The sequence below is a fragment of the Triplophysa dalaica genome, chromosome 24 (assembly GCF_015846415.1).
Source record: "Triplophysa dalaica isolate WHDGS20190420 chromosome 24, ASM1584641v1, whole genome shotgun sequence".
Classification (NCBI taxonomy): domain Eukaryota; kingdom Metazoa; phylum Chordata; class Actinopteri; order Cypriniformes; family Nemacheilidae; genus Triplophysa; species Triplophysa dalaica.
In genome coordinates, this window is record NC_079565.1 from 10,948,837 (window position 1) to 11,020,925 (window position 72,089).

Consider the following 72,089-nt stretch of genomic DNA (forward strand, 5'->3'; position numbering starts at 1 on the left):
TGGAAAACGTATCGCGTTGTGGCGAAACGTTGTCCTGGAACATAAAAAAACACATTAGACCATAACAGAACGCTGGTGCTGTATAAGAGGCGATATTACAAAAGCATCCCCCATTTACAGAACATTTAGATACTTGTATGTAATCCTTGTTGCCAAATAACCAAACACAACTTATAACACTCATGTGATGTACTCACCTTCTGCTCTTTGATTAGATTCCTGCAAAGTAAACTCCTCTCGGATGGAGGGTGTGGGACAGGGACACCTGCAGAACATCCGATTTATTCCACCTCATGTATTTTACTTCACACTCAAGTATTTTCTGAATTGAACATTGGGTTTAAAAGCTCACCGTTTTGTTTTTTAATAGGGAGGGCAGTGGATTGATGGGAGACTATGTTAACAGCACCCTTCCGATTTGAGATAGGGGGTAGGAATTTTTGGGGCGCAGGAATTATCTCGGAGGTCCCACTAGGTGGTGGCTGCGGGACACAGTCCTTTAGCCTCGGTTGCCTAACACCTGCAAAACATCAGAATTATTACACCTCATGTGTTTTACTCACAATCATGTTTTTCTTTATTTTAAAACGTCTTGGTTACGTATGTAACCTCAGTTCCCTGATGGAGGGAACGAGACGTTGTGTCGAGAACGACAGATGGGGTTCGCCCTTGAGAACCAATCAACTCTGACTACTATAGAAAAGGCCAATGAAATTTGGCGAATGCAATTTGCATGCCGGGCTCCGCCCCCGGAAATCCGGTATAAAAGGAGGCCGGCGTGCAGCATTTGTTCTGAAGAGCCTGAGACCTCTCAAACTGCAGCAGAATACGATACGTGTTCGTGGCATAAGGGACACAACGTCTCGTTCCCTCCATCAGGGAACTGAGGTTACATACGTAACCAAGACGTTCCCTTTCTGTCGGTCTCTCGACGTTGTGTCGAGAACGACAGATGGGGTTGCCTATGGAAAACGCCACAACGCTGTATCGCGTCACAATCTCTAGCGAAGCGACGGTAACAAGCCTGGGCGTGTCATCTCGAAGCTTTCGTGAGACTGTAACCTTCCAGTGTGGTGGTCGGGGGGTTCCAGAGCTTTCTTGGAGAAAGATGGGTACAGCCCTGACCGGTAACTTTCACGGACGGGGCCTTAGCTCTCTATAGGCGAGAGGCCGTCCAGATCAGTTTACACGGGTAAGCGCGACTCTTAATCAGGGAAGCGCTACAGAGGCCACCTCCTACCCGTGGGGAGGAATATGGTGGATATAGGTATGGTCTCGTCCTTGGAGGAGAACGCATGGAACGTGCGGACTGAGTAGTTAACCGCGAGGTGGAGGCCCACCTGGGGAAGCTCATGGGTTACCAGGAGTGGGAACCATTCTCATGAGGATACATCAGACGGAACAGCCCACGGAGGGGGTGTTACAGACGTCCGGTAGCACTAGGTCCGGTTAGAGCTATCTGTGATAGCTCACATGGTATCCCGGCCTAAGGGGGAAGGCTGCTCTGCCCAGCCAGCCCCCAGGGGGTGCTTGTTTGGTGATGGATGGAATGCCTATTCTTAACCAGTGTCTGGGTAAGAAGGGAGGCTGGTGAGGTACCAGTTTCTTAGCGATGTGTTCGGGTAAGAAGAAAAGGTAAATAGCACACTGACCCAACCTGTTAGAGGGTGGAAAGGTGCTTGCGCAGGCATACGCCCCCCCGGATGCCAGTCCTACATGTCGCCACGCAGGACGTGGGCTGACACCCGGTTTACGCGAAGGTTGTTAACCCTTGCGAAGGTGTTTGGGCATAGCCCAACCCGCAGCTCTACAGATGTCTGCTAGAGAGGCGCTTCTACCAGTGTCCAGGAGGTGGCTAAACTCCGTGTGGAGTGAGCCCTCACTGCCAATGGGCATGGGAGATTCTGAGATCGGAATGCCGTCGTAACGGCGTCCACGACCCAGTGCGCCAGCCTCTGTTTGGAGACAGCCTTCCCCTTCTGCTGTCCTCCAACAGACACGGAGCTGGTCAGAGCTTCAGAGCTCTGCGTGCGGTCCAGTACGTACTGGACACAACACTAGTCGGGTTGGGTCTTCCTCCCCTATGGGGAGCGCCTGCAAGTTCACCACTTGGCCCCGGAGGGAGTAGTGGGAACTTCTTGGGCACGCATCCGGGCCTGGGTCTCAAGATAACGTGAGAGTTTCCAGGGCCGAGTTTAAGGCAATCCAGGGACACGGAGGATGCTCGGTGGTCCCCTACCCTCTTGAAGGAAGTGAACGCCGTCAGGAGGGCCGTCTTACTCTATGAGGAAGATCGGAACCTCCGAGGGGCTCTTTGGGGGGCCCTGAGGCTCCCCAGGACCACTTAGGGTCCCAAGAGGGTATGGAGCGGAGATGAGGCGGATTCCGCCCTCTCGCTGCTTAGGAACCTGGTGACCAGGTCGTGTTGCCCTAGAAACTTTCCACCGACTGAGTCGTGATGAGTGGCAATAGCGACTACATACACTTTCAGTGTGGAAGGGAGATGTTAGTCTCCAGTCTCGTGAGAAGGGGAACACAATCCTGATCAAGCACCTCAGTGGGTCTTTCTCGTTGAGAAAGACACCAGGACGAGAAGAGGCACCGTCTAGAGGCGTGTAACCGCCTAGTAGATGGGGCCCTAGCCTGGGTGATGGTCTCAGCCGTATAGGGGGAGTAGCCATCTTAGGATCTTCTCGTCCCGTCTAGAGACCAGACATGGGTGTTCCAGAGGTCTGATCTGGGATGCCAGAACGTGTTCTTCCCCTGAGAGAGCAGGTCCTCTGTCAGGGGAATGGTTCAGGGGGAGTCGCTGTCCAGAGCATCGGCTCTGAGGCCAAGTGCGGTTAGACCGGTGTGGTGTAACCAATAACACTTGGTGCTCCTGCTCCCTGACCTTGCACAGAGTCTGTACAAGAAGGCTCCTGGGGGGGGAAGGTGTGCTTCCGCCCATCCCGCGGCCAGCTGTGCGCAAGGATATCCGTGCCGAGGGCAGGGACTATCAAGCGGGCAAATGGTGGTGTTACGGGAGGTGAACAGGTTTTACCTGGGCCTACCCGAACAGCCTCCAAATGAGCTGGACTGCACGGGGGTGGAGTCGCCACTATCCACGAGGCATAAACTGGCGAGAAAGCACGTCGGCTGTCTAGTTCAGTTTGCCCGGGGTGTGTGGCCTGCAGGGAACGAGTCACCTGTTGACTCCACCGGAGGAGGCGTCGAGCAAGTTGTGTTTAGCTGCTGTGTGCGAACGCCACCCTGACGATCTGTATTCGCTACAGCTATAGTGCTGTCCTCGGAACAGCACGTGCATGTCTCGCACGAGAGGCCGTAGCCTGCTCAGTGCAATTAGCATAGCCCACAACTCTTGGCAATTGATATGCCAGCGCAGGCGGGGGTTCGTCCAACACCCCACCTGCGTGCCCGTTGCACACTACACCGCACCCCTGCAGGGAGACTTCAGTCGTCACCACGACCTGCCTCATAACCTGCTCAGAGGGACCTGAGTCCGTCGAAAAAGTCATAAAGACTAGGGGTTATGGTGCGTCGGCAGCAGGGCGGCATCACCATGCGCCTGCTGCCGGTGTGCCACGCTCTCCTCGGAACTCGACTCTGAAACCAGTGTTGGAGCGGTGTCATGTGCATCAACTCGAGGGGTATTAACCCGCGAGGACGCCATGTGTCCCAGGAGCCTCTGAATTGTTTCAGGGGGACCGCTGTCTGCCTAAAATGTTCATTTCAGACAGTTCAACACTGGTTGGGCACAACTGCGGACAGGTGTGCCGACATGGTGACAGAGTTGAGTTCCATACCGAGAAAGAGGATGCTCTGCACTGGGGAGAGCTTGCCCCTCTCTTGGTTGACCTGGAGTCCCAATCGACCTAGGTGCCGGAGCACCAGGTCCCTTTGTGTACATAACAGATCTCGCGAGTGTGCCAAGATAGGCCAGTCGCTGAGATAGTTTAGTACCCGCTCGCCTTCCTCCTCTCAGGGAGAAAGGGCGGTCAGGGACAGACCGAAAGGGAGGACTCTGTACTGATATGCCCGCCTCTCGCACGCGAACCGTGGGAACGGCCGGTGTCGAGGAGGATCGAGACATGAAAGTAAGCGTCCTTCAGGTCGATTGCCACGAACCAATCCTGACACCTAATATATGTCAGGACGCGCCTCTGTGTGAGCACCCTGAATGGCAGCTTGTGAAGGTGCTCTGTTCAGGGTACGCAGCCTTTGGGGGCAACCCGCCGTCTTTCTTGGGAACGATGAAGTGCGGGTGGTGACCCACTGAACATCTTGGTTTTGAGGGACGAACTCGATGCCTGTTTTGCCAGAAGGGGGGTGACCTCTACCTGAAGTACGGATGCGTCCCTGCCTCTGACAGAGGGAGAGATGATGCCCCGAAACTTGGGTGAGTCTCTGGCGAACTGGATCGAGTAACCAAGACGGACCGCCCTCATTAGCCAGCGAGACAGTGTGGGCAGCTCTCGAGCTCCCAGGGACTGTGACAGGGTGACCAAGGGGACGGTCTGCTTCATCATTCCCACGGGGGGTGGTTCGTCGGCTGGCGGAGCTAACCATGTCGTGGGGAGTCCCCGGAGGGAAGGTTTGCTCCGCCTACTTACCTGCCTGGCGGGACAACGGCACGCACTGTCGGTTTGAGAGTGGTGACGGCTGTCGTATGTGTACGACCTCACGCCTCGCCAGGGTGTGAGGTCGGTTCGCCGAGCACAGTCCAGTGGAGTGTGCGATCGGCTGCAGGTAAACCCGGGGAGAACAGAAAACTCAGTGAGTAAGTGGGCGCCAAGCCCTAACAAGGGCCCGGCTTTGGTGACGAGGCAGGAGTCGTCCCGTACCGACCGATCAGAGCCGTGGCTGTGAAGGTTCGGGCCCGATGTTGTTCTCCCTTGGGTCTTCCCGTCAGTGTCCCTTCTCGCGAGGAGGTTGCTGACGGGATGGAGGTTTCCCCCTCGACCTCTGCTTCCGGGGTGCCGCCTGTGGGGGCACAGGAACCGGAGCCGATGTCGAAAGGGTCCTGGGTTGCAGGGAAGCAGACGTCACGTGAGATCTCGGAGGCCTGTAGGCGGCCGAGTCGCGGCGTGAAAAAAATGTGGTTAATTGCCACTGTCTGCTTCGCCGTCAAAAAACTGCTGAGCGCAGTCCTCGACGGTGTTACCAACAACCCACCCTGCGAGATGAGTGCATCAAGAAAGCGGACTTCCTTGCTGTCACTCTTCTGCACAAGGTATAGCCGGGGGTGTCTCTCCTGGACCACTACCGTGGACATCGTCCGACCCAGGGCCCGTGCCGCCGCCTTAGTCGCCCGTAGAGCGCTGTCAGCGGTGGCACGGAGATCCTGCATTATACCCGGGTCGGCCTTACCCTCGTGGAGCCCTCTCAACGCCCTGGCCTGGCGGACCTGCAGGATGGCCAAGGCATAGAGAGAGGAGGCAGCCTGGCCTGCAATATCGCAAGCTTTCGACACCAGTGATGCCGAAGTCTTACGTGCTTTGGACGGTAGGAGTGGTCGATCCCCCCGAGGCGGTAGCCGTCCGCGGCACAGGTGCACCGCGGGCGGACGTTCCACCCGGGGGATCTCGACGCAGTCCTTGGCTGCCTCACCATCGAGGGAAGTAAGGGAGCCAGAGCTGGTTTCACTGGAACGGTCCGTGAGTGGAGCGTTCCAAGTTTTACACAGCTCCTCATGCACCTCCGGGAAAAACATGGCACCCGGGGTGGGCGCGGTTTGCACCGCGCACCGACCTCGGGAACCACGTATCCCCGGGTTAGCACGGATGAAATCACTTCTGCTTCCTCCTGAACTCGACCGCTGGGGGTGGAGTTTGGATTCGGCAGAGTCGGATGCCAGTCTCCCTCCGATGCTGCGAGCGACATCTCATCTACGTCACACATCGTTTCCGAGTGTGTGCGTGAGGATCCGGACGGTATGCCACCGCCGGTTGGGGAACGTTCAGAAGAGCGAATCGGGGTGCGATCGGCCCGTGAGCACTTGGCTGGCGGGTTTACGTTCGCAGAGTTCCCCATATCACTAACGCTGCTAACGTGGGTGGTCATCGGGGCCGTAGCCACAGATGTCACAGCCCGGGTAGCAGACGAAATGGTGGCTGGTTCCCGTAGGAAGACAGCCACCCGTGACCGCAACTTCTGAATGACAATCTGCCCGCAGTGCAGGCAGATGTGTCAACGAACGCTGCTTCAGTGTGCTGGACGCCCAGACACCTAATGCAGCGATCATGTCCATCCCCCTCCTCGATGAGGGTGCCGCACCCAAGAGAACAGCGGGACATGCCGCGCTGGAGAATGCTCAGTCAGTCCTGAAAAGGACTTTTAGAAAAAATCTCTAACACCTCCGGAACCGCCGAGACGCCCAGGGGAAGGTCGCTGCAGGAAGGGACGATCCGCTGTAACACGTCGTAGCACCAGCGTGTAGTTGTAGAGGATTGAATCCTGAGTTGTACTCATGAGCGATGGCTCTGAAGAACAAAAGGTAAGTGAATGCTGCACGCCGGCCTCCTTTTATACCGGATTTCCGGGGGTGGAGCCCGGCATGCAAATTGCATTCGCCAAATTTCATTGGCCTTTTCTATAGTAGTCAGAGTTGATTGGTTCTCAAGGGCGAACCCCATCTGTCGTTCTCGACACAACGTCGAGAGACCGACAGAAAGGGAACCATAGTTTTGATTCAGACTTTAATATCGATTTTAGAAGCTCACCGTTAATTATCTTCCTCGGGTCAATCTTCTTCGAGATGGGGGGAAGAATTTTATAGCCCGCAGGCTTCAACTTGCTCGATTCTTGTTGCTGGACCCCATCACACAAGCTAAGGTGATGTGGCAACTTTCTAGACCAGGTATTAATTGTATCGCGGTACGGAGAATGGTTATCCTGTGACATAAAAAAACAAATATGGAACACAAGGCAGCTGTTTAACGTTCTGTATAAGAGATACGTTTCTCACTACAAATTCAAAAAAGCCTCCTACTTCTATACAAACAAACAAACTTCTAGCCAAATAAACAAATGACATTCGGATATGATAATGATGTACTCACCTTATGCTCTTCGAGAAATTTTTTGCAGAAATCTCTTCTGCCGCGTGGTGGGTGTGGGACAGCGACACCTGCGTATCATTAGAGTTATTACACTTAATGTATTGGACTTCACACCAAAGTGTTTTTTAATATTTAGATAATTGTTTTTATTCTGAGTTTTGGTTTTATAGGCTCACCGCTAAGGATCTCCCCACACTCCGACTCATTTAAGATGGGGGGACGACGATCACTCTCAAGAATTTCATTACTAGAGGTCACGTTGGGTGGTGGGTGCGGGACCAGTTCACCTTCACCTGCAAATACAATGATTTCATTTTCAGCATTTCTATAGGATTTGGCAAATAAAAGAAACCTTTAAAAGCAGAACACAGATATGAAATGGTGAATCCTAGCATGAACAAATACTTTAATGTTTCCTAAATGATCAGAATGGTTCTTGTCCTGTTTACTCTTCACATTTGTTCAAATCTGCTCATATTTGGTGTTGGCTTTATTTACTTTATAGTTCCTTGTTCTTATTGAAATAAACAGGATTAAAATAAATTTTTTGGGGGCAATTTATGTGGCACAGACTGTTGAAAACACCTCCAATAACAGCACACAAAATGCTCATTTACTGTATTTTCTAATAATTAAACATATTAAGAAAATATAACAAAAGTTGTGACAGGAGCAACATCTCAAAGGGCCTCATTACATATATATTTTATATACATCTACATTTATATCGTATAAACGCGTCTACAGGTTTTTCTTTAACCAACAAAATGTAACATTCTGCCCCTAAACAACACATAATGGATTAAGGGCTTCATTAAAGTGTTTTGTACATTAAATAGATACATTTACATTAAAAATATTTCAACAGTAACCGATTGGCACCACATATTTCCACAAAAACACAGCATACACTTTAAGCTGTAAATTCAATATCAAATATGACAGAAATTTGATTAAAAAGACTAAAATAATGACAAATGTACCTGAATAAACTTGATCTGCCGTGGCAGTGGTCCGTTTGAAACGCCTAAATCCCTTATTGATCATTTCTGCAAAATGAAAATAAACATTTATTGACAGATTCGCAATGATTTCACTTGATTTTAACTTTTCCACGGTTACAGATTACAGAAATATATGTCAGAAGATTCATATGTGAATTATTCAAGTAAATACGAAAATGAAGTTTCTTTACTCACCGACTAATGCTTTACTCACTCACTAATGCTTTGAAAATCTGTTATTTGCTATATCAACACTAAACAACCGTCGTTAAATCGCACTGAACCAAGTTAATTTGCTGTTGCTGTTACGGAAGATAAACTAAACTGAATTCACTCGTCGACGCTGCTGATAAGGTTTCTGAAAACATAACAAAACGTTGAAAGCTCTATGACGCAACATAATTTGCATACAACTGACGCCTCTTATGAGCCCGTTACTATGGTGACGGAGTTCGTGCGCGGGGCGGGTGGAGACTAGAGCGCGCTTCAGAAAGAGCAATGCAGATGTTACCGGAGGGAAACAGACACACATCAGATGCTGATAAATTCATCTATTAGCTACACACTCACAAACAAACTACTGCTTTAATCTGTTATATATAAACATCCCGTGTTTACCTTTTATTCCCTTCGCATGCTTTGGCTTTAAATGTGTTTATAGACTTTAGTATGTGTATGGTTATAATATACCAATTGATATATATATATATATCCATTCCATTTCTATTAATATAAGTTCATATTAATGTTTTATTACAATTTATTATAAATTATAAATACTCAACAGCGATATAAGCTATATAATGTCTACCGGAAGTTTGCTCCACATAACGTATATATTTTAATTGCCTCCATAGTCGTGTTTTATTATACTTTTTTCTGTCCGGCACCATCATTTATTTCCACTTTAATGTTTGTAATTATTGTATGTGATTTGTTTCATGTTTAATGTTTTGGCAATATTCTAAGTAACTTAATTTACATGTGAAAACATGGCGAAACGGCGCCATCTCCTGGACAGAGTGGCCGCATTACAATAATCCAGGGTTGGCAACTCTTGCTTACTACCTGGGGTGACATAATTATTATTAAAATAAGTCATTAAAGGGTTTTTATTTGTCTTTAAAATGGAAAACTTGCATATTTTCTAATAAAAGAGTAAGGTAAGGCCAGAAAGTAAGGTTAAGTTGTTTCTTATGAAGTGGGCACACAGCCTTATAATTGAGTGTCAACAAGATGAATCTGTTTAAACTCACTGTGAACATACTATGTCCGTGGTCTACAGTTCCAGCGCCCAAGTTACACATCATGTAGTTTATCCAAAGCCACTTGATAAAAAACTGCAACCTTTAGTAAAACAAAACAGCTAACGTTCTTTTACATTTTCATCCAGTTATATTTTATATTTGGCATGTTTGTATGGTGCTGGGCTTTAGGCTACTCTGCGTAATAAGTAGAGGGCGTTGTGGACCCGCACAGATGCACATTTTCTGCTAACGAATTCTTTAAACAACATGAAATAAAATTGAGCCGTTGACTTTAGACCAGGTTTGAGTTGGTCTATGGCGCAGTCTATTTTCAGTTCCTAATAACAGAAAAGCGCCAACAATGCGCCTGAACACACCTCTTTTTAGACCAGCGCACCTTGGGCGCACCAATGAGCACAAATTCATTTGCTATTTAAACAACGCGGCGCAAGACGAGAAAATGAGAACTAGTTTCAGCAAGTCGGGCTGAAACTAGCAAAAACACTTGCGCAGCGGCGCACTGCGGGGGGTCAGCGATAGACCCCATGGTTTCATTACAAGTACTTGATTTTTGCAATCTGATTACATAATCCAGATAAAATATAATCACTACCCAGTGGTTGTAGTCTAACAAACAACACTACACTACAAGATTTACACTACAAGTTTAGATCTTTCTTCATCAGCAAATGACTCAAGTCCATACAAAAAATATCAATACTGTTGAGACTTAACACTTTTCAGATCAAGTATGATGCAGATACAGAGATGAACAGATGAATTTTTGGCTTCCTTTCCCTTTTTGGGATCAAGATTATTCCTTGTGGCTCATTTTTCAATTATGTATATTTTTGGGCTACTGTCTACTCAAGACTCACTTTTGCCTCTGTTTAATTTGGTCCTGTGTTTTTGTACCCCTTATGGGGAAACCATGACAACGTCAGCTTCTGTAAATGCCAGATTCAAAAATATTGGTTTTGAGTCCTGTTAAGTCCTGTTCATTCTAATCGTCATATATTTGTGCTTCATCAGAGGGACCAACTGAGAAGATGATTCTCCAGGACCACAGTTACTCAATGTTTAAGTGGCAGATAAATCATCCATATGCTCGTTCAAGTGCAGAATAACAGAAGGACTTGAGCCCTTTTCAAGATGAACTGGTAAGTATTCTCTATTTAGCAACCTTTACAAATTTAAATGATAACCATCAACTAATCATGTCAAGTATTCTTTATTTTCCGTTGAAATATGTGTTGGATGAAAATCGTCCATCAGGACAACTGTCTGTGAAGCAGGTCAAAATTTGCCTCACCCGGGAAGACTTCTGGAGACCGGGTCTGAGCCAGTTTATGAAATCTAATGTGTTTATGTTTATGCCTTTAATTTCAGATCGGATATGCTTGCCTCAAGATTGTAGAAGCTGCACGAAAACATGTACTGTGTACTATTATGGCCCGGCTTCACAACGCTTAGCTTACGCCAGGACTAGGCCTTAGTTAAATTAGCATATTTAAGTCACATTGAGACAAAACAATGGCACTTTTAGTTGTTAGGGCATGTTATTTTCAGTTAAGACCGCTCAAACATACAGTTTAGTCTAGATCTAGCCTTAAGCCTTGTCTGTAAAACCGCCATACATCTTTTAAAATATTTATTTTGATGCCTGAATGTTTAATGACTTAAAAAAAAATCCATAAGGGAAATATAACTTCAGTTCTTTCCTCAGCAGTGTAGCGGGAATTCTTGTGGTATCTAAATCCTGATGGTAAGATTGTTTCATTTCTGTTTCACAGTATGCAGCTGCACATTGTGTCCATTATTATTCACAGTGGTTGGCTGGATTTTCACACAAATAGCAAATTCCATCAAACTACTGGAGTGTGTGTCTGTGCGTGTGTGCATGAGTGTGTTTTAGGAGGAGGTTCCATTGATTCGCCAGTGGTGGTGCATTCAACTGATGGAGAGGTTTTGCCCAGAATGGTATGAAAGACTATATATCACCAAGATAATAAAATTGCATCTGTAAAGTCTCTTTTGGTAATGTGAGAACTTAAAATACAGTTCATATACATTTACATATTTTTACATATTATTCATACTGGACAGAAGAAGCGTCCCAACTCCTTCAGGGAACCCTTGAGCCTGTCATTAGGGTGCCAAAATCAACCACCACCAAACAGACACCCAGCAGAAAAGTAGAGGTTGAACAGGACATTGATAAGGTAAATGATTAAAGTCTGATTGCTCTCCGCCACCATGTTGAAATCGAAAGAGAGGCAGAAGCAGCCAGCCATTGTCAGAGACCTACGTTCAGCATGGTACTGAATAAAGACACACAAACTTTTTCTGTGGGGATGTGACAGAGCCTATATTTTTGCAGATGCTCAGGGACGTTCAACAAAATGTCCCAAGGGGTCAATTCTCCAAGGCAATGGATGGCTTTTTGTTTGTATTTCAGTATCAAGACGACATGGAAACCTGTTAGGCATACTGTATTGATAAACAAGGCCTAAAGGTAAATGACACGTTCCTCAATCAGCAATTTAAGTATGTGAGTGAGTGACTAGAAAGAAAGAATAGAAGGAACAAATAAATAAATTGAATGAATTCTGAAAATTCTCTGTGTTTCTTAAATACAGACATATGTTAAAGTATGCTCAAATATGTAGAGCATAACAAAACATACACACTTTAGTTTAAATTTGTTATACACCATTTAGTAAAGGGATATTGATGAACACAGAGAAAGCTATTTGGTTATTGTGTGTGATTTTCACGCGTAAAATATTGTCTTTGCTTAAAAAAAAAATCAATTGAGCCACTATGACCAGATGGACCAACCATGTCGTTACTTTTCTGGACCTTGACAACAACTATATCTAACCATGATGTCAATGAGGAGGCCTGTAAATCTTTTGGGATGTCACCTAAAGTTTCCCCTTTAAAAAATTTCTCAATGTTGAAATTTGGTTTATGTGCACTTTGTGAAAAAGTGGGTTTCTGCCATCAGTTTTATTCAACTTTGTTGATTGGATGAATAAGTGCTTAGACCCGCCTATGTGTAGGTTTGCGTATCGTTATTGGTCAATTAACTTGTCGGTTGGAAAGACGAGCGGCGCATCTTTTAAGTTGGTTTGTCAACCGCCATTAAACACAGAAAAAGAAGAAGAACGACGAGCAGCGACCTTGACATCGGGGTTACTGAGGAGATCGGTCCGAAAAAAAACATCTACTTTATATGACCGAAAATCGCGAGTTATACATTATATTTTCTTTGTAAGGGTCTGTTGTACGGTTAAGTGTCTTTAATGACGTAAACTTTGTGTAAACTACTTGTTTATTGAGACTGTTCACGGGTTTAAAACCTTCAGGCCCGTGTGAGAGACAGACACTTTCGGCTTGCATTACGTTTACCGTTAGTTGCCGCATTATACAGCGATATCGATCTTGCTATTGAGCTCTAGTTAGACTATTAGTGCTCATTATTCGCCTTGAGACACGAACTAGGAATCGGAAAGACAGCGAGGGACGGACGGTTAGCGTACCTCCAACCACCGGGAGTGTTTTGGGCAAGTTACCTTTATCCTCATGGGACGGCCGGCTGTTCGTGAAAGATCGTGTTTACCGTGCACAGAAGAAGATCGTGTGAGTGCGTAAAGAACACAGGTAACGTACATTTTATGGGTTTTATTTTGCTCGCTGAATAGGAAAGAGGCTAATAAACTGTTTCCTAGGCCGCTACGCCAGGTGCAACGACTCAACTTAACTGCATTGGGACTACCAGTGCTTCTGGTTAAAGAGTAAATATGTTGTGATTTTATGGCTGGAACGATATATCGTGTATATGAAGTTTCTCAATGAATTACGGTTAAATGCCACCACACCCGAAAGCCAGAGGGCGCCCTCGCGAAGAAACTCCGAATATGGGACACAGAAGGAGAACGCAAGTTCAACTACAAACGGTATAAACGATTCAATCTCGTAGTTAATTCAGATCGAGCAGAACTTCCTTCTGATCAAAGAGCCTTAGTTGACAAAAGAGCTGTGAATAAAACACAGAGTCGATTTAAATAACGACCTAGTAAGGTATAATTAATTTGAGTCCATATATATTGTCACAGCACTAGGGCTACTTTGGTTTCTTGAGGGTCCAACAACAAGTTTACATACATATGTACGTATGTAATTTTCTAATAATAGGCAGTTATTATTAATTTACTTGACTGACTCTAAGATGATTTGCTCGGCGATTCATCTGTCTAATCCCCTCCTTTCTGTCAGCCTACTCTGATCTGATGTGTTATTTATTTATATTTATCTTCTGGTTATATCGTATTTATACAGGTCAGATGGTCTTGTCTGCTGTGATTGGTCTACCGTGTGCAGTGTTGCAAATGGAACGTAGGCGGGCACTACATGGAGTAACGTCAATCTGACCCTGAACTAAAATTAGTACAACAGAGGACTAGTTGGCCAAGTCAATATCTCGTGCGCTCCAACAACAAGCGATTGGTTTATTACCCGCAGAATAACCTTGGTTGTGCCATGCAGGCCCACGCTTGAACGCACCAACGGAAATGTATGCCAATAAGTTCTGTTTTAATGTGAAATCTTTTAAATAAAACCGTCCACAACTGAAGAACTACAAAAAGTGACACTTATCGCAACATTTTCATTACACTCATATTTGTCACAGTGATGTAAACTTCCGCCGGTGGCAGTTCACCACCATCATGGCACTATACTACCGCGTGGTGCGGTTGTCACGGCCACCGTCACACCCCTAAATCAGATGTGTTATTTATTTATATTTAACTTCTGGCTACATCATATTTATACAGTAGGAAGACAGACAACATGTATAACGATGAAGTTTGAATATATGCACAAATTATGAGAGTACAGTGGCCTGTATGACTGGTGTTCATGGGATCTTTAGGTCTTTATCGCTCTTCACTGCGACTCCCTGTCTTTAAATTTGTTAATTCTCGCACTTGTCTTTGCACTGCGAGTATCTGGTAACTCAACACACGTCTCCCAAAATTGGAGGTAGCAGCGTATCATGCCAAAGCGCTCACGTGGCGAGCCAATGAAAGTTTCACATTTGCTCGCCTAAAGTTAAACTTTATAAAAAATATCAACAGATTTACAAAGTGACCTGACTTCTGAAATACGTGAGAATGAGCTTTTTTATATGCACGCGCAGATCCTTGCACCAAAATGTACTAAAATTGATTTGAACTTGTAGAGTCTGAAAAAACAGAGTAGACTTAAAGGAGAAAATAAAAGGGATTTCATATGATCGTACAGGTTACATTTACATTTACATTTAGTCATTTGGCAGACGCTTTTATCCAAAGCGACTTACAGTGCACTTATTACAGGGACAATCCCCCTGGAGCAACATGGAGTAAAGTGTCTTGCTCAAGGACACACTGGTGGTGTCTGCTGGGATCGAACCAGCAACCTTTGATTTACCAGTTCAGTGGTTTAACCCACTAGACCACCATCTCCTACATATTACATATTTTAAGCCCAGGCACAGACAAGCCAAAGAAAACAAATGCTCATCATGTCACTTCTTGCAGACGCTAAAACGATCCAGTCAGGGTTGGCGCATCAGCAAATACAGAAATATTTATGATCATAACGTAATGAAAGTAGAACACATAACCCTGTTTTAGCCACATTTAATTTCGGAAATGAACAGTTTGTTTAATACATTCTTTAGTCTTTAAAACCGTAAGAATATTACTTTTTGTCCCCAACTGTAAGATAATTACTTTTTGTCTATAGGTAGAAGGTTAAAAAGTCTAGTCGATGGAACACACAAAGTTGCAGGATCCTGGAGACTAGGAATGACACAGACACAGAATTGCAGTTCAATCAGAGTCCAAAATATTGACTATAGTTCCAATACTTATACTCATATAAGAGGAAGTATATATGTGATTGAAAGCTATGTCATGGAAACATACCAGACCAATATTGATATTTTTCTCGTGAGATTTGGCAAATAAAATTAACCTTAAATGCAGAACACAGATATGAAAGGGTGAATCCTAGCATGCACACATACTTTAATGTTTCCTAAATGATCAGAATGGTTATTGTCCCGTTTACTCTTCACGTCTGTTCAAATCTGCTTATATTTGGTGTTGACTTTATTTACGTCATAGTTCCTTGTTCTTAGTTTATTTTGATTATTTTATACATTATTGAAATAAACTGGATTACAATCAAGTGTTTTGGGGCAACTTATGTGGCACAGACTGTTGAAAACACCTCCAATAACAGCACACAAAATACTAATTTACTGTATTTTCTTATGATTAAACATTTTTACAAAATATAACAAAAGTTGTGATAGCAGCAACATCTCAAAGGGCCTCATAACATATATATTTTATATACATTTATATTGTATAACCGCATCTACAGGTTTTTCTTTAACCAACAAAATTGAAAGATTTCAATGTGAAGTGCAAATGCGTCCGCAGGTGATGAAGTTTCCTCAGCAACTTGTTATTATCTGTGGTGTTCCAGGAAACTGTAGAGGCTGATGATCGTTCAGACCTCATCGTGACTCGCTCGATTTCCGAGAGCTCTCAGGTAAATCCCTGTATATCCGAGAGATCTCAAGCAATTCCCTCGGTTTAGGAGCGTTCACAAGTAAATCACTCGGTTTCCGAGAGCAAAGGGGGAAATTCCCTTAGTTTCCTCAGTTTTTACACACAGCATACATTTACAGCTTTAAAAGTCATTCTCAAATGTGAAAGAAATTTGATTAAAATGAGTAAAATAATGACACAATTTACCAGAATGAACTTGTTCAGTGGCAGTGACGCGAGTGAAACGTCTAAATCCCTTCTAGATCATCTCTGCCAAATGAAAATAAACATTAACTGACAGAATCGTAATGATTTCACATGATCTTAACTTTTCCAACGGTTACAGATTACAGAAATACATGTCAAAAGATTTATGTATATAATTTATAGAGGAAAAACTTAATCATTTGTGAACGAAAATGAACATTTCATTACTCCCTCTCTGATGCTTTCAAGCTCTGTTGGTTGCGAAATCTCTGCACCGAGCAACAGGTGTTAAATCACACGATAATCGCAGACACTCCTCTCTGGTAGTGTGGTTGGTTGTTGTCTCCTCATAGATATGTGAATAATTTTGTCTCTGGGTTGTTCCCAAGTGATGACGTCTTGTTGACCTTGCATAACAAGTCATTTAAATTACTGTGTCACAGTTCGGATTAGGTCACCAGTCCCCTCCAGTGGTATTTTTGGAAATTGGGTACAAACATAGCAGTTCCTGTAGATCACATATGTCAGAGTCAAGGCCCGCGGGCCACATCCGGCCCGCGAGAAGGTTTTTTACGGCCCCTGGGATGATCTTGATTTATTATTAGAACCGGCCCGCAGACCGCAGCAAGCCGGCAGCCCGCAGATCTTTTACACGCACCAATACTACATTTCCCACAATGCAACGGTGACGCACCGAGCAGTAGGCTGCTTCATTTCAATATTTATTGGCACAGCAGTCGTCAGCATCACAGTAAAATTAACTTTCAGATACCCATCAAAAATGGCAAAACGGAAGGTGGACACTGAGAACCGGGGGTTTCAAACAAGGTGGGAGTCGGAGTATATGTTCACGGAGGTAGCTGGAAAACCTGTGTGTCTTCTGTGTGGAGAAAGTGTGGCGGTACTGAAAGAGTATAATCTGAGACGACATTATGAAACGAAACACGCGGACAAAAACAAGAATATGGACATGGAACAAAGGCTACAAAAAGCAGAGGAATTAAAACGAGGCCTCAAATCTCGACAGGCTCTGTTCAAAAAAGCCAAATCACAAGGCCAGGCTGCTGTCAAGGCCAGTTTTATTTTGGCAGAAGAGATCGCTAAATCAGCCCGGCCATTTACGGAGGGGGATTTCATCAAAAACTGCATGATTAAAGTTTGTGACGAAGTTTGCCCAGAAAAAAGGCAACTCTTTTTAAATGTGAGTCTGAGCAGAAACACCATTGCCGAGAGAGTAGACCAGTTGTCCATCAATCTAAAAGAGCAGCTTGTGAAAAAGGGAAAAGATTTCATTGCATATTCCTTGGCTGTGGATGAGAGCACCGACATTTCTGACATTGCCCAGTTGTCAATTTTCATCCGCGGAGTGGACTCCAGCCTAAGCGTGACAGAGGAGTTTTTGGCTTTACGTCCTATGCATGGCACAACTACGGGGCATGATTTGTATGAAGAGGTGTCAAGATGTGTAAATGAGATGGAGCTGCCTTGGGAAAAACTCGTAGGTTTGACAACCGACGGAGCACCTGCGATGTGTGGACACAGGAGCGGACTGGTGGCGAAGATACGGGAAAAGATGCAAGAGGAAAACGCGACAGGTGAGCTGACAGCTTATCATTGTATCATACACCAGGAAGCGTTGTGCGGTAAAGCCTTGAAAATGGAGCATCTAATGAGCATCATCACGCGCACAGTTAACTTTATCAGAGCCAAAGGTTTGAATCACCGCCAGTTCAAGGCATTTCTGACGGAGTTAGAAACGGAGCATGGTGATTTGCCTTATCACACAGAGGTGCGATGGCTAAGCCAGGGAAAGGTGCTTCAAAGATGTTTCGAGCTTCGTGAGGAGATTTGTCTGTTCTTGGACAGCAAAGGGAAAGACACAACACAACTCCGAGACGAAATGTTTCTGTGTGAAATGGCTTTTCTGTGTGACATTACGAGTCATCTGAATGCAATGAACTTGCAGCTGCAGGGTCGGGATCATGTCATCTCTGATATGTACAGTACAGTGAAGGCATTTAAAACCAAACTGACTCTGTGGGAGACGCAGATGCGGAAAGAAAATTTGAGCCACTTTCCCAGCTGCCAGACCATGAAAGAGAAGCTCTCTACCAGTGCGTTCCCGAGCGCACAGTTGGCTGATAAAATAGGTATGCTTGCCGCTGACTTTCGACGCCGATTTGCTGACTTTGAAGCACAAAAAAGCAGGTTGGAACTGCTCGGTAACCCATTTGCTGTTGACGTGGAAAGCTCACCACCAAACCTCCAAATGGAGTTGATTGACCTCCAATGCAATGATGCACTGAGGGCAAAATATGCGGCAGTGGGTGCTGCGGAGTTCGCCCGTTTCCTCCCCGACACAATGCCCCAGCTGCGCATCCAGGCTGCTCAAACGTTGTCTATGTTTGGCAGCACATACCTGTGTGAACAACTGTTTTCTTTGATGAACCTGAACAAAACATCACACAGAAGTCGACTTACTGCTGAACACCTCCACTCAATTCTGAGGATTTCCTCAGCTCAGAGCCTTACCCCGAACATTGATGAACTTGTGGAAAAGATGGGACACCACCAAGTATCACCCTCAACCTCAAACAAGTGAACATTACTGTACAATCACATATTTAGAGTTTTTACTCAGTTCAAGTTTAAAAGTTAAAGTTTAATATTTGTTTTCACTGCATGTTACTTCTCCTTAAACAAAGTGTTGTTTTTGATTAATAGATTTTTGCACTTTATTTTATTGTATTTCAATCCAATTATATTTTAAAAATATTTCAGTTGAGTGGATGATAGAAAATTGCTATTATTGTTTTTTTCTTTGAAGTAAATTTAGCCCACTTTTGCTAAAATAGAAAATATAGGCTACTGATGGTGCCTTGAATACCGGTTTCTTTCATTTAATGTTCATGTTATGGGGATTTTTATATAAAGGAAATTTGTCTTTTGTGTCTGTTGAAAATTAAAGATTACTGACAGAGCCATAAGAAAATATTGCTTTATTTATCTGATCATATTGGAATATATTTGTTAGGTTTTCAGTAGGTTCAATTAGGTTCACTAGACTATATGCGTCATTGAAAAATTTTTCAATGAACATTCGAACAGTCCGGCCCTCGGCTTGTAGCTAAATTTTTTATTTGGCCCTCCGTCCATTTGACTTTGACACCCCTGCTGTAGATTCTTGCCTTTTGGTTCGTCAGTCTCCACCACATGTTCATTGAATGAGGATGTGGAGGACCAAGGTGGTCCGTCCCTTTGTCTAAGGTAGCGATGAATCCATCGTTGATGTGTCGTTTGCTGCGAAGTGTTGATCCTTTGCTCAGAACGTGTAATGTCAGTCAGTTTGTCAAACTTCTTTACGGCGTCAATCGTTGCATCAAGCTTCACAGTGTCATTTTGTGTAGTTGAATTCTGGGGTAACAATGACCAGGTGTTTGATAGTCGTGTTTGTTTGCATGATAAATGGCAAAACACTCAGATAGATGAGAAATAACAGCATACATGTTGCAATCCTTAAGTCACAAAGTCTAAAAAGTCTCAATGTCCGTTCAAGCCGTATCTGCTGCTCCATGATCACACAATGTCTTAATTTACATTGTTATAGGTCGGGGTATATTGCCAGGTATTGCAGCCAAACTTGGTGTGCTGTATGGTTAAAATGTTGTGTGCCTCGATCAAGCACTGAGTTAATTCCAAGGGCGGTTTTAGGTAATAGATATTGTTTAGCTATTGTAGTATATGCTGCTAGTATACTGTTGCTCGGAATGCTCGGGAGTGTCTGATGTCGAATTTGTCCAGTTAGCTTAATGGCTCGCAGTGATGAACATGGATCTCATGGAAATCATCTGGAGTCTTTCACTCTTGTTGGCTGTAATCATCTATTGTCAAAGGCACTATTTGCTTCCACATTTAATAAAGTTCAATTGTTGGGGTAGAAAGTATCGTAATAGGTTCAGAGGTTTGATCAATGTTCGTATGCTATTGTGTCACATAGCCAGTCACATCGAGCAGTTTGAAAGTGAAAGGTGAATCTGGTTTTCTCAAAGATAGTAGTTATTTTCTGTTGTCGGGATGGGCATTGGATGTGGTCATGTCAAGATACTTGGGTCCTTCAGGTCGACTTGTGCCGCCCAGGGACCCACACTACAGCTAGACTAGATGGAAGCCGCCTGGACGAAACAGTCTTCAGATTGGCGCCACAACTGGATGCTCCATAAATCAGGTTCAGCAGCTCACCTGGATGGCAGCTTCTCGGAATTTGAAAAGATACAATAACAAATACACACATGTGCACCAGGTGCACTCACTTAACAGTTTGATTATATGAATAAAATAATAAATGAAAAGTATATGTATATATATATATATATAATTTATAATAAACAAAAAACCAAACAAAACAAAATATCTAGCTGTGTCTGCCTTACCAATTCTATGAAGCTATCTATACAAGTTCACATGTGAAAGTACACAATTATACGCTGCCTCCCTTACTATCCAAAAACAGAGCGAACAGTAAAAGAAAATCCATCAAAACCTTCTATATCCATTCTTAGTGTTAAATGTCAGGGATAAGGTTCATTAAATGACTGAACATAAAAAAGTAAAATAAATGTTTAACTCTGTTGTATTGACATATTTAAATTAGATAAGATTTGTCAAGTATTTAAATCCCTTTTGTTTTTTAAGTGCAGCAGTAATCTCAAGCAGACACTTTGTTTTCTGCAAATGACCAGTTTTTCCAGGTTATTTTACTTCAAGGGGGTTTCTAATTGTATCAGGTGCACTCACAAGTAAAAAATATTCTGATGATTGTTATACAGTTAAATAATATTTGTATTATTATTTTGATTCATCCAAACAAATATAAATTCAAAACCAGACTTAATTTCATTTCCAGCCTTTATCTTAGTTGGCATATTTCATGGTTGATCAAATTAATCCAGAGAAACCGAATCTTCACACTCTGAAAGGAATATTTCAGTGTTTAATAAATATCACCAAAATAAACAACTATATGAACTTAATAAAATATTTTGAAACCTTTTGAAGTGATTTTCCAGTGATAAATAATAGTAGTTAAAAGTAAATTGTATTTATATAACACATCTTCACAAAGCAGAGCTATCCAAAATGCTGTTCAACATAAAATAAAACGGTAATTAACAAACTGACAAAACAGACAGCAATAAAATATGTTTAAAATGCCAATGAAAAAATGTATGTCTTCATCCTCTATTAAAGGGGTGATTCGCCGGAAATATGTGTTTTTCTTTGTCTTCGGTGTGTTATAAATCGGCAATGCATGTATTACACACGTAAAATTGCAAAAATGTAAGTGTCGGAACAAAAGATGTATTTTATCTAGAAGCGAATGCTCACCCAGACCTGCCTGAAACACCTTGTGTAACCACACCCCGGCAAATCTAAAATATCAGCGCGTTTCACAGAGGCGGAGCAAAGAGGAGATACAAAAATGCACGGTATGTGGAAAATACAGCGTTTTTCTTACCTTAAAATGTGTATACACATTGTATTACATCAAAAGCAAACAATAATATAAATTTTGACCCCTTTAAAAAAACAATAATGGAAGATGCAAGATGGATCTCCGGAAGAAATTGGTTCCAAAAACAAGGGGCAATGACATAGAATGTTCTGTCACTGTTAGATTTTAACCGAAACCAAGGGTCAAATAACAAGCCCTTGTTAGTGGATCTTAAAAGGTATAAGAAAATCTTTCAAATAAGATGGTGGTTGACCATTAAAAACTTAAAAAATGAAAAACAGAATCTTGAACTGAACTTTAAGCTGGACCAGAAACTAAATTAAGCTAAAATCTATTTCATAGCCCCTGTCCACATTCTTGCATCTGCATTTTGTACCAGCTGGAGGCGTGAAAGCCACGAGTACAGAATTACATCTGTCTAAACGTGAGGTACAAAAGCAGAAATTACCTTCTCCAGAGCTTGAAAGGATAAAAACGATTAAAGTATGGAAATCTCCCGTTTCTTCTACATAGCCTACTCAAATACTGGATAAGACCTAAAAGCATGGTTAAATTAATTCACTTCAATGCATTCAAATTAGTGGTGGGCATAGATTTTTTTTTTTAATCTAGATTAAAATGGCTCATTTGATTTCTGCCGACGGCATTCAGAATATGTGTGCTACCCAAATAATGACTAAAAGTAAGTCTTTGAGAATGGGTTTCTCAAGCCAGGTGGCACATTAGACCAGGAGCTCATCTCCTGTTTCCAAAATGCATCACAAACTGCTTGAGAAAGCTGTTCTACTATGATAATTTGTGATAAAAATTAAATTATGTTCAATAAAATGTACTTGTGTTTACTTCCGCATTAGCTAAGGGATGCTTTGCGTTTAGGTGGTACTTGAGACTGGAAGAGCTCCTACAGTACATTTACATTTAGTCATTTAGCAGACGCTTTTATCCAAAGCAACTTACAAAGAGTTAGGGAGCAACAAACGATATTTCATACAGGAGCCATAATACATTAGGTGCAAATACAAAGTTACTGGTTTCAACTAAAGCTTGACCACTACCTGTTGAGAGAAATGTTTTTTTTTATAAACCAATTCCAACCTCAACAACCTAAAGCCTGGCTCAGACTACAGGAGTTTTAAAATCCTGACAGATTTTAAATCTGGTTGCAGCTCACACATAAGGAGAATCTTATCAGATTCTCTTATGTAAAATCCTAAACCTGGCATTACATCTATATTTGAATCTCTTTTTCAAGCACTACAAAAATAGGTTTGCCCTTTGTAAACTTGCATTTATGAATGTGAAATGTCCAGAGAAGAAAACGTTGGGGGTAAAGTTGTGTTTATAAATAAGACTAAATGTAGAAAGTGCAAAAATAAAAATTAATTGATTGGATTTTTTTATATCATAATTGCACATCAAAAGACATTTTAAGACACCCATATACAGGATAATATTAAGATTATCATACCAATGGACGCCTCTTACGTCATCTCACCGGGAAACAGAAGTAAACAAAGCGACATCGCAGTTAATTTCACGTGATCTATTTGTCCTATTATGTAAAAAGTGTATTTCCACGATAGATTAAGGAAATGCAGCGGCTATGCAAAAGGTCTAGAGTGTGTAACTGTACCATTTTAACTGTAGGGCTACAACGGCGTATCCGCGGTGAAAAGCAAATGTTTCTGTAGCAAGGTGTGTAACATTCAATACTGGAATTCTGAGTCTTTGTCGCTCTGAATGATTCTCTGTCTGTCAGTCCAAAGCCGCGGTATCGTATTTTGAGCAGATGGTGCTATATGATTTTTTATTAGGGCTGAAGTTATGACTGTGCTCTGGGCGAGCAGTTTAAATTTAATGTTCATAAATAACGGAAGAAAACAATTGTCGCTGCAGAGAATAAAGATGAATGCCAACGTGATTATAAAATAAAGCAAAAAAAACGCATAAACACATGTATGTGTGCCTATAGACAAATAACAATCTGTTGAACGAAACTACAAGCTGCGCGTTAGCAGTTAATTTACCCGATACATTTAAAACCGACGCGACATCTCCCCAGCTCTTTTCCTTATCTATGCGCTTGTGGTGTGTTTTTGAGGATAAATTATAAAGACAATCCTGTTGTTGCCACACTTTGTTCCTCCATCTCCGCTGTACAACGTACCCTTGCAGGAGCTTTTACGGTTGATATTTTTAAAGGCCTGACAGTCATCTCCGTCAACTTTCAGATCTGTCTCTCATTGGCTGTAGCGAAAGTACCAACGTCATCCGCCCGATTTAAAATCCTAAATATCAGACATGTTTGATATGATCGGGGCGGCTAAGATTTCTCTCGGAGCAGATCGGGAGTTCTAAGATTCGATCTGTGAACGCCTCACATTACGTGATAATCTGGGCCGATTCTCGGGCACCATCGCGTTTCTAGGCCCGATTTTTTCAAAGATTCTCGGGAGGGGAAATCGGGGTAAAATCTGGCCGAGAATCCTATAGTCTGAGCCAGGCTTTAGTCTTGTCGAGGTTTCTATTAGGAAGCGTCTTAAAAATCAATTTTCCCTGAAGCAACCCGCCGGCTTCATAGCTGCATCCATGTTAGCGCGTCACGTTTGATGTGGTAATATCACAGTAACGTTATGTTGTGTTCAGACCAAACGCGAATGGCGCGTCAAGCGCGAGTGATTTTCATATTAAGTCAATGCAAAGAGGCGATAGACTTACTTGCTGCGCGAATCGCGCGAATGAAGCCCTGGTTATGAGATGATGAGGCGACGCGAATCACGCGAGTTGAAAAATCTCGTTCTCGCTCACTGCAATTAAGCTAGGTATACATCCGCGCTAAAATATCAAGGCGAAAGTCATCATAGCTTACGTAGTATAGACCCAGCTCCCAACCCAACTTTGAGAATAGATTAACGGCAACATTTTTTTTATTGCGCGATAAGAGTCTAACGTTAACGCAACACGTTAACGCCGATAACGGCCCACCACTAATTAAAATTCAATAAAAACATTACATTATGCATGAACCAACAATAAATCTCTTTCTACAGTATTCATGAATTTTGTTACTTAATACTAATCCAGTCCCTGCGATGGGTTGGCACTCCATCCAGGGTGTATCCTGCCTTGATGCCCGATGACTCCTGAGATAGGCGCAGGCTCCCCATGACCCGAGGTAGTTCGGATAAGCGGTAGAAAATGGAATGGAATACTAATCCAGTTGTTTATTAGTGTTTGTTCATTGATAAATGTTAACAAATACGACAGTTAATATTTTAAATGGTTTTGAACCACTGGGATGAATAAATGCTGTAGGAGTATTTCCCATTGTTGGGTAACTAATGTTTAGAATTGGAACCTGTCGTGTTAACTGCCTTTTCACACAGCGTGAGCTAGGGGTGGGCGATCTAGAAAAAAAATTCAAATCACGATTTTTTCCAGATAGATCACGATTCACGATTTTATCGCGGTTCTTCTTCAAGTTGGTTTTAAGACTATTTTGCAAATTAAAGGGGCTTCAATACAGCCAAACTAAGTCCCCATATAAAAATATACTCTTTACCATTTATATTTTGAAGAATATTTTAATCAAGTTAATATTTAATGCAAGTGCAAGACCATAAATCAGCTGTTAGAAAAAACTTTACATTTTGAATTTTGTTTTTCATCTTGTTGCGGCACTCGGAGTAAAGCTGTGGAATGGGCGTGGAGGATAAATATTTTTGGCTGGGTATTTCGTAACGTGGATCTACGACTTTGAGCAGTTTTTTAAAGCCCTCATTTTCCACAGTCTTTATGGAAATCATGTCTTTGTCCAGGTAAAATGCGACCGCGTCAGTGACATCTTTGTTCATTCTGTCATACGGATACGGAGTTCCTTTCTCAAATGGTTCTTTCGCTAAAGTCGTTGTTTAAGCCTTTTAGTTTCCGTATGCTTGGTTGTACCTGATTTACTCGCGTGGGATCCCTTTATAATTTGACTGTCGGCATACTCTTTCAGTCCCTTTTATTTTGAGGTGGTTAAAAAGGTTCGTCGTGTTGCCTTACGACGCTCGAATCTTATCATTGCCACATTTGCAAATAACTGTTGTTTGGGCCGTGTCAGTTGGGGAAAACCCAAACCATTTCATTATTACTGATGGAGAACTTTTTTTAGGGACCAAGTCCTCCGTTTTTCCCTCCATCTTCACTGACCGCGTCACTTAATCTTACTGAATTCACAAGCAACGTATACGAGCTTGTTTACATGGCGCAATCTATCGCAAGTATGTGGACGAATTCTATAGAACAGCACTATATATGACGATTTAACGATTTTCCCGAAAAAGTGGATCGTGCAGTCATTTTAATCGTTCGCGATCTAATATCGTCATATCGCACACCCCTAGCGTGAGCTACCATTACACAAACACCACACAGTATAGGTCTGAAACTTAGTTGCTTTATTTAATCGTCCCTATATGAACAATACCACAGAAACTAGTTGTGAAGTGATATCAAAGCTGGTAAACCGAGTGTTGGCCAGTCACAAAATAAATCATAATGCATAGGCGATTGTTATCATTCCCATAGGGCGTCGATTTGGGTAGGGACGGTTCTGTGCCAATATTCAGGCAACATTAAATGGTCTTTACCAATAATTTCAAACACACGGTTAATCTACAGATATATGACCACTGATGTGCGTATGTGTCTTTTTTTGCACTTATTACTTATTTTATTCAACAATTATTTATCCAGGAATTATTTAATTGAAATTAAAATCTTTTTCAATCGCATTCTGAAAAATTAGCTGAGTTAGTCATACACAAATAGTTTAGTTTTCTGCAATGTGTCGCCAATAGAATTGGTTTTGCCTTCTCACTTAAACGTTAGTTGTTTACATCTATGAGGATGGCCAAGTATAGTTGAATATCATGAGAAACCAACTGTTTCCTATGCATTTAATATATACATATTATTTTATATGCATTTAAGGCAATAGAAAATGTTTTCGTCTTTGCCTTGAATATGTAAGTAATCTACTCGCGCAAAAAAAAAAATTCCCTTTTGGTGTGAACACAATTATTGAAACAAACCGTTTGACACGTCCAGATATGTGAAGACGCTCATGAGTGAAAATAAATGTAAATAAATAATTATTAAGTTATAATTACTGATTATACGAGAACTTAAACTGAAATCTTCTGTGCATTTTCACAACCTTAACTATGACCATTTTCTTGAATTGTAATTAACAAATAAATAAATTAAATAAAAAGGATATAATGAGATGTACCGCCCATCCCTACCTAGTAATAAGCTAGAATACCATAGCAACCCTCAGTAGATAATAAATAAAAGAGAATAATGAACCTCAGCAATGACTAGAAACCAGATGAAACACCTAACACATAACTATCTGATGCAGTCTACTAACGTCTAGTCACACCCTAACTAGAAAAAACACCCTAGTAACCAGCTACAACACCTAGCAACACATAATTACCAGCCAAAATATTCTAGCAATAAGTAGGGATGTGACGATTCACCGTGAGAGGGTTGAAATGTAAAATAAATCTGAATTCCTGTCGGGTAAACCCGCCATGTCTTGATTTTATTCACTTGCAGCATGATGTGAAGATCTCAGTCATCCACAAGATCGGACATTTATATGCACTTCATCCAGTCTATCAAGTCCTGAGGGTTCTCGAAGTGAAAATAAAAGATTAAACATACCTCTGGGTCCAAATGGAACTTTTCTTGCCACTCAGGAAGCTTGAGGTTAAGGCAAAGCTCTTTGTACTTTCTTTAGAATTCTAAACACTTCTCGATCCTCTCGTATTCTCTGTAATCAGGTTGTATAACAGGAATGGTATTAATAATGGTAAAACAAGCTTTGTCTGCATCTGTTTTCAAAGGATTGTAACGTTTGTGTCTACTTAAAATTTAGTGTGTAGATCCACATGAACATCGAGTCTGTCCATCTCTTGAGCCCTAATAGAAAACATTATGTTCAGAGTCATGTCTTTTGAAATATCGGCATCAAACAAATGCATGCATGTATAGATACAGTGGTCCCATAATATCTATAAATTTAAGCCTTTACAAATGTACAACAATGAAAAATGTCTTACAAAAATGTCAATGAAAGATTTCAATGTTTCAATGTTTAGACTGCAGAACTAAGCTCAACCGCTAGATGTCCATGTATCACACAGGGGTGCCTATCCCGGACAATTGCATAACTCGCTGGTTATACAAATTAATCTTTACATAAATTAAATGAAATATAAAAAGTTATATGGAAACTAGCCAAACACAAATATGTAAAAATAAGTCAAGTCACGTCAAGTCACGGATAAAGGTAGTTCACCCCAGAACAAAGATTCTGTCATGATTTACTCACCCTCTTGACATTTCAAATCTGTGTGACTGTATAATGTATAAATGTATAGGAACGAAAGAAGATATTTTGAAGAAAGTTAGTGACAGAAAACCGTTGGTCCCCATTGACTTTTTCTTCATAAAATAGAAGTCAATGGGGACCAATGGTTTTCTGTTGCCAACTTTCTTCAAAATATCTTCTTTTGGGTTCTGCTGAAGAAAGAAAGTCATAGAGGTTTCAAATGTCAAGAGGGTGAGTAAATGATGACAGAATTTTCAGTTTGGGGGTGAACTACTACATTAAAGCTTATGTTATCAAACATAATAAGGTGTGGCAAATATTAATGAAGGGTAAAATTAGGTATTCGAGTTATGGTGAAGGCTAAGAAAAGATTGTTAGTGATTCATGGCTTACATTTTCATCTATTCTTTATATAAAGGCTTTGAATCCATAGAATATATTACACAATTGTGTTCTATTTTTATTGTGCTTTTTAAAGATTGTCAGGCCCTGGTCAAACAAAGTTTCATCAAACGTGGAACTTTTTTTGTTTTATGTGAAAAGTTACATGGGTTTGAAATGACATAAGGTTGAGTACAAATAAAAAAAATTAGGGGCGTTCTTCATCTGCAAAATGGTTATTGTCTTTTCCCCGTGTTAATTTTTTTTAGAGGGAAATGCACATCCACTCACCTTGGAAAAAATTCTAGCTTTTGCATCTGGGTGCACTGCTATTCCTAGGCTGGGGTTCCCAGTACAACCCAAGCTAGAGTTCCTGCACCCACAGGCAAATACCTGCAGCATTGTTTTAAGGCTGCCAATTCACCAGAGTTATGAACTTTTTAGAGAAAACATGGAAAGTGTTTTTTTGCAGTCACCTTATTTTGGTGTGATATAGACAATGTATTGCCAATTTGGCATTTATTGTTCTAGAATTGAAACATGTTAATGTGTTATTGTGATTTAAATATTTTTTATACTGCTCTTTTAAATCATTTAGGATTACACTCATTAAAATGTACACCTTAATTAAAATATGCAGTAGTTTATTGATGCCAGTTTGGCATTAATTGTTCTAGAATTGAAACAACATGTTTATGTATTATTGTGACTTAAATATGTTTTATACTGCTCTTTTAAATCATTTAGAAATATGCAGTAGTTTATTGATTTCTTATACAGGTCACTGTACTGGGACAGGGTCAGGGATAAAAACATTCATATTGTTGCCGTTGGTTAAAAACCTGAAGGATTTTACAGTCAAGACCCACACAAAGAACAAACCCGCAGACCCCTTCCACACACACATACACACACACACACACACACAGACTCTTTACATTCAACTGTGGCATGCACTACACATGAACTAGAAACAGAGGGGGGGAAAAACGTAGTTTCATAGGTCTCCCACAAAAGACAAAACATCTTTAAGGACATTGATTCCTAGATCCTCTCGGGGGCTTTGAAGTGGATCGATTTGTTCTGTGAGCTGCTGCATCTCATCATCAGTCAGAGTAAACTGGTTTGGAGGGACAGTAACTCGGTCAGGCCAATGCACACGAGGTGCCACTCCAGCTGAAGAATTCGCCCCACCACTAACTTGTTCTGTATCTCTCACAACTCTACTGGAGTCTAGGGGTCTTGAAACGAAAATGTCCTCCATGGCTGTACTTGGCAGTCTCTGTTGTGCCAGGCAACCCCGGACAAAGATTTGCATGGGGGACTGGTGCGTCTCAGTTCTTAAACCATGATTGTTCCACTGGTGTGTAAAATTTGTTAATTCTTTATTAATTCTTGGAATGTAAACATAATTGTGGAAAGGGGGGCGTGGTCTAGCGCGGTCTGCGGCAGAGGGGCGTGTCGGGAGTATGACGGTGAGTAAGCAGATCAACGCTAGAGTGAAATCACCTGCTTCTTGTTCTAGTAATTGGCGAGGAGACGCATTTAAGGCACGACAAAGGAGAAGAGAAGAGAGAGAGAAACCAGGCTGGGAAAGCGCACATCGACGGACCGAGAGAGACAAGGTGTCTAGGAGTGTCCGAGCAAAAGGAAAGATTCGTCACAACCAAAGAGATTGTGTTATTGAGTGAGCGGGTCTACAACCCGGAAGTATTGTAGTAAATAAAAAGATTCTTACGCTTTCCCAGCGACGCCGACTCCGCCTCCTTTCTTCCTCAAGCCTGAACCTTGTTACAATAATGTAAAGCCCATGTGTGCATTTCATTGTCTACATGCCTTCACTCTCAAGAAAATTGAAAAGGTCATAGTACACATTTGACACCCCACGCCACAGATCAACCCAAAGCCTCTCGATCCTGTGATTGTGTGTACTTCTTCCTCTAAGAGCACTACCTCGGTCCGTGCCTATGAACAAGTTCATAAACAACCACACAACATTGTTCTCTCCTCCATGGTCAGTCCTCACTCTGGAAGGGATTCCATATTTGGAAACAGCATCCAAGAAACAATCCATAACAGTGCTGCTCCGATTGTTGTTGGAAGCACGGAGAAAGGTGATGAGCCGACTGTAGCCATCAATGGCACATATTCTATATCTGAATAAACACACAAACATAATGAAACAACATAAACGTAACAATTGCTTTTCTGAAAAGTAATGACGCTATTAAAAAATATCAAACGACTGCTGTACAGCCAACCACTTTAAATACCATATTTGCATTTATAAACTGCTCAAAAATTGCATGTTTATACTCATAAAATGTATTAACTTAAAATGTTATAATTTAGTAATGGATGTTAGAGTGAGCATAAATTAAGAATTCAAAAAATACCTGATTAGTTTGTGGTTTCCATCAAGATGCCATAAAGAATTAGGTCTTGCAACACGGTAGGACCTTCTGCGTAGTCTCTGAGACATTGCTCGGAGTGCTGCAGCCCTTGGGTTGACCCGATGCATACTGCTCCTCACTCTGCACCTCTGCACACGAATTCCCTCTGCCTTCAGTTGTGAACGAACAGCCTCTGGTCCAAGTTGGTCATTTCCAGCAACTAAGTCTCTAATCTTTTCATCCAAGTCTACATCAGATATGTCCGAGTATGAAGCAAACTGGAACAGATGGAAGTGCCTGGAACAGCAAATACATTTAAAAAAGGAATAAAATAATTAAATCCTTCTATTTTTCCCACAATTTATTATTCTCATATCAGTAACATTAACAAATGACATTGTATTCTCCATAGAGCAGGTTACATCATGGGATGAGGGCTAACATCTTTATTACTGTAGCATTCTGTTAGTTTTCACTAGTTTGAGTTTTGCTGGGGTTTTTTATAAAATCGTACATAATATGAAAATATCTTTCTGTGAAGATACAAACTGGATATCTTAATATTGACTAAGACCATGGAAAAGATTATTAGGTGAAATTAAAATTTGATGCTTGTTATCTCAGAATTAGATTTTTAGACTTTTGCCTGGATTTCACGGTCATAAATATGTCCCCATCCAGAGATTCTGTATTGAATCTCTGCCTTTCCACTGTGAAATGTCCACTTAACATATTTGCGGTGGTACATTAATTAAGCCATCATACATGACAAATCAAACAGTGGATTTGGTATTTCTACCTCTTTCTTGCATCAATAATCAAATTGATCAAAATGTGTGTGGTTATTGGACATATTGATTATATGATACAACTACAACTTACCTTAAACGCCGGTTGACTGTGGATAGGGAGACGTGTAAAATATCAGCAATCTGTGGTGCAGTGAAGCCACATGACAACATAAATGCCATCTGTTCCCGAGTAATGAGATAAGATGGTGCACCCCTGGATCCACTACTTATCAGCGGTGGTTGATATCCTCTAGTGCAGGGGTTCCCAAATTTTTCAGACCACGACCCCCAATATTAGACTGCTGACGACCCGCGACACCCCCCCTCCTCCCCCTCCTTTCTCATCTTTGTGTTTTCCTCCGACAGCTTTTTTTTTTTTTTTAAGGATTTGCGATTTGGTTACATACTGACAGAGCTAAAACAGAAAGGAACACAATCTCTAAGCCAGGCGATTTTATTAACAAATTACGGACAAAAACAAATACATCCCATCCCATACATCCCAGCCCCCCACTACGAGACCCCCCGGGGGGTCGCGATCCCCACTTTGGGAACCACTGCTCTAGTGTCTTCACAAAAATATAATATAATTAGGGGTGTCACGATTTCGATTTTAAATCGGGGGGTCGCGACCCCCACTTTGGGAACCACTGCTCTAGTGTCTTCACAAAAATATAATATAATTAGGGGTGTCACGATTTCGATTTTAAATCGAAATCGATCGAAATTAAGTCACAGTCTCAAACTTCGAATTAAAAAATGGACTTGTCGATGCTGCCACGCCCCCATGTTGCGTCTGGTTACTTGCCAAGCGAAAAAAACACATGTGTTGAAGTGCTGCGAGTCAACCTCCTCTAACAGCCACTCAAAAGACAGCATGGCAACTGCAGATGCAGGAGACCCATCGACAGAACTCGAATCCCCTCCTCTTTCACTGAAGTCGCTGGTGTGGAAGTATTTTGGATTTCCAGTGAGTTATGTTGACAACGTTCGCGTTGTCGACAAAAAAACAACAGTTTGCAAGCTGTGCTATGTGCGTGTACCATAATAACAGCACGACTAACATGGCAGGGCATCTCCGCAGGCACCACAGAAACATAGATTTATCTGTTAAACCAACAACTACACAAACTACTCTTCCGTCTTCATTTGGAATTAAACTTCCAAGCAACTCAATTCGTGCAAATGCAATTACGCGTGCGGTAGGAGTATTCATAGCCGCGGACATGCGACCTCATTCGGTGGTGGAAAACTCCGGTTTTAGGCATTTAATTAGCGTGCTAGAGCCACGCTACGAAATCCCAAATAGAACGCATCTCACAGCTACGGTGATTCCCTCCATGTACAATAATGTAAAAGAGAAAGTTACTGAAGGTCTGAGCAGCGCACATTTAGTTGCCTTGACTACAGATTGCTGGACATCCAGAGCAACACAGAGCTTCATGACTGTCACAGCACATTACATTAATGATGACTGGGAAATTCAAAATCCAGTCCTTCAAACTCGCCCCATATATGAAGCACACACAAGTGAACATTTAGCAGAAGTGCTGAGGGAAGTGGTAGTGGAATGGAAGTTGGACAGACAAAATTCAACCATCCCTGTGACAACAATGCTAAGAACATTGTCAATGCCTCAAATGCAGCAGGATTGTCACCACACATTGGATGTTTAGCCCACACTGTGAATCTGGCCTCCCAGAAGGGGTTGGGAGTAAACCAGATTTCCTGTCTTTTGGGCAGAGTCAGGAGGGTGGTCACTTTTTTCCACAGAAGTACCACTGCAGCAGCCATCTTAAAGTCAAAACAAGACATGCTTCCTCCTCACAAGCTGGTTCAAGATGTCATTACAAGGTGGAACTCCAGCTATGACATGATCACACGCTATTTAGAGCAACAAGCTGCTGTATAATCTGCACTTGCAGAAAAAGACATAAAAAAATGCCAAAGACCTTATCACCCTCTCTGATCAAGATGTGACTGTTCTGGAAGATGTATGTCAGGTACTGAAGCCCCTGAAAACAGTCACAACCTTGATGAGTTCCGAACAGCAGCCTACTGTGTCTATGATCATGCCCCTACAACACACCATCCTGACATCTATGAAACACAGTGACACAGATTCAACAATTGTAAAGGATGTTAAATCTGCTATAGAGGCAAACTTTGAAGAGAGGTATTCAGACCCAAGACTTCAACAGTTCCTGAATGAGAGCACTGCCTTGGATCCTAGGTTTAAGACTTTACCCCACCTGGATGACAAATCTCGGAATGAGATCTTTAATTGTCTGGAGGAGAAAATTTTGCAAGAGCACCCCACACAGGTATGTGATGCATTTAGTCTAATGTGATGAAATAACCATCTTATTCTGTAAGGTAGTTTTTTTTTCCTTCACATTCATAATATTTCAGGAATAGGACTAATCACAATATGCTTTCTGCTTCTTGTTGTCACACTTAAATATAATTTCTGCCTGTTCATTACCTTAAAAAACTGTGTTTTATGTGACAATTTCAGTCTCATGCCTCAGGAGAAGGGTCCAGCCAAAACCCTGCAGAGGATCAAGAAACTGTAGCAACCAGCAGAGGCAGCCCCCCAGCAAAGAGAACAGCACTCAGTGAACTGTTTGGTGATTTTTTCAGCACAGCCTCCACTGCATCATCATCAGCAACCAAACCATGGCCTGATGTTGTGAAAGACGAGATTCAGCTATACAAAATGGCTAAAGTAATTTCTGTGGATTCAAATCCACTTAAATGGTGGAAAGATAATGAGCACCAGTACCTACATTTGTCCAAGCTTGCCAAACGTTATCTTGCTGTACAAGCAACAAGTGTGGCAAGTAAGAGAGTGTTCTCAACAGCAGGGGACATTGTGACAGCTCAAAGAGCAGCCCTCTCTCCAGAGAATGTGGACATTCTCATTTTCTTAAAGAAGAACATGAAAATATAAAAAAAATCACAGTTGTCGTCTGCCCATAGAAATGTAAATAGTTCATATTTTAGCAATATTTTAGTAATATTTTAGCAGTTCTCTTTCCATATTCCTCTTTAAGAAGAACTTAAAACTGCAAAATTGTTACAGTTGTCTTGTGTTGTTATATTATAAAAAATGTTAATGTTTTTGACAACTCAAAGAGCAGCTCTAAACAACATATCCATCTTTAGGAAGAACATGAAAGAATGAAAAAATACAGTCATCATTCTCAGGGGATAAAAAGTAGTTATCAGTGTGGTATATGTTCATCTGTTCGGAAATAGTTTAAGACACTTAATTGTTCAGAGACTATGGACATGTCTGTTTTATTGTTTTTGTTTGTTTTGTTGTGAACTTGAATGTCATCTTTTGTGAAGAAGACTGCACTTACAAAAAGGAAACTGGATGGCAGTTTATTTTAAGTTTTCAATTGACTAAAGATATAAGTTATTGTTACATTATGTTGTTAATAAAAGTTTTAAATTTGACAATGTAGTGTGGTACATTGCAAACAAAGGTCAGATATTATACTGCATAAAAGTCTAGTTTGAAAAATGACAATCTGTGCTTTAAAAAGAATAAATGTAAAAATCGAGAATCGAATCGAACCCTGACCTTAGAATCGAACATGCAATCGAATCGAGGATTTGGAGAATCGTGACGCCCCTAAATATAATGCATTGTTTAAACTCTTGATTACGTTGAATTTAAATGTATTCTCCCTATTATTTGCATGTCAGTGTGAGATTCAAGACTTAGCATCATTACATACTAATCTATTATAGGAAGTGTCCAATTAATGGACATCAAAGTTAGAAATATTTCTAATTAGTTTAAAGGAATTCAAACAGATTGATGGCACTTACCTTCCTGTGCACTATATTCAGAAGATTGAATCTCCTGAATGAAATCTGATACTTCATGAATTATTTCTTCTGCTGCCTGAACATTTAAAAGCCTCCCTTTTGCCCATTCAAAGCTCCTCACCATGCTTTCAAGTCTGCAAATTAAAAAGTAGAGAGTAAGCTTTGTGGTTTTATAGCTACCCACTGCCTTGCCCCACACTCAGGGCTGGAAATGTGAGGACAATATAGTGTATTATTTTCATCCATGAAAAAGCTATGCCTTACACAAACTGTACACATTTTTTACACAGGGATATACAAATATATATATGTTTATATCCTGCCCGTGCAGTGTTACTGGACATTTCCACAATTGTGTATATATCTCAATATCAATTTATTTATAAACAATCACATTGTATAGTGCTGTACAGTGTTATAAATACATATAAAATAAGAACAACAACAACAAAAATCACATTTCATTAGATGTAAAAATATATACGTTTTTAACTTTACTTTAAAAGTGTTTAAAGTTTGTGCATACTTATAAATGGACAGTTTTTGTCAGCTGAAAACTATTGATATTATGTGTGTGATTAATAATCATTTGTATTATGATTTAAAAATGATCGAAACAATGTAGACAACGTTTAGGAAAGTAGATTAAGAACCTGGTTCAGGTAACGTTAGGCTGCAAAGAGAAAAAGGGAACTGACTGACTGGTCACAAGTTTTGCTAACTTATCCTAACCACTGCTGACACAAATTGTTCTGGCAAATCCTCAGATCGTGTCTTGGCATGCAACCTAGATAATATACAGTAACAAAATATAATCGAGATCTCGTTATATTTGTTGATTTCTATCTCAGCCTACATAAATAAAAATAACATTTAGTTCTATAACAATATCTGTTAAGATTTGTGTCCAAAACATGAATATTACAGCCTGCAAACTTTGGTAATGTCAATCCAGTCAGCTAACGTTAAGTTAGTAGCCAACGTTAGCTCAACCCGACAGATAAAACTCAATTTCTAAATAAATAATTTGGGAGAACATTGAAATGATCCTTACCTATTTAACGTTGATTGAAAAACATCGGGACCTGGATTGTCGGTCAATAAAAGGCGAGTGCAATCGTTTACAGTATATTTACAGTATATTTGATGAACTCTCTCCGTGCCATATTCCGCGTTCATAAAACCTGGATGCTCCGAGCTTCTGACTTGCCGTCGAGCGCGCAAAGCCAGAAGAGGAGGGGCTATGTATATTAGCTAATACGTTTGCATTTTGAGTGACGTGTGACGTTAACTTACGTCGATCGGCGCCCAGCGTTACTTAAACGCGTGGCGGCGTATGACGTTAATTTAGCACCAGACGGCGTTTATTTAACGCCTGGCGGCGTTAAGAAATCGGCGTTTTGATATTAATACGGCGATCCAAAGCACGCGAATTGTGATACTGTTGGCTTTCCATACATTGCAAACGCTAGCTCGCTCCTAAACGCCGGCTCATTGCAAACGCTAGCTCGCTGTTAACGTTTGCTCACTGCTAAACGGGGAACGAGCGTTAAGACACCGGCACCAGTAAACATATGCTAGTACGCCTCACAAGATCGCCGTGATTCGACCCAATCCAATAAAGATACGCTCAATGACAACAAGTCAACGTTTCAATGGCTGTGCAATAATTTTGGGGGAAACGATTCACTCTGTCGTTCCATGCAGCAACGTTGACTCTAATCAACCCCAAATTCTATGACTCAATTCCGATACTTCACAATATATGAGAATGTACATAATTATAAACTGACTTTACTATTGTTTGAACAGCCGAACTCGCTGTCACGCAAGAAGCTGGGTGAGTACTATCTTTTAATACATTTAGATTTATCCACTGTCATTCCGCGGCGCCACTGCACTCAAGATTGGCATATCGCTGGCTAGCACGGAACCGTGCCGTTCAGCGAACGTCAGTCATACTATTATGAAACTTCCGGAGATTAGTAACATAATCGGCACTTCCGAAAGGGATTGCTGCTTAACAAATGTGGATACGTTTCTACACAGGGTGTCATTCCCATTTACATCTTACCCAAATAACGCACGCACCCGTTACCGTTAAAGGTGCAGTTTGTAACAATTTCGCAGTAAACTATCCCGAAACAACAAACAAGTGTTTCATATAGTAAATACTCCGTTGAACAAAAAATATATTTCAAATTATTCTTTCTACTTGTAAATCGTGTTTGTCACCGCCTTTCTGACGTAGAAACCGCATGACCACAGTGTCTTGGACAAAGGTGGAAGTAGTGTCCAGCGTCTAGTTAGCCACAAGCTTGTTACAAGCAGTAACTTGTATATGGACCACAAATATATGCGATATAACCATAAACTTTATTGCTCTACTTAATACGCCAACATGATTTTGCGTTCCCGTCTGATCGATGGCAGTCAGCGTTGAAGACAACAGATCCCATCATTCCACGTGCCTTCACAGCGTCAAGCTACGGCATGTTGTTTAGATCGTGCACCATGCAGTGGCGGTTGTTACAAACTGTAGGGTTAAGCTACACAACAGGGGCACGCACCAGTATATTTACCAGCTGCTTAACCGCAAGATCTCTATGGTATCTCGTCTGCCAACCTGAACACAACCGCATCTTGGAATCGCAACGCAGTCACAATGTTAACTCTGAAATAATGAATTGTTTTTTTGACCCACACAGTGCGCACATCAACTTAAAGATACATGAGCATTCCACAAGTCGGCTAGGCTAGGCCGCGCTCCAGGTGAGCCATTGTCGATGCCAGTTGGGGGGCAGACGGAACATTTCCCGCTCCCTCGCACGGCAACCGCCAGCACAGCTCGAGCTGGCCTGCAACAGCACTGTCCGGTCCGTTTACCCGCTAAACATCACTCCTCCACCTACCCAAGCAACCGCCTCATGGCCAGCGGATCTGCTACTAACAGCCGTCGCTTGCCAGGATGCCGTCACCGGCCTGAGGAAGCACCAGTTGGCCGCTCCAGCGGAAGCCACAACTACCCTCATCTCTGCGACTCAGGCAACGTCTCAGCATTCTTTGGGGACTGCTGTCCCCTCTCCGATGCCTTTAAACGCTCCGGTTCTGGAACCTCCTCCGGTCTCTAACAGCATCAGGGCGCAGATTTTAGCATAAATTCAGGCTGCTTGCACCAGAGGCAGACCAATCACCAATGCCGGTCCCTCCCCATTCGGCCTAAATATTCAATTAATCATCCTCTAAATACCTTGCTAACAGCCTCCAGAAACTCAATCATCCATGCCGTTTCTCACAGGACCCACCGGACATACCTCACGGCTTGGAGGATCTTCAAAACGTTTCACCTCTCATACAACATCCCCTTCCCGGATTCTTCCCTCCTCTCCATCACGTCATTCATATCCTTCCTCAATAACACGAAGCATCTCCAAGCCAGCTCCATCAATGGTTACTTGAGTGGGATCCAATTTTTCACAATTGATGTTCAACGCACCTTCCACAGACATAGGAAGTTCTCAGACATCAATGTTCCTCAAGGCCATCCAGAGAACCCAACCCACTCCCCGAGATGCCAGACATAACATAACCTTAGAGGTCCTAACCAAATTAATCTCTAATCTTCGCAAGGTAGGAATTCACTACTACATCTCACTTCGACCCTTCAGTTCATCTTACCATTTCTGAATTGTCCATACTCCATTCTGACACAATCTCGTTCTTGATCAAGCATAGCAAGCAAGCGAGACAGACCAGGCCAGACAAGGTCATCTGCTCACCTATCCAGCCGTTCCAAACCCTGGCAGCAGACATCCCCTTCAGGACGTCACAGGTTACATCTCCATCTGACCCTCTCTTCATGGACGATTCTGATCGCCCCGGTTCTTGTTTTTGGTTCATCTAAAACATCTAAAATCGGTGCTGTTACATCTAGGCATCCCAGCGGATCCATTCTCCACCCATTCATTCTGCATTTGCGCGGCAACCACTGCCGCCCAAAAAGGCCCTCATGCAATCTCAGATCCAAGCGCTCGGCCGTTGGTCTTCTGAAGCGTTCAAACGATATATCAGGACCGACCGTGCCCTCGTCAGAAAAGCACACCGGACTCTCCTCACCCACCTCGTTCAACATCAGCCTCCACCCACCAACCAAGCAGCTCTTCCCAGATGAAGCATCATCACTGCGCCTCCCCTCACCAGAGGCACCTTCACTCCATGCCACTTGCTCCTGCATGTTCTGCCGCATCAGAGCTTACTCTTCGCTTACTCTTCTCCGGAAGTATTGTGCTTCCTCCCTCACTCTGACGCAGCAGAACGTCTTCCCTTCCCCAAAATTCCCTCGCATGCTTACCTTACCCCTTCCTCTTCCCCAGAAGCCAGCATCGCACCACGCGACAGCCCACGCAGGGGCCCGTGCTTCATCCCTCACTCTGCCGCTGCAGAACGTCTTTCCTACCCCCAGCTGACCCCTCCCTGCATGTTTCCTTCCCCTTGTCCCCTTCCCCCGAAGCCAGTATCGTATTGTGCGACCGCCCTTGCTTCATCCCTCACTCTGCCGCCGCAGAACGTCTTTCCTTCCCTCTGACAGAATCCCTCGCATGCTTCCCTTACCCCTTCCCCCGAAGTATTGTGCTTCTCCCCTCCCCCACCATGCCCGAAGCCAGTATCGCCGCAGCGACCGCTCCACCAGGGGCTCGAGCTTCATACTTCTCTCTGCCGCAGCAGAACGTGCACCCCAATCCCCCCCCCCCCGACACTAGAAGGGGACCTTGGATTCAAAACTTCTCTCTGCCGCAGCAGAACGTGTTCCACACCCCCACCCAAGCTACAAGCCAGTGTCACCGCAGTGTTCACTCCCGGGTTTCCAACAATGGCTCTACAGCAATTAGCGTCAAGCAGCATGTAGACAGCATCGCGTCAGCGAACACCCCCACAGGGGCACATTGATATATACTTCTCTCTGCCGCAGCAGAACGTGTTCCAAACACGCATACTTTTCCTACCCTGCTATCTTCATTATCTGCTCAGGTGAACTCGTGAAATGATGGTAATGGATGACTATAGATTAACAAAGTTCGGGAGAAGCCAGAGCATATAATTAAGACCGGCTGGTTCGCAATCAGCAATCATAGACTCTACCCTATCAGCTTAAGCGAACCAGCACATAAGTAGAGAAAGATTCTTACCCGAAGCCATCTCTCAAGGATAACACATCCCACCACATCCCCGGCTCCTCTGCTTGAGCTCTTGTCGATAGCAGAACTCCGGGGGGTGAGTTCTGGGTTCGGCCGTTTCCGAGCTCGGCGCACTCGCCCCTACTGGGGGGCGGGAGCGTTCCGGGATCGGATGGAATCGGCGAGCTCGGAACCTGCTCCCCGGACAGCACGCCAAACACGCATACTTTTACTACCCCTGCTATCTTCATTATCATCTCAGGTGAACTCGTGAAACAGTCAGTTTATTCTCAATCATTTAAATATAAAAAAATTGGTAATAGTGTTTGTGAAATTGTTAAAATCTAGATTTCATGTTTTCTTTTATCTTCAGTTAATTCAATTAAAAGTTGTGGCTGAGGTCAGTGGTTGGGTTGCATTTCATTTCTTGTTATCACATCATTTTCTAATTAATTGCAACATTCAGTGTTACATTTAGCAACCTTAAGTAGTATGCACACTAGGCAGTGTTCACTTCATCTACATGTCGGATTCAGCTGTTATTCATGTTTTCTTCAGTGATTGTGTTTGTTAACAGCAGGTGTTCATCATTATTAAATCAATCATCACTTCATTATCTATATTCTATATTATTAAAATATTCTGTAAGGGGGCAGATGAATGGAGTTAACATTGACGAATTAACTATTTTTTTACAGGGATACCTGTAGAGGAAGGCAATAAATTTAGAATTTAAAATTATTTTATGAAACATTGGCCCGGTTTCATAGACAAGGCTTAGCCTAGGCCAGGACTATGCCTAATAGTTAATTTAGGCTATTTAAGTCGCTTTTATTAAAATGTCTTGGAAAAAAACATTACTGATTTTCTTCTTGAGACAAACAATGACATTGATGTATTTTAAGATATGTCAGGGCAAGTTATTTACGTTTGACACAGCTCAAAATTCATTTGAGTCTGGGACTAGTTTATGAAACCAGGGCATTATTGCTGACAAAATAAAATACTTTATTATCTAACATTTTCTGAAGAAATATCACCTCTGTGATTGAGAAGTTTCCAAAATTCAGAATGTGTTGGGAATAGCTCCACGTTTCTTCCTGCTTTATTTTTTCAAATGAAACGCATTCTTTGATACTCTGCATTTGTTCATATGGATCTCTTGTTATAAATGATCAATGTTTCATAATAAACGACATTTATTGCAATTAAAGTGGTCTAGGACCCCCAATACACATTTGAACATTGTTTTGTGAAAGCATTCACATATATTAGACATGCATAAGAATACAAATGCACAGATTTATTGCTGTATTGCACATGCAAAGTTTTTTATTGAGCTTTCATACAGAATTACACTTATTGCTAATTTACTTAACAAAGTTAATTTAGTTTACTAAAATTAAAAGTTTGACGACGTTCATAGAATAAATATGGACCTAGTAATGATTGGAAAAACTTTTGAAAGTTGAATTAAATTAAAATGTTGCCTCAATAAGTTAAATAACTTTAAGCACTGGAATTATAAGAATGAACAAAAATGAAAATAAAACTGCACTAAAAATGTATTAATACACAACATAAAAATAAGCCAATAAATTATAAAATGACAAAAACATATACTAAAATCGTAAAACTTCAACTAAAATTAACACAAAAACAAAAGTAAAAAAATAAAAGCTCATTTAAAATATTAATACAACTAAATACAAAATAGTAAATTACTGTGCTTAATAAAAATCAAACAAAATCATTTAACATAGCTTTAAATGTTTCATAGTTACATTAACCGTTTATGATTTCCATTATAAGTATAAATGATATATTCGTTCACTAAGACATTTTCTGATTAATTTAGTAAGTAACAATAGATGCTGAAATTACAAAACCCACACCAGCTTAGGCTTACTTCTTTTGAATATATTGAAGCAGTGTAAATATTACAACTTGAATATACATATAGAATGCATAGCTGTTAAACATGTAAAATAATTGATTTATTTGTTTTGCATTTAACTGTGTTGAATCAATATCACTTTTGTTCCCGCAATTAATGAAGTTTTTTTATATTTCAACAAACCAGCATTACTGTGATCAGGGTTTGCTTTAGTTGGGCTCCTGATTCTTGTATTTTAGAACCTACAATGGAATCAGAAACTGTTGCTGTAGTTTAGTCACTCACAACTACCAGAATCGTATCAAGGTGTCATTTCAGTGATGTTTACATCTATTTTGTAGAGAATTCCTCGCCTTAATTGTGGGTCCAAAATGGTAATGATTCAACATACTTAACATTGACCATTGATTAATAATTTCATGTTACTTGTTTCCTTTCAGTTTAATCTCTTTACAGATGTATTACTGACTGTTACATGTCGAAAGGAAACCCTGAACAGCTTCTCTGTTTGAGATTTATTTCATCAGGTTTTGGTGTGAAAACATTTCCATCAGGCTGTTGTCTCCATGTCAATCCTGTGTAATCTATCCCACGATTCTCCAGTTTCTGCTTTACCTGAAGACCAGAGTCAATTCTTCATTACTTCTGGTTTACACTAACACTCTGCCTGGATTAATAACACTTTTTAAAGTGCTTTTTAATAACAACTTTTTCAGGAGTTCTAGAACACAGTGTAATGCTCACCCACTGTAAAATGGTCTCCATCACTGTGGGGTCATTTACATCTAAACCACACTTCACCTCCAATCTGACAATCTGCTGCGTTGATTCTGGGAAAACACTGCTTGATGCTGCAAGAACATTAGCTGAATCTGGAACAAAAAAAATCCCATTGCCATTAATAGTTTTTATTAACTACTATTTATTAAATTTGAGTGGCTAAGAATTACTTGAAACCTACTGTGCATGCAGATGAAGGGAAGGACATCTGAGCAGAGCCCATCATCTATCAGACCATCAGGACCTGTTGCGCCACAAGGTCGATTCATCCCAGTCATGTCAGGTTGATACGTATTCCAGTTAATTGGATAAGCGGTGACGTTTGTTCCATCAGACCACTTCCAAGAGTCTCTGAAAAGACCGATCCATACATAGTCATTAGATGGAACAGGTACGTTCAACACATCGTTGTCAGCTAGAGTCTGAATGATGGCCAGGTCGGTGTAGTGTTGTCTGCAGTACGCCAGAGCATCATGCCAGGTCCTCTCCAGATCTGTGATCAAAATAAACCTGCTGGTTCCTGTTTGATTTTCTGTAACAAGATTACATTGAAATAAAAGTTTTGAATGAATAATGAATGACCTTAACCCCCAAACAGAACAACTTTCATAAAGTGCTGAGCTCGAATAGGTTGATAAGCTAAGGTAAGAACTGTTGCTTGTGTACACCAATGTTTTTCAACACTGTTGATTTTGGCATCAACCAGTACACATTTGGACATCTCCCAATTCAAACACAACTGATCCAATATATAAGCTCCAGGAACTGAAGTGGGTGTATCAGCAAGGGAAGGGATAATGTGAGTTTGGTGAAATGTCAACACATGTTTAAAAGTAGTAGGACGACCAAAAGGTAAAAAAGTATCTAAATTAATTCAATTTAACTCCTTGATTCAAGTGACAATTTTTAAAGGTTGTTTAAATAATTGTATTGGGAAACGAAAAATTGAAGAATGAGGATTATTATTGACAAGTGATTCTTAGCATAGCAAAATGCAACAAGTCGTTGTTGAAATTCATCCAGATAAATATTCATTATAGATAAATCCCAAAATGAAGACATTTCAAACAGACGTCTTTTCTGCATTGTCCATGACATAATCTAATTCTACAGGATGTGGATAAAGCAGTGATATTACAATTTTTAAGATATAACCTTTTTTGTTGGGAAGTGTTCAAAACATGATTAAAAATACATCCTTGACTCAAATTATTCACATTATTGACATGTGCAATTATATTTTCTTACCATCGTAGCAAAAAAAGTAGAACTCAAAATCGCACGCCAAATCATTCCAGTCGCCATTATAATATGCTACACATTCCTGTCGCCCATTACTGTTGTTTGGATCTTCAGAATAAAAGTTTGCAAATGTCACAGGTTCATCTCGATAAGACCATCTCCAACTATTGATATCATTGTATACCCCAATCCACACTGGTGTCAATGCAGGTTGAAGTGCTGTTTGGAGATTTGTCAAGTCTTCATTGCTTTGAACAGTGGCCAGGTCAATGTAATTCTGTCTGCAGTAAGCTTGTGAATCGTCCCAGGTCTTCTGCTCCTGGATTAGAATATACTGATGTGGGAGGCTCTGGGTAATCGGACAAAGCCCTGTTGAAAGAAACTAGTCGAATTTATCAGGGCTGAACTCAAGACGAGTATGGCATGAACCCATGTAATATACTGTAGAGAATTATGTATTTTATTAGGGGTCAAGCACAGAGGGTGTATCTATTGGTTCTATAACTATTCTTCTTCCTTTCTACAGCAAGGACATGGTAGCCCAAAATACATTTTCTAGTAAAGTTAGACATACAGTATATGGAATAAAATAATTTACTTCAACTGTTCACTAAACTGAGAGGGTAATAAGTGATAGACAGAGGTAAAGTTAAGCTTCTCTAATTAATATTGGGATTTGGTCCATCCATGACTCGTGTTGAATTGTGGTTCAAAAAAATAAAAAGTTGCTGACATAGTCAGACATCAACACGTGTCACACAAACCTCAACAATGAATAAAAGCATATTTAGGCTGTGTAATGTGGTCAGTTGTTAAAAATCGGGATATTTTATAACGCCTTAGAACTCGGCTCAGCCCTTTAGTATAAAGGACAAGAACTAACCATTTTATAATAGATATTTTTCACTTTGCAATTCAAAATCAAGGTGTTATAATTACCCAATTCAGACAGGCAATCTGGTATTATCAGTTTATAAAGTTTTCTAGTTTAGTAGTCACCTTAACAATTTTTAGTCAAATAGGTTGATGCTTTGTGCAAAATATATTATGCTAATGTAAAATAAGATGGCATTTACAAATGGCACCCCTAAAGAAGCTTATGCTATATTTTATTGTAATCAGCAATAATGCATTAAACAATAATTTATCACAACAAGTGAAGAATACTGTTCAAGTTCAACACTGATCACAATAATGGTGACATCAAATGAATCTTGTGTTCATTGTCAAAAAGGGGTTTTGTAGACGTTTGTTATATGGTCACTAAAAGCAATTGATGTGATCTCCTGTTTGTAAGTCATATTTAGTGTTTAATTATTCAATATTTATCATTCATAATAAGAATATTAACTGTCGTTGGTTATATAAACTAATATTACAATTTTTCATGAGTAATTCATTTTGAGAAATATTGGGTAGACTTTATCTAATATCATTAAGTGTGTCATGACTCATATCTGATAAATTTAGGTAGTCTTTACTTACAAACATAGAATAAAATCTACTCTATCTAATTGAGTGCAAATTGTTACCTCAATTTTATTGAGTAGATTCAGTAAGTTTGCATATAGTTTACTTTGCAACCTAATATATGTGAGTAAAATTTAACCATAAAATTTAACACTCAAGAATATTTTTTTTCACTGTACCATTGTGATACATATACTGTCATGATTCACAATTACACAATCAGACAGGATCCCTTATTTAATGTTGGAGGGAGAGTATTTTGGCACCTATTGGTTGCTCTCTCTCCGGTCTTGTCATTGTTCCTGCCCTCCTGTTTCCTAGTTAGTGTTAATTAGTATATCCCCTGCACCTGTCCCCTCTTGATTTGGTTCCCTTTATATTGACCTCGTGTCTCTTGTCTTGTGCTGGTTCATTGTTTGTGTTATCTGTGGTGAGTTCATGTGTCTTGTTTAGTCTAGTTTATTGTAGTTTTATGTCTCTAGTCTAGTCTAGTCTAGTCTAGTCTAGTCTAGTCTAGTCTAGTCTAGTCTAGTCTAGTCTAGTCTAGTCCATGTTCCTGATGTCATGTTTTGTTATGTTACACTCTCCTGGGTGTTTTGTTTTGTATTACTTATTAAAGTCTTGTTAACCCATTACCACCCTGTCTGCACTTGGATCCTCTGTCTCCATGTCCTCACCACCCCTAATTTTAAAGACAAATTATATATGCTTCCAGACCTTTTTGTTAATAAATTAGACTTGTATTATCAGTGAATGTAACAACAATGATGACAATCAACAAAAAAAACGTCATGTTGCAATGCGTGCTGGGTAACATCTTAGCACAAAACTCATTCATGATGCCCAGCATGCATTGCAGTTGATCTGTTTATCTGAATCTGTTTGATGATTTTCACCGTTGTTGAGGTTTGTGTGATGAGTGTTGATGCCTTAGTGTGGAAGTAAAACATTTTTTATTTTGACTCAATCATTGTGCATTTGTGAACTGAAACATTTTCATCAGTAAGAAAAGTATCGAACTCATTCTTAATTTCAACAGCTTCTGTCCATTATAAAACATTGACAACTATTATGAAATCATCTCCCCAACTGTCCTTTTTAAAGATCTTATTTTCTACAATGCGCAAATGTTATTTCTGAAACACACAAGCACTAACAGAGAAAGTAACTTGAGTCAAGAGCCCAACTAAAGCAAACACGATCACCATAATGGCAGTTTAATCACTTCCTAATATTTCTATAGTAAAATGAACACTATTGTAATAAGTTAACTTAAGTGATGATTTTGAGTCCAGCAGTACTATTTATACTTGATAAGTTCAGACAACAATTATTTTTGAGTTCTCCTAGCAAAGAATTAAAATACTTCTTTACTTATAAGAAAATGAGGAAAACGTTTGCAAAAATATTTTTTTGTAAAGTCAACTTATTACATTTCACAGTTTGACAGAGCAGTTGATATCACTAATCATATTAAGTTCAGTCTACATAGAATTAAGTGCAATTTGCATTTTTGATGGATGACCTGAACATTTTAAGTTCACCTTACTCAAATATCAAATGGACATTACTTAACTTTTTTTAAGACAATCGGTTTCCTCAAAATGTTGAGGTCAACTCAACTTATTCGGGTTTACAGTAGTGCATCAGATTGAAGTGTCGTTTGTCTCAAAGAATATACAGAATGTTGTAACGTTATATGCACTATTCACACCAACTAGGCATAGGTCAAATACCAATTGCAAGGTATACCGAGATTTTAAAGAGTTAAGGTTTCAAAACCACCAAGATTTTCTTTGATACCGCTTCTAAGGTATGCGATGTGTTATAACGAAAATAAAGAATTAAGTTTCAGGAATACAAAACCTACATCACAACGACTTAATAAACGATTTACACAATAAATCATTCTTCTTGTGTTTTATGAATGAGGGCCATTGTCCTTATTTGTATGAGAAATTATTGAACCCTGAGGCAAAAACTGAGATACATGCCAAACTGTTTTATGTAACGTTGAAGGACTAGTACATAATGCACACAAAGTAAATATTCACACTTACCTACGAAAAACAGCAAATGAATTAGTCTTTCCATCAGTGATGTGAAGTGTATAATAGATCTGAAACAGTGAAAAGCACATATTGAATCATGACAAAAACATTTAAATAAACTGAACCAACTAGCAAATGTGAGGCAAAACATAATACAAGAAAAACTGTATTAAACAAACAAATGAAAACATTCCAAATTACCTGCAACAAAAGTCAGAGCTGAAGTTAAAATGATCTACAATCTCTGAACATTTGGGATTTTATATCCTACGCAAATCATTATGAAATAGCCTTTATGCAAAGCTAGTTCCAATCGGGAGATACTGAGAAACTGATTTCCATTCAGATTTTGTTAAGAAAGTGAGGTTTTATATTCAAATGGAATTAAATAGAATTTAAATCATCAGCCCAGGAAATGCATGCTCCTTCCAGCGAATTCCAAGAACACCAAGCATGAACTTTATTCCTATTGCATCATATAACCTGATGTCAGCAGTGCTTTTTAAGGTGTGTATGATAATTTTACCAGTCAACATGATGATGTAACTGATCTCACAGTGATGGCACCATCAGCTTTCAGAATACTCATGATGAAGTCAAAATGTAACCTCACAGCAAACTCACTAGGTGCGTTTACATGGAGCACTGTAATCGGTTTAAAAGTTCAATCCGAATGAAAATGCTTCATATAAACACCTCAATGGGAATAAAAATCCCCAAACCAAATGAAATTCTAATCGGTTTAAGAGGGGTGGTATAAACCTTTCTATTAACCGAACAAAATTTAAATTCTGCCATGTAAACGCCTTAAACCGATTTCTTTGTGACAAAATAAGCTTCCTCAAATCTCTGAGCAATTTCGTATGCCTCCTCTTCCCCTGGCATCCGTATTATATCTCGTATCATCCCATCCATCATCCCCTTGCAGAACATTTAGACCAACTCTTTTGAACACCCAATTGATTTGCCACTACACAGTATTACGCACAGCTTCAATACGGTCTCTTATAATGGTAAAAAAAAAAAATTCCAAACATCTCATGTGTCCAACACTGTTCAGCCTCTAATTGTAAAATGATGTAAAAATGATAACCAGACTAAATATGTAAAAAGATCAGTGGATCATTATCGGTAGTTAGCTGGAATTCTCAGCATGGGATCACTTTAGTTTGTCTTGTTATAACAATTGTGATTCACAAACCAACAATAACAGCAGGCAGTTAAAACTAGTATCTAAAAGTCCAGCTAAAGCAGACACCATAATGGTGACTAAATAAAATCAATTCACATAGAGCTCAGATATTACTTACACTGTAATGGGAACAGCTTGTTTGTCAATAAGCTTTTTTGAAATACTGAATGTTCAGAGATTAGATGCGAAAGTTGCAACTTTAAACTATTCAATAGCATCACTAATTTGTTAATTATCGTGTGACGTCATTCAGCACCATACACTGAAAAATGTGAAACTTTTAACCAGCTTAAAAAGATTACTTTAACTTTGGATTTTGCTACGGAGACAAAAAATTCTGCAGTATTTGTATATATATACAATATATTTAATATTTTAAATTAGTAAGCATAATAGACCTTGAATAGGAGAATATAACGTCATCATCATAGTTTGAATAAATGACTCCTGCAGAAGCTTTGCTTTCAGCAAAATGTCCTGCTTTCTTTCCTACTTTACATCGAAAGTGCACTTTGTTTACTGATAGTCAAGCTCAGCTGCAGTTTTGCTTGGCTCATTTAAATATCGCATTTCAGCTTTAGTTTAGTAAAATAGTTGAACTTTGTTCCTTCATAAACTTCTCAATTCCTCAGGTAAAAGCAACTGGCTTAATTTAAAAAACTACAAGAAGAACCGTACCTCTTTGTCTATCTTATATTTTGTGCATACAAAATGTTTAAAAACATGTTAGCTCAAGTTTGCACTTTCAATCAACTAATTTAATCATCTAAAATTTCACACATGCACACACTGAGATAGAAAAAATCTAGACACAGCTGTAATGTGATAATCAGCTTTCAAAAAGGTCTTCTAAACATATTATGCACATAAAATGTACACACATTCATATTTAGACACAAATACATCAATAATCAGTCTATGAATCTCAAAAATGGTGAAAATTAAGAGCGAAGCTTCAGGCTGCAATGCATGCTGGGAGTCATGATCATTTACTATGATACTGCATAGCATGCATTTTTGTTTATTGTCTTTTGTTAATCGTCACTGTTGTTGAGTTTATTATACTGGTTCTTGATGTCTGTGTCCTAAAAACTTATCCATCCTAAATGAGCCACATACATTCAAACTTTTTTTACTTTGAGAACTCAAGTGGTCACGTTACCTGTCTGTTTTTATCTTCATCACCCAAAGACTGTTGTAGAATCCTCCATATTTCTTCTCCAGTCGGCAAAGGTCAAAGCATCTGTTCAAAGCACTACTTAATTTATTTATATAGCACATTTAAATGCAATGTTGTTGCCCAAAGTTAAAATCCAATACCACTGTTGCGCACGTCACTCCTACATTACATTGGCTCTCTATAGTCGCTCAAATCAAATTCAAGACTCTAGTCCTGGAGCCATTCTGTAGCCATCAAAAAATCACATCTCTTCCGTCAATACCTATCTGATCAGTTCGGACTTCTATCTCTTTTCTACTAAAAAATGGCCAAATGTTTTATTTTATTGCATGTTGTTCCAATTGCTTCCATTGTTTCCCTCATCTGTACGTCGCTTTGGATAAAAGCGTCTGCTAAATGACTAAATGTAAATGTTATGAGTGAGCTCTGACAGTTACTGGACATGGCTGATCAGAGACATTGGCGGCGGTATTAATAGACTCCACTATCCACTGGGACTCCTGGACTGGCCATACATGTTGCACTTCTCATGGTCTGCCTTGGAGAAGGGAGGAGGAAAGAAGGTTCGCAGAACAATGGGTCTAGGCACACCTTGCCTTGGGTACATAAAGGCTTTGACATAGGGGGCTAAGGAGAGGCCCTCTAGAACCATGGCCAGATCCCAAGACGGGACCCTTAAAGGGGCCAATTTTGGAAAGAGGTGGAGGGCTGAGGCTGACCCAGATCTGTGAGCCCGAGGGGGATACTGCTCAAAGGTGACGGCTTGCTTCCACTGATTTCAGCTCTCCTCGATGCCCTCAACGGCCAAGACGTGCCGCTGCTGGCTCACATCGAAAATAAATACACCTGGCCACTTTGACGCTGTCGTCGGCAGCGGTGTAAACGCACATTAAGGGAGACGTCCGTACCCTCACAAAGCTCCTTAAAGGGTTCCGGGGTAATTCCTTGTCCCTTATCGAGCTCATGGAGAAGTTTGGCCAGTTTACCTTGAAGTAAAGGCATGGTTTGGTACTCTTGGCACTCTATTTCTTAACAGCCCAATAGATAGTATTCGTATCCTTCTCTGTATTAGTTATCACTTCCAGAAGATCCTGATAAACGGGGTAGGCTCCAGTACATTCCTTAAAATCACCAGGATATCGGCGTCCTCAGAGCTTGATGGCTGAGGGAAGAGGCTCCCACCCCGGGCAGAAGAGGCCGCATTGCGGGATTCTGAATCCAGATCGCTAGCACTTTACGGGCCATCAGCAGGCTTTCGGCACAGGGCCCCTGAGAATTTTTTCACTGGCGAAATGTTGGCCCCTTAACGCTGGTCCTACACAGGCAGCCCTCAGCTCATCCCCCAATGTAGACTTGTAGAAATGTTGATCACTTTTGCACCTTATATTAATGTAGAATTTTTTTGACATTTCAACAATCCAACATTACTGTGATCAGACTCTGATTAAGCTAATTAAAATTCAGTGCTTGTAATAGTGTTTAATGAAAACATTGATGAAATATATCTATAGATATGTTTAACAAATGTTGTTTTGTATGCAATAAAATAGAATGGTTACATCAGTCAGGTACTGTAGTTCTTAATGTCTCTATTGCCTCAGACTTTGTGTTCCCTCAGCGTGTGAGGGAAACATGATTAGACAGGCAAATATGCCCAACCTTAAATTCCCAAGCAAAACAGTCAGTATTGACAGATGAGATTGACAGTCAGTAATCACGATGCAGTTTCAATTGTGTAAACAAATCCGAAGGCGATCCTTGCAGCCTTTAGCTTCCCAGTGCACACCTTAGGTCACGCGATAATCACAGTGATGTCACACCATTCTCATACTTTGATAGTGTAAGTGATATGTGAGCTCAAAGTGAATTTATTTTATTTAGTTACTATGTGGTGAGTGTTTGCTTTAACTGGACTCTTCACCCTTAACTTTTCTATACTATTTTTTCCTTTGCCTGCTGCCATTGTTGCTTAATGAACCACAATTGTTATAGCTATGAAAAACATGAAGTAAATCTGATCTGAGAAAATAAACTAAATTCACATACTTTCCCTCTTAAATGTGGGCAGCTTGACTTTAAATTGACATAAGAAACTGGTCAAAAACCCAAATCAAACTGATGTTGAAAATTTTACATCCACTTGATGTCAACACACTGATGTGTATTTTTGGATAAGAAAAAAACGTGTTTGCATGGTGCCTGCCTGATAGTCCAGGGGAATGTTTAAGGCGGTCTCCCACGGCTTTGGCTATTGATGTGGTCGGTGGACTTGCTGTCTCACTTTTTGGTTGCATCTGCAATGATAAAGAAAAACATGTTTTGTTTTTAGTGTGTTACTCGTAAGGAATAATTAGTGAGTTGTTAAGATGTTTCAGTTCGCATGTAACCTATATGAAATGCCTAGGATCCACTGTTTCAGATAAATGTAATGGCCTGTGGCGCCAAATTCCGTCCAATCAAAATATAAACACTTATGCTGCTTTCATCCTTTGTTATTTTAAGAAACATTGTCTCATCTTTCAGATGTAACAGGGAATTATAATAATATGCAATCCAAAACCTTTTTCTAAATAATTATGACAAAACCAATCAGAGTTGAACTTCTGGAGCAGGAGAGTGAGTAAGGCCTGAGGCCTAACCGTGCTACTAGATTTATTTATGCAGTGATCATCTGTGTCTCCATTTTCATTGCGCTTGTCTATATTGGCTGGTTGTTTCTTGTTACAAGACCTGCGAAGTGCTTGCGCCTTTATGAAAAGTTGAGATTTTTTCATCTCGATGCGACACCAATGCGCCTAAAAAAAAGAGCGCGTCGCACCATTTGTAGCGTAGCGCCGAAATGTGAAACGGGCATAATTTCTTAAAATGAAGAATTGAACATAGATAAATTCTGTATCCGAGTCTACTAATATGTTCCTTAACAAGTAGGACTCTTTAATTCCCCGATGCGGAACGCAGAAAGATTCACGTTATCCAGGGGATAAAACGGAATAACGTGGATGTGTAAATATATCCATGATTCTCATGGAGTTTTCGGTGTCTGCATCTTACTCTTTAAGGGCCTAAACACATGAAAATCTGAGCTGCTCTGAGAGTTTACTTCACATGCATTTCACAGTTTGCTTTGAGAAAAGTTAGTGCAACTGTCAAACATGCACTGAAAAGGTCTTTGAAGCGCCCCGCCAAAATAAAAGTCATTCCTACTAATAAAAACAGTAGTTCACTTTTAGCATAATCTGTATTAGTTACTATCTGTATACTGTTGTATATCATAATAATGCTATAGTGTAGTATATATAATAATAATCTAGAAAACATCCAGAACAATTAAAAGAGGAAACAATGGAATTTAAACAGGGCTCTGCAGGATTTCTTTTGTGGGGCTTTTGGATAGATACATTTACTGGCTTTCTTAATTCAATATTATGCAGTCATTTTATTTTCATCAATACTTCTTAAGTAAAATGAAATGGTTTATTTATAGATTTTCTTTTGATCCAATCAAAATTTCATTTGGATCAACCCAAATCGGTTTGATCGCTTACCTGGAGGCTTCTATCAATTTGATTAAAAGAGGATAAAATAAAAACAGACGTTACCAAGATCACCTTTAGGAGCAGTCTAGGATTATTACTCACCTTGAAATAAAAACTGGAAGCAGAGGAAGATAATCCAATCTGAAAAATAAATAAATGCAGGGTTATATACTCATTCATATAAACCCAAGCATCTCTGATAGTTTGTGTGATGGGTGCGATATAAGTGTGATGGGCCTCTACCACTAAAATGTTTCATCAATGATTACGGACTAATCAGAATGTAATGAACATGGCAAATCTGAGAAAAACAAACAAATAAGACTTTTCTGATAGTTTGTCAAAACCTGTACTTACAAAGTCAAAGGACTGACTGTGTTGTGGCTTTTAAAAAAGCCTTTGGTGTATTTGGCAGCTTTTGACAGACTTTTCTAGTGATTGACACATCTTTTTAAGAAATAAGTTATTTTTTTAAATGTCTAGCAATAGGAAATTTACTATTTAGGTTATATAAATACATATATATAGGCCTAATAAAATGCAACCAAGCAGCATTGTTTGGCGTGTCACAACCTTAAACAAGCAATGTAATTTAACAAAGAGTGGAGCATTATTTCTCAAGCCTGGGCCTTTCAAATACATGAAGTATTAAGTATGAAGTTAACAGCATGGCTAATAAACACTAAGATTATACCTATCCCATGTCCCAGCAAGCAATAGCCATCATTTCAACGACTCGGTTATGTATAGACAATATATAGTCCGGCAATGAGTAACCCAAATCTAGCCCAAATAACCTTGAATTTGGTTATGTTTTGTTTTTGCCCCCCAAGAAACCTTGTATGATATTCCACAATGTAAACGAAACGTTTATTGATGTATCTTATCATGTTCTATACTTTAAAATGATCAGCAAGATGTAGTGTCCTTTCATTACACGGTCGATCTGTATTCACGATTTAGCCCTTTATTGACTAATTGTTATGTATTGGCTAGCCCTGATTTAGACCTATTAGACTAAATTGTACTTACAATTAGACCATAAACCATTCGATCATGAGTAAAAGTGTTGACATGTATATGTCGCCCACGCATATCATTCTTACTGTCATTCACAACATTTATATACATTCTTTTTGTTTATTTGGTAAAATGCAATTACAATCTCAACCACTAGATGGAAAACTGTCACTCCTCAGGTAACAAGTCATCGCTGCAAGATCTCGAGATGACATTTCCGCCATGTTATTGCATGAGAGAGAGAACTCAGCATTGTGACTTCACTGCACATTAAGTCGGAAATTATATATTATATACAAACATCAAACAAGAACATTTTTGCTTTGGTCTCGCTGTAAAAAATGTTCCGTAAATTTACGGAAAAATACCGGCAGTCGTGGTTGCCAGTAAAATTCCGTGAAAAATACAGGAAAAGAACGTAAACAGCTTTGCAGTTTAAAACTTCAGGGCACAAACTTCAAGCTGTGTATGAACTTAATACATTTGCGTCTTTTATATTAATTTTACAGACAATTTTACAGTGTTTTCCCGTATTTTTTACAGACGCTTTCTGATAACAGGTTTTTTGTGTGAAAACAACAGAATTTCAATGTTCATTTCACAGGCATTTTTACAGTGTAGTATGTATCTGTGTTTTCGATTTCACGTGTTCATTATTTGTTATTATGTGTAGGAACCGTAACATTTAAGCGTTAACAGTATAAGACACGTTGTAGTTAGCTTTAAATGCTAACTTAACTTAACATTACGTGCTCTTGTGCTGTAACACCAGTGTTTCTTTGTCCACTTAAACAGTGCCCTTTTTACAATTATCTGAATTCAAGAATGTAAACATTCATGCTCTCAAATTGATCCTGAATCACTCTTAAAGCTAAGACAGCTAGTTATTTATTTATTCGCTTTTTAACCCAAAATTCTCTGCTTGCGCGACATTGCGTATTACGCAATCACATAGAAAAGATTACGCACGACAATCCACTTGCCGAGGCTGACGTCTCCACCATATATGGAAAGTCAAATACTGTTTCCAGGTCCAAATGCTCAATAAATGCAACAACAAAAAATGCTTACATAAGCTCGTGGCGAACTATAAAACTATCGGAAAACCATGACCTATAGCCTTTATCTTTATAATGAAATCCCACATACCCAGTCAGCGATTTATTTTCATAATTTATTCAAATATTAATGTCCGAGATTCCTTGAGCCTGGTGAGTGTAGTGTATACTTTGAGTTAATACACGTATCGCTTAAATTTGCATTATGAGTAAATAGTGGTCATAAACAGCTGTAAACTGTAATGTTAGCCCCACTTGAAATTAATAGATGCTTGGACCCGTAAAACTATATATTATATAAAAAGCAAATATACAGGGAGGAGCCCTTTTGAACATTTTTAATTATAATTGATATATAGTAATTTTTAATTTTTTATGTTTTTTAAAGAATTTCAATTAAAATTGTAAATTATTATATATTTGATTAACTTCTTATTTACATTATATTTAAAAAGCTATTAATTCACGTTATATTTGAAAAGCGATTTAAGACACTGAGTACATGAATTATGTCGTCTCTCTGTGCTTTTTTATTGATATAAAATTGCGCCCCCCCTGTTGGGAACAACAGCTTAAAAACAACAACTTAAAACATTTCAATTTAGATTAATATCTATATGTCATGTGTCACTTAAAAAATAAAACAGAATTCAACATTTAGAAATAGTATAGTTAAAGTATAGTTAAGAATTAATTTTCAGATTTAGAAATTTACATATTTAATGATGTATTCATTTCTTCATATATAATCATTTATATGAAGAGTTTGGTTTCAAAATGAGAACTCAAAAATAATGTTTTTTATTATGTTTACATGTTTTTACAGTGTTTTATCGTGTTAGTTTGAAGTACTTATTTTGCTTTTATGGCTTAAATCAAAACAAACCAACTGCAGTTAATTTAAATTAACTGGAATACACAAAAACATGATTTAAAAAAAAACGGAGTTATATCATTTTGGAACCAAATTCTTCATATATTTCCTTTACAATGAACAAGTATGCATCAAAAACAAGTTTATTAAGCAGACACAGACAGAATATCTGCGAATGACAAGTGGTCATTTCCTGCTTCATATATGACTTATTTAAGACGGGTGAAGAATCTAATTAGATGTGCAGAGGGACGCAGGAAACTTGAATCATGAGAGGAGAAACCACAGAAGATCTGCATTATTGAAGACGATGTGAAGATCAACACGGCAGCTCAGACGTTTCTCACCCAACACACTGAACATCAGGTGAGTGTCTTTATCTTTTCACCTCTTCAGAAAGGCAGCAATTATTTATAATCTGTACACCTACAATCTAAAAAATTACCAGGTTTATAACTCTAATGGTTTCTAATGAAAAAAGATCTTTACATCCATAGACAGTAAACTGAAAAACTCTATTGTAAATATTCTAAATATAGCAATGCCACAATTGTATTCATTTAATTTGTTTGACAAGCTTTTTTTAAATTAACTTCTAATCTCATATATTTATTCAGGCACTTTTTAATATACATAAGTACCTATTAACAAAAATGCGAGCAGTTTACCACTAACCGTTCAATTTGGACCACTGGAAAATTATATTTTCAAAATACAATGTTTTAAAGTATTAAATACCTTAAATGTTTTAAAATACCTTAAAAGTATTAAATACCTTAAAAGCTCAGTGGTAAGAGAATTGTGTAAACAACGCAAGGTATAAGATGATGCAATATAAGTCGCTTTGGATAAAAGCGTCTGCCAAATGCATAAAAATAAATGTGAACACTAAACATTGTGAATGTTCCTTTTTTCCGTTTGTTATGAATGGAAACTTTAATATTTCTGTGTTCATTTGCAAGAAACCCCTTAAGTTAAGAAAACCCTTAATTCTAATTGTAACAGTATTGTCACTCTGGGGGTTTTTTTAACTTAAGGAGTTTCTTAGGGCCCGGGCCCTGGTCCTTACCCTAACCTTGTGTTTTAGACATTAAGGGCCCTATCTTGCACCCAGCGCAATTGACGTTGTACACCGACGCATGTGTCATTCCTATTTTGCACCCGCGCAAAGCGCGCTTTTCCCTCCACAGAAGCACGTCGCTAAACTAGTGAATGAACTTGCGCTCCCTGGGCGGTTCAGCGCAAAAAAGGAGGCGTGTTCCGGCGCAAACAATCCCTGGTGCTATTTTGCTGTTCCATTAAACAATTGCGCCACTGACCAGAAAAAACCTAGTCTAAAGTCAGTGGCGCGTTGCGCGTTGTTCATTATGCTATTTTAAGGGCGCATGCTTGACCATAATGTATAGCGTGCACAACGCGCATACACTTTGCTCATGTAGCCTAATCTACACAGATGCAACAGTTATTTTTGCAAATCATAAATTGTTAAACTAAAAAAATATTAACACATGATATGACGGAATTCATTGTGGTGTGCCACGAAGATGTGAAAAAATAGGCATAAATCTAGCTTACAAATTATTCAGGCTAATTGTAGTAATTAAGGATCAGACCTGTTTGCCCAATAGTGGCAATAAGACATATATGTATATAAGGACATCTGACAAATTGGTTTGTCCGTCAAGAACCAGGAAAAAAAATCGACTGAAAAACTGAAAAAACTGAAAGACTGAAAAAAAAGACTGTGAAATCACCTTTACCATAATGTAAGTACATTAAAAACCTTAGTCTTCAACTTACCAGTTAAGTTGAGCGTGCTCATATTTTTGCGCCTGGTAAATACGCCATAATAATAGCAATCCATAATGGAACTTGCGCACCTGCTTTTAAAGGGAATGTTGGATGACGCTCTGATTGGTTTATTTCACGTTACGCCCAAACCACACCTATGAATAATGAAGCTACTTCAGACCAACCCATTTTAGATTTGCGCCGGGCGCAAGAGCCATTTATCCCGCCGGGAAAATAGCAACAGCGCCGAGACCCGCCCACAAAGTTACTTGCGCTTCGCGCTTTGACACTTGCGTTTCAGATCGTTAAAATAGGGCCCTATATGTGATTGAAAGCTATGTCATGGATGGAAACATACCAGACCAATATTGATATTTTTCTCGTGAGTTATTTCTTTATTCTTAGATATTCTTAGAAGTACATTAATATTATTAGCAAAAGGCAGCACGATGTTCTGAACATTCTGTTAGCTAGGTCAGCACTTAAACTCAAGTAAGATTAGACATAATTCATGTACAATAATCATTGAAAATATATTTCACATAATAACGTGCTGTATAAGAGATGAGTTTCTCTCACTACCAATTTACAAAAGCATCTTACTTTTATACAAAACAAACTGAGAGATCTGTATGTAACACTTCTGGCCAAATAAACAAATGAAATTCTAATATGAAAATGATGTACTCACCTTCTGGTCTTCAAGAATTTTTTTGCAGAAATCTCTTCTGCCACGTGGAGGGTGTGGGTAATCGACACCTGTGTAACATCTGATTTATTACACCTTATGTATTTTGCTTCACACCAAAGTGTTTTTTTATATTGAGATATTAGAATTTTGGTTTTACAAGCTCACCACTAAGGATCTCCCCACACTCCTCCTCATTTAAGATGGGGGGAGATGATCACTGTCGCTCCATACTGGAGGTCCTGTTAGGTGGTGATTGCGGGACCAGTTCACCTGCAAATACAATGATTTCATTTTCAGCATTTCTATAGGATTTGGCAAATAAAATTAACCTTAAATGCAGAACACAGATATGAAAGGGTGAATCCTAGCATGCACACATACTTTAATGTTTCCTAAATGATCAGAATGGTTATTGTCCTGTTTACTCTTCACATTTGTTCAAATCTGCTTATATTTGGTGTTGGCTTTATTTACGTCATAGTTCCTTGTTCTTAGTTTATTTTTATTATTTTATACATTATTGAAATAAACTGGATTACAATCAAGTGTTTTGGGGCAACTTATGTGGCGCAGACTGTTGAAAACACCTCCAATAACAGCACACAAAATACTCATTTACTGTATTTTCTAACGATTAAACATATTCACAAAATATAAAAAAGTTGTGATAGGAGCAACATCTCAAAGGGCCTCATTACATATATATTTTATATACATTTATATCGTATAAACGCATCTACAGGTTTTTCTTTAACCAACAAAATTGAAAGATTTCAATGTGAAGTGCAAATGCGTCCGCAGGTGATGAAGTTTCCTCAGCAACTTGTTATTATCTGTGGTGTTCCAGGAAACTGTAGAGGCTGATGATCGTTCAGACCTCATCGTGACTCGCTCGATTTCCGAGAGCTCTCAGGTAAATCCCTGTATATCCGAGAGATCTCAAGGAATTCCCTCGGTTTAGGAGCGCTCACAAGTAAATCACTCGGTTTCCGAGAGCAAAGGGGGAAATTCCCTTAGTTTCCTCAGTTTTTACACACAGCATACATTTACAGCTTTAAAAGTCATTCTCAAATGTGAAAGAAATTTGATTAAAATGAGTAAAATAATGACACAATTTACCAGAATGAACTTGTTCAGTGGCAGTGACGTGAGTGAAACGTCTAAATCCCTTCTAGATCATCTCTGCCAAATGAAAATAAACATTAACTGACAGAATCGTAATGATTTCACATGATCTTAACTTTTCCAACGGTTACAGATTACAGAAATACATGTCAAAAGATTTATGTATATAATTTATAGAGAAAAAACTTAAACATTTGTGAACGAAAATGAACATTTCATTACACACTTTCTGATGCTTTCAAGCTCTGGTGGTTGCGAAATCTCTGCGCCGAGCAACAGGTGTTAAATCACACAAATCGCAGACACTCCTCTCTGGTTGTGTGGTTGGTTGTTGTCTCCTCATATATATGTGAATACTTTTGTCTCTGGGTTCTTCCTAAGTGATGAAGTCTTGTTGACCTTGCGTAACATCAGATTCTTCGAGAGTCCTTTAAATTACTGTGTCACAGTTCGGATTAGGTCACCAGTCCCCTCCAGTGGTATTTTTGGAAATTGGGTACAAACATAGCAGTTCCTGTAGATTCTTGCCTTTTGGTTCGTCCGTCTCCACCACATGTTCATTGAATGAGGATGTGGAGGACCAAGGTGGTCCGTCCGTCCCTTTAGTCGTCTAAGGTAGCGATGAATCCATCGTTGATCTGTCGTTTGCTGCGAAGTGTTGATCCTTTGCTCAGAACGTGTAATGTCAGTCAGTTTGTCAAACTTCTTTACGGTGTCAATCGTTGCATCAAGCTTCACAGTGTCATTTTGTGTAGTTGAATTCTGGGATAACAATGACCAGGTGTTTGCTAGTCGTGTTTGTTTGCATGATAAATGGCAAAACACTCAGATAGATGAGAAATAACAGCATACATGTTGCAATCCTTAAGTCACAAAGCAAAGTCTAAACCAAACTTGGTGTGCTGTATGTTTAAAATGTTGTGTGGCTCGATCAAGCACTGAGTCAATTCCAAGGGCGGTTTTAGAGAATAGATATTGTTCAGCTATTGTAGTATATGCTGCTAGTATACTGTTGTCCTGAAACAGAATGCTCGGGGAGTGTCTGATGTCAAATTTGTCCAGTAAGCTTAATGGCTCGCAGTGATGAACATGGATCTAATGGAAATCATCTGGAGTCTTTCACTCCTGTTGGCTGTAATCATCTATTGTCAAAGGCACTACTTGCTTCCACATTTAATAAAGTTCAATTGTTGGGGTAGAAAGTTTCGTAATTGGTTCAGAGGTTCGATCAATGTTCGTATGCTATTGTGTCAGTGAAGGATCTGATTCTGATGAGTTTATCGCTTGGGAGAGAAGCTTGCATCTTAACTGAATCGAGTTGAATGCGTAAAAAAGTTAGCGCCATAGATGGACCTTGCGTTTTCTTGACAGACAGGGGTACGCCGACGTCGTCGAAGATCTGTCTGAGTATGTTGAGGGAGGATGTTTGGGAATTGGGAAAGTCAATGAGTAGAAAATCGTCGAGCAAGTGTAGGACGAAGGGCAGTTTGTTGACGTTCAAAAGGATCCAACACAGTGCTTCTGAAAGGCAATTAAAGATGTGTGGGCTGCTTCTACAACCAAAAGTGAGTCTAGCGGCGAAGTAAAATTTTGACTCCCATTTAACTCCAAACAGGTGGCGGTCCGTGGGGTGAAGTGGTATAATTTTGAATGCGTCTGTGATGTCGGTTTTGGCTTGCAAGGCTCCGGGTCCGGCTAGCTTAAGCAGCATGATGGCGTTATCAACTGAGGCATAATGCAGTGAAAAGGGGTCTAGAGGGATGCATTCATTAACGCTTGCAGTCGTGTTGGAGTGGGGAGAAGACATGTCAAAGATGAGGCGTTTCTTACCCGAATATTTCCTAGTACCGACACCGAGTGAGTTAATGCGAAACAAGGAATAAGGAGGGGAGTCGAACGGGCCGATTATATATCCTTTATTGACTTCTCTCTCCAGCAGAGATGAAACAATTCCGGGTTCGGACATGGCAGATTGTAGATTTTTTGCCACGAAGGGAGCAGTGAGTCTTGACGTAATACCGACCCGGAACCCTTGAGAGAGGCCGGTTAACAAATAATCTACGAAACATCTATCGGGTTGTGTCGAGAGGTAGTTTGCGAGGATAGGGACGTTGATGGGGGTAGATACTATGTTGATCAGAACTTTTTCTCCCGAACGACGGCTTTCGCTCGGATAGCCGGCCTGGATCTCCTGGGGCAGACTGTTTTTGGGTGTGGGTCCTTGCAAAAGCTACATACATGAGCGAATTTGCATTGGGGAAAAGAACAAACAGATTCATTAAAATTATTACAAAGAGGAGTGCCGTTAAATTTAAATGTGTCTCGATCACTAGCATCTGAGTGCTTCCTTACATTTCCAGCACCGAGTACATTGTGCGAGTCTGGAATAGTGATTGTTTTAGGCCAAAACTGTGCCGAATGTCAGTGAGAGCTGCAGATAGCGCATGCGAGTGTCGTATGGCCGCCAAAGTTGCGAACGAGTAGTTCTGTGTCTATTATAGACCAGTCAATTCTGGAGTTAAAAAGAGAAATAATGGATGCGGATTTAGCAAAGAACGAAGAATGGTATTCGTAGAACAGTGTACCCCCGTAGCGTTGACTGAAGTCTGCCATGATTGCTAGATAATCATCCATTTCCTCCCTCTTGTCAGGATAAACTTGGCAGAGTATGTCGCGATAAACTCCAAAAGCGATCGCGAATTCGCCAAACGATAGGTTACGTTGCAGTCTGGGATCGGATGTTCTGAGAAAAACTGCCACATTACCACAGACGACCATTTTTCTGTCGGCCGCAGGCGAGGGGAGTAGGAGTAGAGCCAAGTTAATGTCCTTACCTTGGATGATGTTGTTGCGTAAAGCGGGAGATACCGTCGCCGCTGCTGGAGGGACGACTCGCCTGCCGAAAGCTACCGCTGGATCGGCGGTGGCGAGGGTGAAATGTGCGGTCGCCTGCGAAGTAGTTGCATCATGTGGTGGTGTCTGGATGATTGTTGAAGCGGCTACGGGGGTAGACGTTGACGGCAGGCTAAAGTGATCGTGCTGTTCGGGGGTGGGATGAATAGTCGAGGTTGCTGAGCGCATCCGGATATTGGATACTGGGTTGCTGACCGCTGTCTCGAAATCCATCATTTTCATTTGTAGGCCTTGGACGGTGGTGGAAAGAGATCGAACAACCTCTAGCAGCTGTTCGTTAGCATCGCGGGATCCGTGCGGGGGAGATTGGATCCTTGTGGGCTGCAGGCACTTTTTGGATTGGCGAGTAGGAGAGGATTTGCTGGACCGCTTCCTACCAGCTTGTTTGGGCTGGGTTGGTGGCACTGATATCGTTGGGGTTACCTCGGTAGTTCCGGGAGGGACACCCAAGGTGTTGAAGGCTAACTGAAGCAGGTAGTCCCTGGAAAGATCGGGATCGGCTGGAATGCCTGCTGCTTCTAATTTGCTGGCGATCAATTCTGATGGCCAGTGAGCCCAAGGAGAAACGCGGCATTGGATTCTTGAGCTACGCCTCACGTTGGCTGGAGAAGGAGGGATGAATTCCTCATCGTAGTCAGTATACTCACAGAAATTATTCTGAGACATTGCGGAGGTCTGCGAGTCGGGCTGTTGGATTACGACGAGTCACTGTTGCTTCAACTGCAGACGTAGAAAGGGGTAAGTGGCAATCTTTTATGTTTCATGTTGGAAGGTGATTGGTTGGGTGTTGATTGATAATTAGTGATGCAGGATTGAGTCTTCCTGGCAGAACTAGCGCTGAAGCTATATTTCTACTATGCTAATTTGTGATGAAAATGAAATTATGTTCAATAAGATGTGCTTGTGTTTACTTCCGCATTAGCTAAGTGATGTTTTGCGTTTAGGTGGTACTTAAGACTGGAAGAGCTCCTAGAGTACATTTACATTTAGCAGACGCTTTTATCCAAAGCGATTTACAAAGAGTTAGGGAGCAACAGGCGATATGTCATACAGGAGCTATAATACATTAGGTGCCAATACAAAGTTACTGGTTTCGACTAAAGATAGACCACTACCTGTTGAAATAAATTTCTTTTTTTTTTTTTAAACAACAATTGCAAAAGGTGCAAACAACCTTAGTCTTGTCGAGGTTTCCATTAGGAAGCTTCTTAAAAATAATTTTTCCCTGAAGCAAACCCGGCGGCTTCATAGCTGCATCCATGTTAGCGTGTCACGTTTGATGTGGTAATAAATTCACAGTAACGTTATGTTGTGTTCAGACCAAACGCGAATGGCGCATCAAGCGCGAGTGATTTACATGTTAAGTCAATGCAAAGAGGCGATAGACCTACTTGCTGCGCGAATCGCGGGAATGAAGCCCTGGTTATGAGATGATGAGGCTACGCGAATCACGCGAGTTGAAAAATCTTGTTCTCGCCCCCTACACTGCAATGAAGCTAGGTATACATCCGCGCTAAAATATCAAGGTGAAAGTCATCATAGTTTACGTAGTATAGACCCAGCTCCCAACCCAACTTTGAGAATAGATTAACGGCAACATTTTTGACGCAGCACGTTAACGCCGATAACGACCCACCACTAATTAAAATTCAATAAAAACGTTACATTATGCATTATGCATGAACCAACAATAAATCTCTTTCTACAGTATTCATGAATTTTGTTTCTTAATACTAATCCAGTTGTTTTTTAGTGTTTGTTCATTGATAAATGTTAACAAATACGACAGTTAATATTTTAAATGGTTTTGAACCACTGGGATGAATAAATGCTGTAGGAGTATTTCCCATTGTTGGGTAACTAATGTTTAGAATTGGAACCTGTCGTGTTAACTGCCTTTTCACACAGCGTGAGCTACCATTACACAAACACCACACAGTATAGGTCTGAAACTTAGTTGCTTTATTTAATCGTCCCTATATGAACAATACCACAGAAACTAGTTGTGAAGTGATATCAAAGCTGGTAAACCGAGTGTTGGCCAGTCACAAAATAAATCATAATGCATAGGCGATTGTTATCATTCCCATAGGGCGTCGATTTGGGTAGGGACGGTTCTGTGCCAATATTCAGGCAACATTAAATGGTCTTTACCAATAATTTCGAACACACGGTTAATCTACACTTATATATGACCACTGATGTGCGTATGTGTCTTTTTTTGCACTTATTACTTATTTTATTCAACAATTATTTATCCAGGATTTATTTAATTGAAATTAAAATCTTTTTCAATCGCATTCTGAAAAATTAGCTCAGTTAGTCATACACAAATGGTTTAGTTTTCTGCAAAACACAATTATTGAAACAAACAGTTTGACACGTCCAGATATGTGAAGACGCTCATGAGTGAAAATAAATGTAAATAAATAATTATTAAGTTATAATTACTGATTATACGAGAACTTAAACTGAAATCTTCTGTGCATTTTCACAACCTTAACTATGACCATTTTCTTGAATTGTAATTAACAAATAAATAAATTAAATAAAAAGGATATAATGAGATGTACCGCCCATCCCTGCCTAGTAATACGCTAGAATACCATAGCAACCCTCAGTAGATAATAAATAAAAGAGAATAATAAACCTCAGCAATGACTAGAAACCAGATGAAACACCTAACACATAACTATCTGATGCAGTCTACTAACGTCTAGTAACACCCTAACTAGAAAAAACACCCTGGTAACCAGCTACAACACCTAGCAACACATAATTACCAGCCAAAATATTCTAGCAATAAGTAGGGATGTGACGATTCACCGTGAGAGGGTTGAAATGTAAAATAAATCTGAATTCCTGTCGGGTAAACCCGCCCTGTCTTGATTTTATTCACTTGCAGCATGATGTGAAGATCTCAGTCGTCCACAAGATCGGACATTTATATGCACTTCATCCAGTCTAACAAGTCCTGAGGGTTCTCGAAGTGAACCGGGTCTTGTTACAAACACACACACCTGTGAAAACAACCTCAAATCTTTCCTAAGAAGGTAACTAGATAAAACCATGCACAAACACATTAATACACGTATGTGAAAAAGAAAAGAGTAAACATATCTCTGGGTCCATATGGACCTTTTCATGCCACTTAGGAAGCTTGAGGTTAAGGCAAAGCTCTTTGTACTTTCTGTAGAATTCTAAAGACTTCTCGATCCTCACGTATTCTCTGTAATCAGGTTGTATAACAGGGATGGTATTAATAATGTTAAAACAAGATTTGTCTGCATCTGTTTTCAAAGGATTGAAATGTGTTTGTCTACATACAGTTCAGGCGTTAGATCCACATGAACATTGAGTCTGTCCATCTCCTGAGCCCTGTATAGAAAACATTATGTTCAGAGTCATGTCTTTGGAAATATCGGCATCAAACAAATGCATGCATGTATAGATACAGTGGTCCCATAATATCTATACATTTAAGCCTTTATAAATGTACAACAATGAAAAATGTCTTACAAAAATGTCAATGAAAGATTTCAATGTGAAGTGCAAATGCGTCCGCAGGTGATGAAGTTTCCTTAGCAACTTTTTATTATCTGTGGTGTTCCAGGAATCTGTAGAAGCTGATGATCGTTCAGACCTCAGAAGTAAATCCCTCGATTCCTGTTGACAATGAAAGAAAGAGATTGTTAGAAGAGCTCTGAAACTTCATGTCACTTAACAGGCTTAATACAAATGATAATATTCATTTGAGCTTATCACAATAGAGTGTTCTCTTACTTCTCTCTGAATAGCTTCAACATCTGAAATAAGTCTCTGTAAGCACCGATGATCCCAACATCCCTGTACAAAAAAAGCAGGAAAAACAGAAACGGATGAATACATTTTATAAGAGGAGTGATTTGTTAGAATAAAAAACAAATTGGGAAAATATAGTCTGGTAAACATTTCTGATTCTTTGTTCTCCTGTTCTGATGGGGAGTCAGCGTCTGCAAAACAACATATTTAAATATTTCATGTCTCATAAAGGACCCTTGTGTATTACTCCACATACAAGTAATGTTTTTATATTTCATTCAAATGCTACATTCTTGATTGAGAAAAAAACACACGGGGTCATTTCACTCACCTTTGCAGTGCTGAGATTTAGGGCTCTTCTTGCTTCCCTGCTCCCTTCTTTCATCTTCCCTTAAAACGCTCTTTAGTTTACCAATTTCCTCCTGAAAAGAAAGAAATAGAGATTCTAAGAAGAGCTCTGAGATCTGATAATTTTGTAAGTGCTGAAAGAGATTTGATGTGCTTCCACATTTAGATACAACGGATTACTTACATTCCCTACAGATTGGCTGTTTTGCTTCTCATCGGAACTTTTAAATCCAAACCACCTCCAAATGAGTGAACCATTGTTTTTTTTACTAACCAGTAAGTTTTCTGTAGTGTTGACCGGCGGCGTGTGTTCCTCCATTTCGCATGCTACCTTGTGTGCTGGAGCAGGCATATGGCGTTCCTAAGGGTCCAAATACATGACTTTGCAGCACACATTCGTCTCACTGAACGTCTAACTCCACGTCTTAACTTTTTTTTTATTCTGCTATTTATTGCATTGAATTCAAGACGCAGACGAGACGTTGACGTGACGTAGACGTCACGTAAATCACGTGCAGCAGTGAAGCGTCCAGTTAGGCGTCACGTGTCATTCACGTGTAGCAGTGAAGTAATTTGTTGTCATTTTTGCTAACACGTGTTGTAACACGCTCCTATACACGGTTCAATGCAGTGTGTCAAGCGTCTACTTTGTTAACTTTCACTTCACTCATTCCTCTCACTGAACGTGACGTCTGCGTCTGTCCTAGGAACTAATGATCATCTGTTGTTTACTTGACATTCTGTTAGTTGTGTTACACACTGGTAAGGACCAGCTGTAAATCTTAGTTTATGCAGTTTGTAATGCTTTGTGTAAAGTGTTCGTGAAATACATTTAAGTCCAAAACCATGGTTATATCATTATATGTTGGGCATGTTATTACGACTTTCTGATGTTTATATTGTTCTGATGCGATCGATTATTCCTGCCACGTTTTCCGATATAATTCAGTATAACAAATAAACACCACTTTAAAATGTGGTGACCACTGCTGTGTACAGTTTATTAGTGCTTTTTGTGCTTTATAAATAAATAAACGCTTGCATTTATTTGATCTGTGTTTCACTCTATTTCCAGTAGGTGGCATAAATGCAATATTAAATGGTTTGCCAAGCCATATCTTTTTTATGTTAAATAATAATAATCTTGTGTGTGTGTATTTGCAAGGTTTTACTAATTTACTGGACAATGTCATATTATTGTATTTTTGTTTATTGTATATACAGTGTTGAATATAACAAATTAAATAGTATTCTGTGATTATGGTTATAGGCAAGGGCGAAATTTTGATTTTGACATTGGTGGGGACGTAAATAAAATTGGTCTGCCAAGCCGCATTGTCGCAAAAGTTTAGAGCAGTTTCCTTCACTTATTTAAACAAAATAATATTTTAAAGCTTTTTTTATATTTGACCTTATTAATTTTACACAAGTCAAAAACAACTAATATACAACAGGTCCATTTCATTTTATTTGTGTTTTATTTTTTACTCTTTTGTGATGCCAAGAAAATTCTGTCAGGGTAAATAAAAACTAAAGCAGAAGATTTCCTCCAAATCTGATAAAGCAGAAATGAATATAACACAATATTCTTATTCTGGGACTTCAAAGTCCAGAACATCTTCAAATCTACTGTTTTCTACATTGTTTTCAACCATAATTTAATGCATAACAAATGCAAAGGCTGCTTCTGCCATCTGATAAAATGACAAAACTGGTGATGCAAGGCATTGAACAATTCAAAGCTCTCATTTTAAACCACACTTAGAAGCTATAATCATTACGTATTTTCAATCTAACATTTGTCACAGTACAGAATTTATTATTACATAAATAAGTAGTTTTTTGGCATCCTCTGATTTTGATAGCTGTTTCTCAGCCAAATATCATATTGTTAATTTAACTAATTTCTTGAATTAGTACTTATTTGTTTAGTACTAATTCAACTGCATGAAAGGTGCATAGGTGGAAGAATGAAGAACTGGTTTAGTCTTTGATTTCTATTGCATTGTGCTTCTCTTTGAGCCACTCCTTGGTGGTCTTAGCAATATGTTTTAGGTCTCTGTCATGTTGAAGGCCGATCCACTACGCATCTTGAGTGTTCTTGTTGAGGTGAGGAGGTTCTCGTCCAAGATTTAACAGTAAATGGAACCGTCCCTCACCTCCCCAATCTGGTGAAGGCATACTGTTCCCATAGTAGAGAAAATGCCCCAAAACATAATGTGCTTGACTAAAGAGACAGTGTTCTTGGGGTCATAGTCAGCATTTCTCTCCCTCCAAAAACAGAGAGTTAATTTTTGCTCCATCTGACCACAGCACTTTCTCCTAAGCCTTTTCTGGATCATTTTACTGTTGATTTCTTCTATTTCCAAATAATCACACCAACAGTTGTCTCCTTCTCATTAAGCTTCTGTATGTAGCCCAAAGCATTGTGTCAGTCTACAATCTTGTCCCTGATAACCTTTGACAGCTATTAATCTAGTCTTGACCATGGTGAAGAGGTTGCGATGGAATATACAGATTGTGATGGCAGGCTTCTTTTTTAAACCTAACAAACTGACATCAGGAGAAATTTCCTAAAGTGACAGGAGTAATTTGTGTAACATATAAGCACATAACCTATACCTATTAATACAGTATATAATCAGTGGGAGCCAGATCAAATACTAATTTTACTCACCGAATTGCAAAACAATTTATAACCTTTTTTAATGTTTCTTTTTATGGATTTTTGATTGATGTTCTGTCTCTATCCTTTAAAGTAAAAACTACCATAAACATTATAGAAGCTTAATTTCTTCATAAACAGGTAAACTTTCAAAATCCGCAGGGGAACAAGAAATGTTCCCACTGTATGGAAGTGATGCAAGAATATTAAATCTCAGTTAAGGTACTCATAAGGTTATAAAGGCTGAACGTTGGGTTATGGTTTCTAAAGATGTCAGTTATGTTATTTACGGGAAAGAGAAGTTGAACAATGTGGTCAAAAGTATGGAAAGTGTAAAAGAGTTAGAAATGTAGGGTTATGGTGTGAAGAGAAATGTACATGGAAGACTTATGTCCAGCCAATTAAAACAATATGCACGGTGAGCAGAAAAACATTCACTACTAGATATATAATATGTACATTATTATAGCTTATATAGCAATTTTCTGATATCCATGGAGGGATCTAAAGATCTGAGGAGAAAACAGCTTTTCAAATTAAACAAGAAGAGAGAACCCAATTATAAAAATATTTAAGATAGTGATAAGAGTACAAAGGACTGAAATAAATTTATATTTTAGCTGGGTCCAGTCTCACGTTGCTGCCCTCGGAAGTTCGATAATTCCCACTTATATCCGTAAGTAACGTCTTGATTTAGTAACATTAAAAGTGTTTAGTAACATTAAACATTAATGTTACATTAAACATAAATGTTACAAATAATTAAGTAGCATTAAAACATTACATAATTATCTGCTAACAGTAATACAGCAACGTAGCACTATTTCCAGGGCCCGGTTTTTCAAAAGTAATCCAGGATTTTGGATAACGGATTGGATCAAATCTTGAAAGTGTGTTTTTCAAAAGAAAAAACAGATTACATAATCGGATTAGATCACGTAATCCAATCTTGGTTTTGATCCGGATCAGAACTTTTTTGTAGGATTTGGATCACTTTGTTCCAAAAAATCTGGATTAAACTGATCCCATCAGAAGGGTGGATTCAGCATGGATTCAATGCCCAAAATGTAATGAAAACTTTAAAAATGTATCAAATAATACTATATTTGGATCATGCAGTATCTTACAAGATATCCTATTTATTCATAAGGTTTTAATTTTATTTGTTCATCCGTCAGGCTACAGTGATTAGGTTGGCTTTAAGGTATTCAGCCTTTCAGTAAAGGCCTACAGCAAAGTAGAAAGAGTTTGGCCTCATAAAATAATCCTCCAAACAGCTGTCAAAATTGACCACAAACAATACATTTCATTCTGTCACTAATTGATATATATATTCATCACAATCGAAAATATTTTTGTTTTTAGAATATTTATTAGTGATGCATGCAATGATTACAGAATAAACCAAAAAAATGAAGAATGGCAATCACTGATTTTTGAAATCCAAAACATATCCAAAAGAACGGGATAATTTGAGTGAATACATTTTCCACGTTGACCAATCTCACGTGTAGGGCGAACGGGAGGGGACATGCTCGTTTCACTAAGTTTTGTCGTGGCCATGAGATATTACCCCTTGGGAATGTGATAATATGTTGTGAGCAAGAATAAGCAAGGTCAATGTGAGATCAGTCAAATGATTACAACATACTCAAACTTTAATTTACTATTCCAAAAAGAAAGAATTCGCTTACTTTCAGTTAATAACTGTTTAAAGGTATTGTCAGTATAAACACATAAAACTGGTTGTATGTTCAGGCAGACGCAGACGTCGCGTTCAGTGAGACGCAAACGTCACGTTCGGCAGTTGGGCGAGTCAAGCAACAGACGCAGACGTCACGCT

The 72,089-nt window shown here is 39.8% G+C and overlaps 3 protein-coding genes and 1 long non-coding RNA gene across 4 annotated transcripts in view; 3 read left to right on the forward strand and 1 right to left on the reverse strand.

The window, feature by feature from the left end:
* Nucleotides 1-8,464, reverse strand: part of LOC130414534 (uncharacterized) — a 17,828-nt gene extending 9,364 nt beyond the window's left edge. Inside the window, exons 1-8 of the mRNA XM_056740482.1 lie at nt 8,261-8,464; nt 8,045-8,110; nt 7,238-7,354; nt 7,062-7,129; nt 6,723-6,894; nt 353-520; nt 198-265; nt 1-34 (exon numbers count right to left, since the gene is read on the reverse strand). The exon at nt 1-34 is cut by the window's left edge and continues 176 nt beyond it. Of these exons, the coding sequence (XP_056596460.1) occupies nt 1-34; nt 198-265; nt 353-520; nt 6,723-6,894; nt 7,062-7,129; nt 7,238-7,354; nt 8,045-8,108 (691 nt within the window). The 5' untranslated portion in view covers nt 8,109-8,110; nt 8,261-8,464. The remainder of the gene's footprint in view (nt 35-197; nt 266-352; nt 521-6,722; nt 6,895-7,061; nt 7,130-7,237; nt 7,355-8,044; nt 8,111-8,260) is intronic.
* Nucleotides 8,465-12,439: 3,975 nt separating this feature from the next.
* On the forward strand, nt 12,440-13,935 carry LOC130414446 (uncharacterized). Its single transcript, XR_008905610.1, has 3 exons — nt 12,440-12,978; nt 13,047-13,274; nt 13,657-13,935. It is a non-coding gene; the product is annotated as an uncharacterized LOC130414446 (long non-coding RNA).
* A 2,686-nt stretch (nt 13,936-16,621) lies between these two features.
* On the forward strand, nt 16,622-19,296 carry LOC130414280 (general transcription factor II-I repeat domain-containing protein 2-like). Its single transcript, XM_056740113.1, has one exon. The coding sequence runs from the start codon at nt 16,912-16,914 to the stop codon at nt 18,730-18,732; it is 1,821 nt and encodes a 606-aa protein (XP_056596091.1). The 5' UTR covers nt 16,622-16,911; the 3' UTR covers nt 18,733-19,296.
* An 11,535-nt stretch (nt 19,297-30,831) lies between these two features.
* Nucleotides 30,832-35,167, forward strand: LOC130414354 (uncharacterized). Its single transcript, XM_056740207.1, has 2 exons — nt 30,832-33,919; nt 34,114-35,167. Exons 1-2 carry the CDS (start codon nt 33,632-33,634, stop codon nt 34,546-34,548), a joined length of 723 nt encoding a protein of 240 aa, XP_056596185.1. The 5' UTR covers nt 30,832-33,631; the 3' UTR covers nt 34,549-35,167.
* Nucleotides 35,168-72,089: the final 36,922 nt, after the last annotated feature.

What these genes read in the sequence shown, in the direction of transcription:
- LOC130414280 (XM_056740113.1), top strand. Translation starts at nt 16,912, where the DNA reads ATGGCAAAACGGAAGGTGGACACTGAGAACCGGGGGTTTCAAACAAGG.
- LOC130414354 (XM_056740207.1), top strand. Translation starts at nt 33,632, where the DNA reads ATGAGTTCCGAACAGCAGCCTACTGTGTCTATGATCATGCCCCTACAA. An exon ending in TGCAAGAGCACCCCACACAG is followed by an intron (nt 33,920 to 34,113) that starts GTATGTGATGCA and finishes TGACAATTTCAG; the next exon opens with TCTCATGCCTCAGGAGAAGG.